The 72,089-nt window shown below is 27.4% G+C and overlaps 1 protein-coding gene across 1 annotated transcript; it reads left to right on the top strand.

Annotated features, from left to right (window-relative positions):
• Positions 1-39,081: 39,081 nt before the first annotated feature.
• LOC145271240 (uncharacterized) lies at positions 39,082-62,798 on the top strand. The gene is made up of 2 exons (XM_080126796.1): positions 39,082-39,242; positions 54,096-62,798. Exon 2 carries the CDS (start codon positions 55,591-55,593, stop codon positions 56,545-56,547), a length of 957 nt encoding a protein of 318 aa, XP_079982922.1. The 5' UTR covers positions 39,082-39,242; positions 54,096-55,590; the 3' UTR covers positions 56,548-62,798.
• The last annotated feature ends 9,291 nt before the right edge of the window (positions 62,799-72,089 follow it).

The following is a 72,089-nucleotide window of genomic DNA, read 5'->3' as shown; positions in this document are numbered from 1 at the left end:
AACATTATGAAAATAAAGCATCCTAAATTATAACAATAAAAAGAATTATTTAGTTTTTACACGAACATTATGAAAATAAAGCATCCTAAATTATAACAATAAAAAGAATTATTTAATTTTTACACGAACATTATGAAAATAAAGCATCCTAAATTATAACAATAAAAAGAATTATTTAGTTTTTACACGAACATTATGAAAATAAAGCATCCTAAATTATAACAATAAAAAGAATTAATTAATTTTTACACGAACATTATGAAAATAATACATCCTAAATTATAACAATAAAAAGAATTATTTAATTTTTACACGAACATTATGAAAATAAAGCATCCTAAATTATAACAAAAAAAAAAGAATTATTTAATTTTTACAGGAACATTATGAAAATAAAGCATCCTAAATTATAACAATAAAAAGAATTATTTAATTTTTACACGAACATTATGAAAATAAAGCATCCTAAATTATAACAAAAAAAAGAATTATTTAATTTTTACACGAACATTATGAAAATAAAGTATCCTAAATTATAACAAAAAAAAAGAATTATTTAATTTTTACAGGAACATTATGAAAATAAAGCATCCTAAATTATAACAATAAAAAGAATTAATTAATTTTTACACGAACATTATGAAAATAAAGCATCCTAAATTATAACAATAAAAAGAATTATTTAATTTTTACAGGAACATTATGAAAATAAAGCATCCTAAATTATAACAATAAAAGGAATTATTTAATTTTTACACGAACATTATGAAAATAAAGCATCCTAAATTATAACAATAAAAAGAATTATTTAATTTTTACACGAAATTTTATGAAAATAAAGCATCCTAAATTGTAACAATAAAAAGAATTATTTAATTTTTACACGAACATTATGAAAATAAAGTATCCTAAATTATAACAAAAAAAAGAATTATTTAATTTTTGCAGGAACATTATGAAAATAAAGCATCCTAAATTATAACAAAAAAAAAGAATTATTTAATTTTTACACGAACATTATGAAAATAAAGCATCCTAAATTATAACAAAAAAAAGAATTATTTAATTTTTACACGAACATTATGAAAATAAAGTATCCTAAATTATAACAAAAAAAAAGAATTATTTAATTTTTACAGGAACATTATGAAAATAAAGCATCCTAAATTATAACAATAAAAAGAATTAATTAATTTTTACACGAACATTATGAAAATAAAGCATCCTAAATTATAACAATAAAAGGAATTATTTAATTTTTACACGAACATTATGAAAATAAAGCATCCTAAATTATAACAATAAAAAGAATTATTTAATTTTTACACGAACATTATGAAAATAAAGCATCCTAAATTATAACAATAAAAAGAATTATTTAATTTTTACAGGAACATTATGAAAATAAAGCATCCTAAATTATAACAATAAAAGGAATTATTTAATTTTTACACGAACATTATCAAAATAAAGCATCCTAAATTATAACAATAAAAAGAATTAATTAATTTTTACACGAACATTATGAAAATAAAGCATCCTAAATTATAACAATAAAAGGAATTATTTAATTTTTACACGAACATTATGAAAATAAAGCATCCTAAATTATAACAATAAAAAGAATTATTTAATTTTTACAGGAACATTATGAAAATAAAGTATCCTAAATTATAACAATAAAAAGAATTATTTAATTTTTACACGAACATTATGAAAATAAAGCATCCTAAATTATAACAATAAAAAGAATTAATTAATTTTTACACGAACATTATGAAAATAAAGCATCCTAAATTATAACAATAAAAGGAATTATTTAATTTTTACACGAACATTATGAAAATAAAGCATCCTAAATTATAACAATAAAAAGAATTATTTAATTTTTACACGAACATTATGAAAATAAAGCATCCTAAATTATAACAATAAAAAGAATTATTTAATTTTTACAGGAACATTATGAAAATAAAGCATCCTAAATTATAACAAAAAAAAAAGAATTATTTAATTTTTACACGAACATTATGAAAATAAAGCATCCTAAATTATAACAATAAAAAGACTTATTTAATTTTTACACGAACATTATGAAAATAAAGCATCCTAAATTATAACAATAAAAACAATTATTTAATTTTTACACGAACATTATGAAAATAAAGCATCCTAAATTATAACAATAAAAAGAATTATTTAGTTTTTACACGAACATTATGAAAATAAAGCATCCTAAATTATAACAATAAAAAGAATTATTTAATTTTTACACGAACATGATGAAATTAAAGCATCCTAAATTATAACAATAAAAAGAATTATTTAGTTTTTACACGAACATTATGAAAATAAAGCATCCTAAATTATAACAATAAAAAGAATTAATTAATTTTTACACGAACATTATGAAAATAAAGCATCCTAAATTATAACAATAAAAAGAATTATTTAATTTTTACACGAACATTATGAAAATAAAGCATCCTAAATTATAACAAAAAAAAAGAATTATTTAATTTTTACACGAACATTATGAAAATAAAGCATCCTAAATTATAACAATAAAAAGAATTATTTAATTTTTACACGAACATTATGAAAATAAAGCATCCTAAATTATAACAATAAAAAGAATTATTTAATTTTTACACGAACATTATGAAAATAAAGCATCCTAAATTATAACAAAAAAAAAGAATTATTTAATTTTTACACGAACATTATGAAAATAAAGCATCCTAAATTATAACAAAAAAAAAGAATTAATTAATTTTTACACGAACATTATGAAAATAAAGCATCCTAAATTATAACAAAAAAAAAAGAATTATTTAATTTTTACACGAACATTATGAAAAAAAAGCATCCTAAATTATAACAAAAAAAAAGAATTATTTAATTTTTACACGAACATTATGAAAATAAAGCATCCTAAATTATAACAAAAAAAAAGAATTAATTAATTTTTACACGAACATTATGAAAATAAAGCATCCTAAATTATAACAAAAAAAAAAGAATTATTTAATTTTTACACGAACATTATGAAAATAAAGCATCCTAAATTATAACAAAAAAAAAGAATTATTTAATTTTTACACGAACATTATGAAAATAAAGCATCCTAAATTATAACAATAAAAGCAATTATTTAATTTTTACACGAACATTATGAAAATAAAGCATCCTAAATTATAACAAAAAAAAGAATTAATTAATTTTTACACGAACATTATGAAAATAAAGCATCCTAAATTATAACAAAAAAAAAGAATTATTTAATTTTTACACGAACATTATGAAAATAAAGCATCCTAAATTATAACAATAAAAAGAATTATTTAATTTTTACACGAACATTATGAAAATAAAGCATCCTAAATTATAACAAAAAAAAAGAATTAATTAATTTTTACACGAACATTATGAAAATAAAGCATCCTAAATTATAACAAAAAAAAAAGAATTATTTAATTTTTACACGAACATTATGAAAATAAAGCATCCTAAATTATAACAATAAAAGCAATTATTTAATTTTTACACGAACATTATGAAAATAAAGCATCCTAAATTATAACAAAAAAAAAGAATTAATTAATTTTTACACGAACATTATGAAAATAAAGCATCCTAAATTATAACAAAAAAAAAGAATTATTTAATTTTTACACGAACATTATAAAAATAAAGCATCCTAAATTATAACAATAAAAAGAATTATTTAATTTTTACACGAACATTATGAAAATAAAGCATCCTAAATTATAACAAACAAAAGAATTAATAAATTTTTACAGGAACATTATGAAAATAAAGCATCCTAAATTATAACAATAAAAAGAATTATTTAATTTTTACACGAACATTATGAAAATAAAGCATCCTAAATTATAACAATAAAAAGAATTATTTAATTTTTACACGAACATTATGAAAATAAAGCATCCTAAATTATAACAATAAAAAGAATTATTTAATTTTTACACGAACATTATGAAAATAAAGCATCCTAAATTATAACAATAAAAAGAATTATTTAATTTTTACACGAACATTATAAAAATAAAGCATCCTAAATTATAACAATAAAAAGAATTATTTAATTTTTACACGAACATTATGAAAATAAAGCATCCTAAATTATAACAATAAAAAGAATTATTTAATTTTTACAGGAACATTATGAAAATAAAGCATCCTAAATTATAACAATAAAAAAATTATTTAATTTTTACACGAACATTATAAAAATAAAGCATCCTAAATTATAACAATAAAAAGAATTAATTAATTTTTACACGAACATTATGAAAATAAAGCATCCTAAATTATAACAAAAAAAGAATTAATTAATTTTTACACGAACATTATGAAAATAAAGCATCCTAAATTATAACAATAAAAAATAATTATTTAATTTTTACACGAACATTATGAAAATAAAGCATCCTAAATTATAACAATAAAAAGAATTAATTAATTTTTACACGAACATTATGAAAATAAAGCATCCTAAATTATAACAATAAAAAGAATTATTTAATTTTTACACGAACATTATGAAAATAAAGCATCCTAAATTATAACAATAAAAGGAATTATTTAATTTTTACACGAACATTATGAAAATAAAGCATCCTAAATTATAACAATAAAAAGAATTATTTAATTTTTACACGAACATTATGAAAATAAAGCATCCTAAATTATAACAATAAAAAGAATTATTTAGTTTTTACACGAACATTATGAAAATAAAGCATCCTAAATTATAACAATAAAAAGAATTAATTAATTTTTACACGAACATTATGAAAATAAAGCATCCTAAATTATAACAATAAAAAGAATTATTTAATTTTTACACGAACATTATGAAAATAAAGTATCCTAAATTATAACAAAAAAAAAAGAATTATTTAATTTTTACAGGAACATTATGAAAATAAAGCATCCTAAATTATAACAATAAAAAGAATTATTTAATTTTTACACGAACATTATGAAAATAAAGCATCCTAAATTATAACAAAAAAAAGAATTATTTAATTTTTACACGAACATTATGAAAATAAAGTATCCTAAATTATAACAAAAAAAAAGAATTATTTAATTTTTACAGGAACATTATGAAAATAAAGCATCCTAAATTATAACAATAAAAAGAATTAATTAATTTTTACACGAACATTATGAAAATAAAGCATCCTAAATTATAACAATAAAAAGAATTATTTAATTTTTACAGGAACATTATGAAAATAAAGCATCCTAAATTATAACAATAAAAGGAATTATTTAATTTTTACACGAACATTATGAAAATAAAGCATCCTAAATTATAACAATAAAAAGAATTATTTAATTTTTACACGAAATTTTATGAAAATAAAGCATCCTAAATTGTAACAATAAAAAGAATTATTTAATTTTTACACGAACATTATGAAAATAAAGTATCCTAAATTATAACAAAAAAAAGAATTATTTAATTTTTGCAGGAACATTATGAAAATAAAGCATCCTAAATTATAACAAAAAAAAAGAATTATTTAATTTTTACACGAACATTATGAAAATAAAGCATCCTAAATTATAACAAAAAAAAGAATTATTTAATTTTTACACGAACATTATGAAAATAAAGTATCCTAAATTATAACAAAAAAAAAGAATTATTTAATTTTTACAGGAACATTATGAAAATAAAGCATCCTAAATTATAACAATAAAAAGAATTAATTAATTTTTACACGAACATTATGAAAATAAAGCATCCTAAATTATAACAATAAAAGGAATTATTTAATTTTTACACGAACATTATGAAAATAAAGCATCCTAAATTATAACAATAAAAAGAATTATTTAATTTTTACACGAACATTATGAAAATAAAGCATCCTAAATTATAACAATAAAAAGAATTATTTAATTTTTACAGGAACATTATGAAAATAAAGCATCCTAAATTATAACAATAAAAGGAATTATTTAATTTTTACACGAACATTATCAAAATAAAGCATCCTAAATTATAACAATAAAAAGAATTAATTAATTTTTACACGAACATTATGAAAATAAAGCATCCTAAATTATAACAATAAAAGGAATTATTTAATTTTTACACGAACATTATGAAAATAAAGCATCCTAAATTATAACAATAAAAAGAATTATTTAATTTTTACAGGAACATTATGAAAATAAAGTATCCTAAATTATAACAATAAAAAGAATTATTTAATTTTTACACGAACATTATGAAAATAAAGCATCCTAAATTATAACAATAAAATGAATTAATTAATTTTTACACGAACATTATGAAAATAAAGCATCCTAAATTATAACAATAAAAGGAATTATTTAATTTTTACACGAACATTATGAAAATAAAGCATCCTAAATTATAACAATAAAAAGAATTATTTAATTTTTACACGAACATTATGAAAATAAAGCATCCTAAATTATAACAATAAAAAGAATTATTTAATTTTTACACGAACATTATGAAAATAAAGCATCCTAAATTATAACAAAAAAAAAGAATTATTTAATTTTTACACGAACATTATGAAAATAAAGCATCCTAAATTATAACAATAAAAAGACTTATTTAATTTTTACACGAACATTATGAAAATAAAGCATCCTAAATTATAACAATAAAAACAATTATTTAATTTTTACACGAACATTATGAAAATAAAGCATCCTAAATTATAACAATAAAAAGAATTATTTAGTTTTTACACGAACATTATGAAAATAAAGCATCCTAAATTATAACAATAAAAAGAATTATTTAATTTTTACACGAACATGATGAAATTAAAGCATCCTAAATTATAACAATAAAAAGAATTATTTAGTTTTTACACGAACATTATGAAAATAAAGCATCCTAAATTATAACAATAAAAAGAATTAATTAATTTTTACACGAACATTATGAAAATAAAGCATCCTAAATTATAACAATAAAAAGAATTATTTAATTTTTACACGAACATTATGAAAATAAAGCATCCTAAATTATAACAAAAAAAAAGAATTATTTAATTTTTACACGAACATTATGAAAATAAAGCATCCTAAATTATAACAATAAAAAGAATTATTTAATTTTTACACGAACATTATGAAAATAAAGCATCCTAAATTATAACAATAAAAAGAATTATTTAATTTTTACACGAACATTATGAAAATAAAGCATCCTAAATTATAACAAAAAAAAAGAATTATTTAATTTTTACACGAACATTATGAAAATAAAGCATCCTAAATTATAACAAAAAAAAAGAATTAATTAATTTTTACACGAACATTATGAAAATAAAGCATCCTAAATTATAACAAAAAAAAAAGAATTATTTAATTTTTACACGAACATTATGAAAAAAAAGCATCCTAAATTATAACAAAAAAAAAGAATTATTTAATTTTTACACGAACATTATGAAAATAAAGCATCCTAAATTATAACAAAAAAAAAGAATTAATTAATTTTTACACGAACATTATGAAAATAAAGCATCCTAAATTATAACAAAAAAAAAAGAATTATTTAATTTTTACACGAACATTATGAAAATAAAGCATCCTAAATTATAACAAAAAAAAAGAATTATTTAATTTTTACACGAACATTATGAAAATAAAGCATCCTAAATTATAACAATAAAAGCAATTATTTAATTTTTACACGAACATTATGAAAATAAAGCATCCTAAATTATAACAAAAAAAAGAATTAATTAATTTTTACACGAACATTATGAAAATAAAGCATCCTAAATTATAACAAAAAAAAAGAATTATTTAATTTTTACACGAACATTATGAAAATAAAGCATCCTAAATTATAACAATAAAAAGAATTATTTAATTTTTACACGAACATTATGAAAATAAAGCATCCTAAATTATAACAAAAAAAAGAATTAATTAATTTTTACACGAACATTATGAAAATAAAGCATCCTAAATTATAACAAAAAAAAAAGAATTATTTAATTTTTACACGAACATTATGAAAATAAAGCATCCTAAATTATAACAATAAAAGCAATTATTTAATTTTTACACGAACATTATGAAAATAAAGCATCCTAAATTATAACAAAAAAAAAGAATTAATTAATTTTTACACGAACATTATGAAAATAAAGCATCCTAAATTATAACAAAAAAAAAAGAATTATTTAATTTTTACACGAACATTATGAAAATAAAGCATCCTAAATTATAACAATAAAAAGAATTATTTAATTTTTACACGAACATTATGAAAATAAAGCATCCTAAATTATAACAAAAAAAAAGAATTAATTAATTTTTACACGAACATTATGAAAATAAAGCATCCTAAATTATAACAAAAAAAAAGAATTATTTAATTTTTACACGAACATTATGAAAATAAAGCATCCTAAATTATAACAAAAAAAAAAGAATTAATTAATTTTTACACGAACATTATGAAAATAAAGCATCCTAAATTATAACAATAAAAAGAATTATTTAATTTTTACACGAACATTATGAAAATAAAGCATCCTAAATTATAACAAAAAAAAAAGAATTAATTAATTTTTACACGAACATTATGAAAATAAAGCATCCTAAATTATAACAAAAAAAAAGAATTAATTAATTTTCACACGAACATTATGAAAATAAAGCATCCTAAATTATAACAATAAAAAGAATTATTTAATTTTCACACGAACATTATGAAAATAAAGCATCCTAAATTATAACAATAAAAACAATTATTTAATTTTTACACGAACATTATGAAAATAAAGCATCCTAAATTATAACAAAAAAAAGAATTATTTAATTTTTACACGAACATTATGAAAATAAAGCATCCTAAATTATAACAAAAAAAAAGAATTATTTAATTTTTACACGAACATTATGAAAATAAAGCATCCTAAATTATAACAATAAAAACAATTATTTAATTTTTACACGAACATTATGAAAATAAAGCATCCTAAATTATAACAAAAAAAAGAATTATTTAATTTTTACACGAACATTATGAAAATAAAGCATCCTAAATTATAACAATAAAAAGAATTATTTATTTTTTACACGAACATTATGAAAATAAAGCATCCTAAATTATAACAAAAAAAAAGAATTATTTAATTTTTACACGAACATTATAAAAATAAAGCATCCTAAATTATAACAATAAAAGCAATTATTTAATTTTTACACGAACATTATGAAAATAAAGCATCCTAAATTATAACAAAAAAAAAGAATTATTTAATTTTTACACGAACATTATGAAAATAAAGCATCCTAAATTATAACAAAAAAAAAGAATTAATTAATTTTTACACGAACATTATGAAAATAAAGCATCCTAAATTATAACAAAAAAAAAGAATTATTTAATTTTTACACGAACATTATGAAAATAAAGCATCCTAAATTATAACAATAAAAGCAATTATTTAATTTTTACACGAACATTATGAAAATAAAGCATCCTAAATTATAACAAAAAAAAGAATTATTTAATTTTTACACGAACATTATGAAAATAAAGCATCCTAAATTATAACAAAAAAAAAGAATTAATTAATTTTCACACGAACATTATGAAAATAAAGCATCCTAAATTATAACAATAAAAAGAATTAATTAATTTTTACAGGAACATTATGAAAATAAAGCATCCTAAATTATAACAAAAAAAAGAATTATTTAATTTTTACACGAACATTATGAAAATAAAGCATCCTAAATTATAACAATAAAAAGAATTATTTAATTTTTACACGAACATTATGAAAATAAAGCATCCTAAATAATAACAATAAAAAGAATTATTTAATTTTTACACGAACATTATGAAAATAAAGCATCCTAAATTATAACAATAAAAAGAATTATTTAATTTTTACACGAACATTATGAAAATAAAGCATCCTAAATTATAACAATAAAAAGAATTATTTAATTTTTACACGAACATTATGAAAATAAAGCATCCTAAATTATAACAAAAAAAAAGAATTATTTAATTTTTACACGAACATTATGAAAATAAAGCATCCTAAATTATAACAATAAAAGCAATTATTTAATTTTTACACGAACATTATGAAAATAAAGCATCCTAAATTATAACAATAAAAAGAATTATTTAATTTTTACACGAACATTATGAAAATAAAGCATCCTAAATTATAACAAAAAAAAAGAATTATTTAATTTTTACACGAACATTATGAAAATAAAGCATCCTAAATTATAACAAAAAAAAAGAATTATTTAATTTTTACACGAACATTATAAAAATAAAGCATCCTAAATTATAACAATAAAAGCAATTATTTAATTTTTACACGAACATTATGAAAATAAAGCATCCTAAATTATAACAAAAAAAAAGAATTATTTAATTTTTACACGAACATTATGAAAATAAAGCATCCTAAATTATAACAAAAAAAAAGAATTAATTAATTTTTACACGAACATTATGAAAATAAAGCATCCTAAATTATAACAAAAAAAAAGAATTATTTAATTTTTACACGAACATTATGAAAATAAAGCATCCTAAATTATAACAATAAAAAGAATTATTTAATTTTTACACGAACATTATGAAAATAAAGCATCCTAAATTATAACAAAAAAAAAGAATTATTTAATTTTTACACGAACATTATGAAAATAAAGCATCCTAAATTATAACAATAAAAAGACTTATTTAATTTTTACACGAACATTATGAAAATAAAGCATCCTAAATTATAACAATAAAAACAATTATTTAATTTTTACACGAACATTATGAAAATAAAGCATCCTAAATTATAACAATAAAAAGAATTATTTAGTTTTTACACGAACATTATGAAAATAAAGCATCCTAAATTATAACAATAAAAAGAATTATTTAATTTTTACACGAACATGATGAAATTAAAGCATCCTAAATTATAACAATAAAAAGAATTATTTAGTTTTTACACGAACATTATGAAAATAAAGCATCCTAAATTATAACAATAAAAAGAATTAATTAATTTTTACACGAACATTATGAAAATAAAGCATCCTAAATTATAACAATATAAAGAATTATTTAATTTTTACACGAACATTATGAAAATAAAGTATCCTAAATTATAACAAAAAAAAAAGAATTATTTAATTTTTACAGGAACATTATGAAAATAAAGCATCCTAAATTATAACAATAAAAAGAATTATTTAATTTTTACACGAACATTATGAAAATAAAGCATCCTAAATTATAACAAAAAAAAAGAATTATTTAATTTTTACACGAACATTATGAAAATAAAGTATCCTAAATTATAACAAAAAAAAAGAATTATTTAATTTTTACAGGAACATTATGAAAATAAAGCATCCTAAATTATAACAATAAAAAGAATTAATTAATTTTTACACGAACATTATGAAAATAAAGCATCCTAAATTATAACAATAAAAAGAATTATTTAATTTTTACAGGAACATTATGAAAATAAAGCATCCTAAATTATAACAATAAAAGGAATTATTTAATTTTTACACGAACATTATGAAAATAAAGCATCCTAAATTATAACAATAAAAAGAATTATTTAATTTTTACACGAAATTTTATGAAAATAAAGCATCCTAAATTGTAACAATAAAAAGAATTATTTAATTTTTACACGAACATTATGAAAATAAAGTATCCTAAATTATAACAAAAAAAAGAATTATTTAATTTTTACAGGAACATTATGAAAAGAAAGCATCCTAAATTATAACAAAAAAAAAGAATTATTTAATTTTTACACGAACATTATGAAAATAAAGCATCCTAAATTATAACAAAAAAAAAGAATTAATTAATTTTTACACGAACATTATGAAAATAAAGCATCCTAAATTATAACAAAAAAAAAGAATTAATTAATTTTTACACGAACATTATGAAAATAAAGCATCCTAAATTATAACAAAAAAAAAGAATTAATTAATTTTTACACGAACATTATGAAAATAAAGCATCCTAAATTATAACAATAAAAAGAATTATTTAATTTTTACACGAACATTATGAAAATAAAGCATCCTAAATTATAACAATAAAAAGAATTATTTAATTTTTACACGAACATTATGAAAATAAAGCATCCTAAATTATAACAAAAAAAAGAATTATTTAATTTTTACACGAACATTATAAAAATAAAGCATCCTAAATTATAACAATAAAAAGAATTATTTAATTTTTACACGAACATTATGAAAATAAAGCATCCTAAATTATAACAAACAAAAGAATTAATTAATTTTTACAGGAACATTATGAAAATAAAGCATCCTAAATTATAACAATAAAAAGAATTATTTAATTTTTACACGAACATTATGAAAATAAAGCATCCTAAATTATAACAATAAAAAGAATTATTTAATTTTTACACAAACATTATGAAAATAAAGCATCCTAAATTATAACAATAAAAAGAATTATTTAATTTTTACACGAACATTATGAAAATAAAGCATCCTAAATTATAACAATAAAAGGAATTATTTAATTTTTACACGAACATTATGAAAATAAAGTATCCTAAATTATAACAAAAAAAAGAATTAATTAATTTTTACAGGAACATTATGAAAATAAAGCATCCTAAATTATAACAAAAAAAAAGAATTATTTAATTTTTACACGAACATTATGAAAATAAAGCATCCTAAATTATAACAAAAAAAAAGAATTAATTAATTTTTACACGAACATTATGAAAATAAAGTATCCTAAATTATAACAAAAAAAAGAATTAATTAATTTTTACACGAACATTATGAAAATAAAGCATCCTAAATTATAACAAAAAAAAAGAATTAATTAATTTTTACACGAACATTATGAAAATAAAGCATCCTAAATTATAACAAAAAAAAGAATTAATTAATTTTTACACGAACATTATGAAAATAAAGCATCCTAAATTATAACAAAAAAAAGAATTAATTAATTTTTACACGAACATTATGAAAATAAAGCATCCTAAATTATAACAATAAAAAGAATTATTTAATTTTTACACGAACATTATGAAAATAAAGCATCCTAAATTATAACAATAAAAAGAATTATTTAATTTTTACACGAACATTATGAAAATAAAGCATCCTAAATTATAACAAAAAAAAAGAATTATTTAATTTTTACACGAACATTATAAAAATAAAGCATCCTAAATTATAACAATAAAAAGAATTATTTAATTTTTACACGAACATTATGAAAATAAAGCATCCTAAATTATAACAATAAAAAGAATTATTTAATTTTTACACGAACATTATAAAAATAAAGCATCCTAAATTATAACAATAAAAAGAATTATTTAATTTTTACACGAACATTATGAAAATAAAGCATCCTAAATTATAACAAAAAAAAAGAATTATTTAATTTTTACACGAACATTATAAAAATAAAGCATCCTAAATTATAACAATAAAAAGAATTATTTAATTTTTACACGAACATTATGAAAATAAAGCATCCTAAATTATAACAAACAAAAGAATTAATTAATTTTTACAGGAACATTATGAAAATAAAGCATCCTAAATTATAACAAAAAAAAGAATTATTTAATTTTTACACGAACATTATGAAAATAAAGCATCCTAAATTATAACAATAAAAAGAATTATTTAATTTTTACACGAACATTATGAAAATAAAGCATCCTAAATTATAACAATAAAAAGAATTATTTAATTTTTACACGAACATTATGAAAATAAAGCATCCTAAATTATAACAATAAAAAGAATTATTTAATTTTTACACGAACATTATAAAAATAAAGCATCCTAAATTATAACAATAAAAAGAATTATTTAATTTTTACACGAACATTATGAAAATTAAGCATCCTAAATTATAACAATAAAAAGAATTATTTAATTTTTACAGGAACATTATGAAAATAAAGCATCCTAAATTATAACAATAAAAAGAATTATTTAATTTTTACACGAACATTATAAAAATAAAGCATCCTAAATTATAACAATAAAAAGAATTAATTAATTTTTACACGAACATTATGAAAATAAAGCATCCTAAATTATAACAAAAAAAGAATTAATTAATTTTTACACGAACATTATGAAAATAAAGCATCCTAAATTATAACAATAAAAAATAATTATTTAATTTTTACACGAACATTATGAAAATAAAGCATCCTAAATTATAACAATAAAAAGAATTAATTAATTTTTACACGAACATTATGAAAATAAAGCATCCTAAATTATAACAATAAAAAGAATTATTTAATTTTTACACGAACATTATGAAAATAAAGCATCCTAAATTATAACAATAAAAAGAATTATTTAATTTTTACACGAATATTATGAAAATAAAGCATCCTAAATTATAACAATAAAAAGAATTATTTAATTTTTACACGAACATTATGAAAATTAAGCATCCTAAATTATAACAATAAAAAGAATTATTTAATTTTTACAGGAACATTATGAAAATAAAGCATCCTAAATTATAACAATAAAAAGAATTATTTAATTTTTACACGAACATTATAAAAATAAAGCATCCTAAATTATAACAATAAAAAGAATTAATTAATTTTTACACGAACATTATGAAAATAAAGCATCCTAAATTATAACAATAAAAAGAATTAATTAATTTTTACACGAACATTATGAAAATAAAGCATCCTAAATTATAACAATAAAAAGAATTATTTAATTTTTACACGAACATTATGAAAATAAAGCATCCTAAATTATAACAAAAAAAAGAATTAATTAATTTTTACAGGAACATTATGAAAATAAAGCATCCTAAATTATAACAATAAAAAAAGAATTATTTAATTTTTACACGAACATTATGAAAAATGAACCTACAGTCCGTATTAATTAATTCGATTTAACTCGAAGAAAAATTATTTTCTCGAACTACCGATATTATCATTGAATTAAATATTATTTATTTAATATTTTCATACAAAAAAATTATAATTACAAAAAATATTTCTACTTTTTAAAAAATTACAGGTTTCACATAATTTTTATAAGTAAGATTTAAATAAGTTTCTTGCTCGCATGAATGTTAAACTTTTGGCGTAACATAATTTTTATATAATATTGAACACTAATTTAAAAAAAATTAATTTGAAACCAGGAACGTGGAAAAATAATGAAATTAAAAAATTGTAAAAATGATACAAACGTTCAGGATAGGAATGAACGGATACACCTCTGGGGAAAAAAAATGAAAACTAACAGTAACACCCTCCCTCCTTTAAATTAAATGACGTCATTCTCAGACAGCTTTTTTTTTGACTGTTTGAAATTTTCGGCTTCTGTAAAATTCGTGTTCACAAAACCTCCATTTGTCGCGATTTTGTGAAGGGCAGAATTGGTCATTTATTGGCTAATTAAGCTATTTTTTGTATAGACAAGGCGTTTTCTGTATTTAATTCAATATATTAGGTCGTTGCAATGAATTTATTTAATTTCAAAATTTAGCTGAATTGGTTGGCTCCCCGTGAAAACGGTTTTCATAACTTTATTTTTTTACAAATATTTTCTTCATTTTGGAAATTAACTTAAGTCTGTAATTTTTCAAATATAATCAATTATAATAATAAGAAGACGTATAAAAAGATTATGATAAATCGGCTTTAATAACTAGGTCCTCCCTAACTTTATTCGTTAATTTTTGTCCGTACCTAACAAATATTATTTTGTTAAAAGGCCAATGCAATTTTTTAAGTTAAACGATCTCTTTTTCTTTTTTAATCATGGCTTTTCTTTTACTTATGTGGGATTCTGGACAAGCACCGTTTCTTATAATAATTACTGTTAAATAAATATTTATGTAAAATAAGCAAAAATCAAGAAAAAAATAAGACAAATAAAAAAAATAGCTAAATACAATTTTTTTAAAGGCTAAACTGCTTTTTAAGAGCCAAATTCGCAAAATCTGGCCATAAAAGGGGCAATCTAGCATTCGAATTAAAATCAATTCAAAGAATTAAAAAAAAAGTCATTTTCTTTTGTTCGTTGTCTGTTAAAATGTTAAAATATTGCAATAAATAAAAAAAAATAACTTTACACGTAATATTCACCAAAAATATCGTATCTATCTAAAAAATGTCTCATTTTATTTTCATTTTTTTTTAATTTTCTGCGAACTAGCTCTCTCGTCGCCATTTTTAAAACGTGAAACTCGTCGCACGATGACAACGTATACGTTACTTTTCCCCCGGTAAGTATTTTATCATTATTATTTTATTATTATTTGTTGTTTCTTTAAAATATATTTAACAAACGACATATAATTTATTTTCTTCCCTGTATTTTATTATTATTTGTTGTTTCTTTAAAATATATTTAACAAACGACATATAATTTATTTTCTTCCCTGTATTTTATTATTATTTGTTGTTTCTTTAAAATATATTTAACAAACGACATATAATTTACTTTCTTCCCTGTATTTTATTATTATTTGTTGTTTCTTTAAAATATATTTAACAAACAACATATAATTTACTTTCTTCCCTGTATTTTATTATTATTTGTTGTTTCTTTAAAATATATTTAACAAACAACATATAATTTACTTTCTTCCCTGTATTTTATTATTAGTTGTTGTTTCTTTAAAATATATTTAACAAACAACATATAATTTACTTTCTTCCCTGTATTTTATTATTATTTGTTGTTTCTTTAAAATATATTTAACAAACAACATATAATTTACTTTCTTCCCTGTATTTTATTATTATTTGTTGTTTTTTTTAAATATATTTAACAAACAACATATAATTTACTTTCTTCCCTGTATTTTATTATTATTTGTTGTTTCTTTAAAATATATTTAACAAACAACATATAATTTACTTTCTTCCCTGTATTTTATTATTATTTGTTGTTTCTTTAAAATATATTTAACAAACAACATATAATTTACTTTCTTCCCTGTATTTTATTATTATTTGTTGTTTCTTTAAAATATATTTAACAAACAACATATAATTTACTTTCTTCCCTGTATTTTATTATTATTTGTTGTTTCTTTAAAATATATTTAACAAACAACATATAATTTACTTTCTTCCCTGTATTTTATTATTATTTGTTGTTTCTTTAAAATATATTTAACAAACAACATATAATTTACTTTCTTCCCTGTATTTTATTATTATTTGTTGTTTCTTTAAAATATATTCGATGATTCGTTACATTACATTTTCATCGATTTTATTTTTATTAATGTCATCAGTTATTTTCTTAGAGATAAATTTATGTTATTGAAGTTTGTTTAGGCAGATTTTCCGTTTAATTGTACAAATAGCCTCGAACCCTGTTATAAAAAAACGGACACGTTGGGTCGATACCGATATACAAGTTTGTTTACGTAAAATTAGGCACCGCCAAAACTGGGGGGGGGGGCAGTACTTTTTGACGGACCGTCTTTTTAAAAATGTACCAAAAATCAGGTAATTATCCGATCAATACAAAATTTTCAGCGATTATTAGGAGAAGAATGAACTTTATAACAGTGTACTTATTTTTCATAAACGATAGTTATATATATATATTTTTTTTTGCTTACAACCCCCCCCTTGTTTTGAAGTGGGAACAAATATGCTTAAAATAATCATCTGAAACTGAACAAAACATATTGTGTTGTTGTAAGGGACAGAATTATAGATTAAAAAAAAAAATTGTTTGCATACTTTATTTTGACGTCTGAATATCAGAACTTCGATTGTGTTTAATTATCCCGCTTTTGAGTTTTGAAGTGTGAAATTCGGTGAATATGTTAAGTAAAATAATTAATTTGAGTTAAGCAAAACAAAAAAAAATTTTTTTTAATATTTATACGAAAAAAGCCATTTTAACATTTTTGATAAATAAATTAACAATTTTTTTTAGCGAGCCGAATAATGCATGACCATTATTAAACAGAGCATGCTTTGAATAATCGATACAAAAAAAAAATTCGATAAATATTGTGCCCTTTGTGTTAAAAATAGCATCATTTTTTTCGATCTTGTTTGAAAACATTTGCCGCCTTTCGACTACGGTGGTCCAAACGCGCTGAAATAATTTTTTTTTATTCAGCTTTAAATTCCCCCCCCCCATTTTGGGGAGCCTGGCCCCCACACACATACACATTAAAAACCAAACTCGTACAAATTGTCACCCATCTGGTACTGGCCAGCCTCAGCTTAATAATACATTGAAATTTTCGTCACTGAAAAATAAGTTTTTTTGGCATGTTTTGTCTTCCATAGTTTTCTTCTTATCAAAAGAAAACGTAAACAGAGTCGATCTGAACTCTACGTCGACGCGAAATATCTGGTTACCTATATGAATAAGTGGAATTATTTGAAATTCAGGTACTTATATTATAATATTTTTGCATATTCTCTTAGAAAATCATCCTAAATCTTAGTTAGACAATAAATAAATAAATTAATTATTTCAAAAACCCTTTTTTTTAATATTTAAGTACGTTTTTTGTGCAAGACAAAAAATGTCAATTATTAACTTTTTGGGAAAATTTAACATTTAAAATTGAATTAAAAATAGTAGAAAAAAGTTTTACATTATTCTGTTTTATATATGATAAAATTCAGGGTTTTATCTTTCTGGAAAAAAAAAGTTACTCAGAAATAATGGATTTTAATAAATGTAATTTAGTTTTAAAAAACAACAACAACTTGATTTTGCGGCCATTTTTGGCGGTGCCTACGTAAAATGTATTTTAGATTAACCACGTTGTTTAACAAATAAAATAATTAAATATGTTTTTTTTATAATTCAAAATTTAAAACGTTGAACAATACAAATAATACGTTGTTTAACAAAAATATATAATGAAAGACGAAGTTTTAAAATGATTAAATGTGTTTTATTTTATAATTTAAAATTTTATTTATTTAGATTTTAAAACATTGAACAATACAAATAATACGTTGTTTAACAAACAAATAATTATGACAGATGAATTTTTATAATGATTAAATGTGTTTTATTTTATAATTTTACATTTTTATTGTATAATTTAAATTTTAAATCAGTGAACAGTACAAATAATATGTTGTTTAACAAATAAAATTAAAAAAATAATAAAAAACAAAATTTTAAAATGATTTAATGTGATTTATTTTGTAATTTAACATTATTTTATAATTTAAAATATAAATCATTAAACAATACGAATAATATGTTGTTTAACAAACATAAATAAATAATGAAAGACGGGTTTAAGATGATTAAATGTTTTATTGTATAAAATTTAAAACACTGAACAATAAAAATAATACGTTGTTTAACAAATAATAAAAAAATAATGAAAGACAAAGTTTTAAAATGATTAAATGTGTTTTATTTTATAATAATTAAATAATTAAATTTTCAATAATCACGTGATAAATTAATCAATATTTAACTTCGTCTTTCATTATTTCTTTTCGAGAACAAAATCAACATTTTATTTTTATTGTCCAATGTTTTTATTTTTTTAAATTATAAAATTAAAAACATTTAATCATTTTAACCCTTTATCTTGCATTATTTATTGTTTATTTGTTAAATAACGTATTATTGTATTGGCATTATTTATTTTGATCATTTGTTAAACAGCGTGGTTAATTTTAATTAAATTGAAATCACAGGGTTGCATTTTCAATAATCACGTAAATATAAAAAAACTTATGTTTACATTAAAGAAAATATATTGGTGTCAACCCAACATGTCCATTTTTGCATAACACAGTTCGAGGCTATTTGTACAACTAAACATCAAATCTGCCGCAAATGTAATCATGTGATTAAAATGTAATTTAAATTAACCACATTATTTAACAAATTAAAAAATATAATGCAAGATGAAGTTTTAAAATGACTAAATATGTTTTATTGACCAATAAATATGAAATTTTTGGTGCTTATGTATTTTTGTGCCGTGCTGAAATAATAACATTATTTTGAAAGCCATTCTTAATATGAGGAGGGAGGGTATTTTGTAACTATTCTTGTGTTTCCACCTTACAATTGAAAAAACAAAAACATATCATAAAACTTGAATTTAAACTGAAAAAAAAATAAAAAAACACAAAAAAAACTATATAATATAAGCGTGGTACCATGTGCCATCGTATGAATCTGAGGACAATATCTACTGCAGAATTAAACCAAGATTTCGTGCTTATGCATTATTGATGCTGTGCTATTTTTAAATAGTTTTTTGTCAGATTAAACACCCTCCCCATGTTAAGAATAACTTTCAAAATAATAACATTATTATTTCAGCATGGTACCAAAAATACATAAGTATCCAAAAGTTTATTTTTATTGTTCAATATTTTTAATTTTAAATTATAAAATAAAGCACATTTAATAATTTTTAAACTTCATCTTGCATTATTTTTTATTTGTTAAACAACATGGTTAATTTAAATAAAATTTTATTTTTATTGTTCAATATTTTTAATTTTAAATTATAAAATAAAGCACATTTAATCATTTTAAAACTTCATCTTGCATTATTTTTTATTTGTTAAGAATCCCTTTTAATGATTATATTGATTGAGGATATTTGTACAACTAAAGGGCAAAACTGCCGTTTAAGTAAAAAAAAAGACAATACTCGACATGTTGAAATGAATATATCCAAAAATTACAAACATTAATTTAGTAAAATAATTGCTGTTGTGTTTTTAGTAAAGAACAGAAAAAAATGGCCCTGAATGTGAAATTATAATAAAAACCCTGGCAAATGTGTAGTTTAGCTGTGTAAATTAGTTGACGGACTAAAATTATAAAAACTATTATTTTTTTTATATAAAACACATGATTAGATCCTTAGGTTGAAATAAAACCAGAAAAAAATGTAATTTTTATTATTTTTTTCATAATTTTTATTAGATTAAATGTATAACAATCGAGGCTACCATAATGTTTTTAAAATTTGCCCTTTCTAACGTTTGACAGATTGGCCCTTTTAAGGCCAAATTTGCTATCTTTTATATTCTTTCATGAACTCTGAAAATGCCGTTTTTGGCCGCCATACTTTTTTTGTAAGGAAAAAGCATAAAAAAGTCAAATTGACTTTAAAAAGTTAATCTGTCAAACCTTAGAAAAGGCAAATTTTAAAATCAATACAGCGGCTTTGATTGTCGTACATTTCGTCTAATAAAAAATGATGAAAAAATAATAAAAGTGAATTTTTTCTGGTGTGGGTCTAATAATATGTTTTATATAAAAATAGTTTTTATAAATTATTGTTTGTTAAATAATTGACGCCGCTAAACTGCACATTTACCAAAATTTTAATAATTCGTAATATCATGATCTGACTGTGTAAATACAAATGTGACATTTCTAGAGTTGTTGAGCTTACTTTCGACTTTGCCGGACATAAGTGCAAGACTGGCCTTATTTTTAACTAAAACATGCAACATGTCGTGACTCATAGTTTAATGGTGGAACATTTTTAGGCCAATGTGAGATTTTCACTTTACACCAGTTTATACTTGCACGGGGACGGTTGTTCTTCCATTACGCCAAATAATTTTACTAAAGAAATTCAAACAAGCCTTAAACATTGACAAAAAATAATCTAAACTTGGTAGGAAAACAATTCGGCATATTTAAGCTAATGAATGGATATCTTTTACACGAGGAACAAAATAATGATTACACCGTCCTGTGATGATTTAAATTCTTTTTTCTTTAGCAGTTGATTTTCTTTTTAAATAATTTCACATTTAAATCCTGTTTTTCATTTTTTTATTTGGATTATTTTATATGTTCACATATTTTATTTCTTAATCAATTGGAACTATTCACATTATTAATTGGACACACAAAACAAAAGTAAAAAAAAAAACTGGTTTTAACACAAAAGAAAAAAAAAAGAATTTATCCCGACTTTTTTTGTATTGAATTCCTGGAATGAAAGGTAAGTTTTTTCTTTTACTTTTTAACACTTTAAAAATTGAATAACTTTTAAAATAATTTATTTTTTATTGCAATCCAATAAAAAATATTGATTCTGGAATTCTTTATAACAGACGTGAATAAAAATAGCATGAATCTCCGATTAAAAAAAAACTCAGCATTTGTTTGACGTTCATATCAATTAGATGAACAGATATTAAAAGATTAAACATTCAACACTGTGATAAGTTACAAATATGTAAAAATATTTTGATGTTCATATCAATTAGGGTTGAACATAAAGATAAAACATCGAAGACATTTTTGCTATGAAATTCCTTATGAAACATAGGAATGCAAAATATTTTGATGTTCATATCAATTAGGGATGAACAGATATTTAAAGATAAAACATTCAATACGGTGATAAGTTACAAACCTGTTATTAAAACCATTTTGACGGTCATATCAATTAGGGATGAACATAAAGATAAAACATTGAAGACATTTTTGGTATGAAATTCCTTATGAAACATAGGAATGCAAGAGCTTAAACGTATGGACTCGTTTTTACCTTTTGATGATTATGGTATTTGCAGCTGCCTATATGTTGCAACAATGCTCAATGCATTTGCAAATGTAGACGTTCAGGGGAGTTATAATCCAAAGTAATTTTCTAGCAGGGTTGAGAAAACCCACATTCTTTCAAGACGTCTTTCTAATATTCTGAAATTATTTGCTAATGTATTAGACAATTAATAAACTAAAAATGTTTTCAAGCCAATATTTAAGGACAGATGAAACATTAACACACTTGTAAGTTAAACACTTGTAGTTACAACCAAATTATTGTCTTTTTGGGTACAAAACAACCAAACATTAAGAAAGTGTTTCAATATTTTAAATAATTTTGCATATTTATATATCAGTTATACGTACGTGCTTGAAGAAAGCAAAAACGTTTATACAATAAATACTTTTTGGATGGACATATGGTAATTTACTTTCATTGTTACATTAAGATACATGTATATATATTGTAGTATTGTATATATAAATCTATCTCTTCTCACTAACAAAACAATAAATGATATTTCAACTTGATAATAACTTCAGCAACACTTGTATCGACTTATTCTGTGTTAAGTTAGAAAATACCTGGTCATTTTTTATGAATTTTTTAGATTTTTTAGATGAAATAAATCTAGATATTGTGGTTCAATCTAATAATATTGACAACAATAAACGGAATACTATCATGTAAATACTAAAAATATTAAACTTATTTATTTTTTACAGATGTTCCTGATTGAACCCTATTTCAATTTAAATGGAGGATCGTGATTTTTAAACATTAAGTTGTAAATGGTTATTACTTTATTTGGAATACTACAGTGACATCTGCAAGAAAATGTATTATTTACCGGACAATACAATTTAATGCATTTTGTTTTGAACACTCCAATGACACCTGAATAATAGAATTTAATGAATTTTTCTAAACAATTGTGAAAAAACGACATGAATGTAATATAAATGTTTGTAAAAATGTGTGTAAAAATGTTCAAATATAAGGAATCAGAAAAGTATGTGACTTTTAACAAATTTATATTTTCTGTAATACCGGAAACTATAACTCTACAAATATCTATTAGAAAAATAACACCTTATAAACGCTAAATTTTGAAAATAGTATTTTAAAAGGATATCTCAGTAGAAATATATGAATAGGTAGATAGTATTCATCTGTATAGTGCCGCATCCTCAGCTTGAACAAATTAGTAAGATAATTGAAATAAAAAAGAACGTTTTGTCAGATACGATTGAGGAAAACATAGGAACTCACTCTGGAAAAAGCCACATTTTTTGTAAAGTGTTTGGATATTCTTATGTATCATAAACTTTAGTGAAAATTATGAGAACTCACACTGGGGAAAAGCCACATTCTTGCGATGTGTGTGGATAATCTTGTTCTGCAAAATCAATTCTAGTTAACCATATGAAAACTCATACTGGGGAAAAGCCATATTCTTGTCAAGTGTGTGAGTATTCTTGTTCTGCAAAATCAACGTTAATGACCCATATGAAAACTCATACTGGGGAAAAGCCATATTCTTGTCAAGTGTGTGAATATTCTTGTTCTGCAAAATCAACGTTAGTGGACCATATAAGAACTCATACTGGGGAAAAGCCATATTCTTGTCAAGTGTGTGAATATTCTTGTTCTGCAAAATCAACGTTAGTGGACCATATAAGAACTCATACTGGGGAAAAGCCATATTCTTGTCAAGTGTGTGAATATTCTTGTTCTGCAAAATCAACGTTAGTGAACCATATGAGTATTCATACTGGAGAAAAGTCACATTCTTGTCAAGTGTGTGGATATTCTTGTTCTCAAAAATCTGACTTAGTTAGGCATATGAGAACTCACACTGGGGAAAAGCCATATTCTTGTCAAGTGTGTGAATATTCTTGCTCTCAAAAATCGAGTTTAGTGAGCCATATGAGAACTCATACTGGTGAGAAGCCACATTCTTGTCAAGTGTGTGGATTTCCTTGTTCTGCAAAATCAACGTTAGTGACCCATATGAGAACTCATACTGGGGAAAAGCCATATTCTTGTCAAGTGTGTGAATATTCCTGTCCTGCAAACTCAACGTTAGTGAACCATATGAGAACTCATACTGGGGAAAAGCCATATTCTTGTCAAATGTGTGGATATTCTTGCTGTCAAAAATCGAATTTAGTCAGCCATATGAAAACTCATACTGGGGAAAAGCCATATTCTTGTCAAGTTTGTGGATATTCTTGTTCTGCAAAATCAACGTTAATGACCCATATGAAAACTCATACTGGGAAAAAGCCACATTCTTGTCAAGTGTATGAATATTCTTGCTCTCAAACATCAGGTTTAGTAAACCATATGAAAACTCATTCTTGGGAAAAGCCACATTCTTGTGATGTGTGTGGATATTCTTGTTCTGCAAAATCCACGTTAGTGATCCATATGAGAACTCACACTGGAGAAAAGCCACATTCTTGTCATGTGTGTGGATATTCTTGTTCTCAAAAATCAGACTTAGTTAAACATATGAGAACTCATACTGGAGAAAAGCCACATTCTTGTCAAGTGTGTGGATATTCTTGTTCTCAAAAATCAGACTTAGTTAGACATATGAGAACTCACACTGGGGAAAAGCCATATTCTTGTCAAGTGTGTGAATATTCTACCTCTCAAAAATCGAGTTTAGTGAGACATATGAAAACTCATTCTGGGGAGAAGCCACATTCTTGTAAAGTCTGTGGATATTCTTGTTCTGCAAAATCAACGTTAGTGATCCATATGAGAACACACACTGGAGAAAAGCCACATTCTTGTCAAGTGTGAGGATATTCTTGCTCTCAAAAATCGAGTTTAGTGAGCCATATGCGAACTCATACTGGGGGAAAAGCCACATTCTTGTAAAGTCTGTGGATCTTATTGTTCTGCAAAATCAACGTTAGTGATCAATATGACAACTCACACTGGAGAAAAGCCACATTCTTGTCAAGTGTGTGGATATTCTTGCTTTAAAAAATCAGACTTAGACATATGAGAACTCACACTGGGGAAAAGCCATATTCTTGCAAAGTCTGTGGATATTCTTTTTCTCACAAATCTCATCTCAGAAGTCAGACTTAGTGAAACATGAAAACTCACACTGGGGAGAAGCCACATTCTTGTCAAGTGTGTGACTATTCTTGCTCTACAAAATCAGATTTAGTGAAACATGTGAGAACTCACACTGGGGAGAAGCCACATTCTTGTCAAGTGTGTGGATATTATTTTTCTCAAAAATCACATTAAGTGAACCATATGAGAACACACACTGGGAAAAGCCACATTCTTGTCAACTGTGTGGATATTATTGTTCTCAAAAATCAAATTTAGTGAGCCATATGAGGACTCTTGAGAGATAAAGAACTTAAATGGAACATTCGAATATCTATGTATCTCATATAGAGTTCAAGTGTTAGCCCCTGGTTGTGGGCCCCTTGATTTCTGAGAACTTCGACTGAAGTAAAATAAAACAAAGAGGGAAAAAGCCACACTCTTGTCAAGTATGTGGATATTCTTTTTCTCAAAAATCACATTTAATGACTCATATAAGAACTCACACTGGGGAGTTGAGCTGAACAAGAAAAGATAACCAAGTATCAGGACCTCAAGAATGATTTAAAATGACATGGTCTCTGAAAGAGATTGTATAGCAGTTGTAATAGGAGCAACTGGCCTAGTCAAAACTAACCTGAGGAAATTCTTGGAATCAATCCCTGGAAGACCAAGCTGCAATGAAATACAGATTGCAGACATAAAGGGAAGAACGTCTATTCTGAAAAGAGCCTTCGGATATAAATTATAAATTTAAATCGTAATGAAATCACCTACATTACCAGACTAGAAATATTCTTGTTACTAACTGAATGTTTGAGAAATAAAGAACTTGAATATCTTTGCATCTCATGTAGAGTTGAAGTGTTAGGTTGTGGTGCCTTTATTTCTTAGAACTTCGACTTAAGTTAGATAAAAAATGAAAAGCCATATGGTAGAACATTTTCACAGAAATTTTATTAAAAAAGACACACTGAAAGGTGTGGCAAGAATCCTTAAAAGATCTCTTGGTTGGACTCATTTAAATACGGATAAATGTGAGACATCTGGTTTGATGTCCCACCGCCTAGAATAAAAAAATGAAGAAAAATGAAAAAAAGACAGTGAAACGCCTCATTCATATGACGTTGTCGAACATTTTCATAAAAATCATAAAAACTCATGTTTATACAAGTACCTCCATTCGAAGATCAGTGGAGAGATGCAGTTTGAAAGACCGACAAACATCAAATGGAAACATTTTATATTATTTTAAAATTAGAAAAATTCATTAACATCTCATTAAATAATGAACAAAAAATCAAAATGCAAAATAGTATGGCCTAAACAGAACTGAACAAGAAAGAAAAACAAGTATCAGGACCTCAAGAATGGATTAAATCGAAAGAGATAGACATTATACCAAAATCAAAGCATGAAAATATACATAGCATCACAAAACAAATCAAAACGTGGAAATATGCATCAACATCACGAAACAAATCCAAACATGACAATATACATCAACATAACAAAACAAATAAAAACGTTAAAATATACATCAACATCACAAAACAAATCAAAACGTGAAAATATACATCAACAGCACAAAACAAATCAAAACATGAAAATATAAACCAACATCACAAAACAAATCAAAACGTGAAAATATACATCAACATCAGGAAACAAATCAAAACATGAAAATATACATCAACATCATGAAACAAATCAAAACATTAAAATATACATCAACATCACAAAACAAATCAAAACGTGAAAATATACATCAATATCACAAAACAAATCAAAACGTGAAAATATACATCAACATTATGAAACAAATCAAAACGTGAAAATATACATCAACATCATGAAACAAATCAAAACATGAAAATATACATCAACATCACGAAACAAATCAAAACGTGAAAATGTACATCAACATCATAAAACAAATCAAAACATGAAAATATACATCAACATCACAAAACAAATCAAAACGAGAAAATATACATCAACATCACAAAACAAATCAAAACGAGAAAATATACATCAACATCACAAAACAAATCAAAACATGAAAATATACATCAACATCATGAAACAAATCAAAACATGAAAATATACATCAACATCACAAAACAAATCAAAACATGAAAATATACATCAACATCACAAAACAAAGCAAAACATGAAAATATACATCAACATCACAAAACAAATCAAAACATGAAAATATACATCAACATCATGAAACAAATCAAAACATGAAAATATACATCAACATCATAAAACAAATCAAAACATAAAAAAATACATCAACATCATGAAACAAATCAAAACATGAAAATATACATCAACATCATGAAACAAATCAAAACATGAAAATATACATCAACATCATAAAACAAATCTAAACATGAAAATATACATCAACATCATGAAACAAATCAAAACATGAAAATATACATCAACATCATAAAACAAATCAAAACATGAAAATATACATCAACATCATGAAACAAATCAAAACGAGAAAATATACATCAACATCATGAAACAAATCAAAACATGAAAATATACATCAACATCATAAAACAAATCAAAACATGAAAATATACATCAACATCACGAAACAAATCAAAACGTGAAAATATACATCAACATCACGAAACAAATTAAAACGTGAAAATATACATCAACATCATGAAACAAATCAAAACATGAAAATATACATCAACATCATGAAACAAATCAAAACATAAAAATATACATCAACATCATAAAACAAATCAAAACATGAAAATATACATCAACATCACGAAACAAATCAAAACGTGAAAATATACATCAACATCACGAAACAAATAAAAACGTGAAAATATACATCAACATCATGAAACAAATCAAAACATGAAAATATACATCAACATCATAAAACAAATAAAAACATGAAAATATACATCAACATCATGAAACAAATAAAAACGTGAAAATATACATTAACATCACGAAACAAATCAAAACATGAAAATATACATCAACATCATGAAACAAATCAAAACATGAAAATATACATCAACATCATGAAACAAATCAAAACATGAAAATATACATCAACATCATGAAACAAATCAAAACATGAAAATATACATCAACATCACAAAACAAATCAAAACATGAAAATATACATCAACATCACAAAACAAAGCAAAACATGAAAATATACATCAACATCACAAAACAAATCAAAACATGAAAATATACATCAACATCATGAAACAAATCAAAACATGAAAATATACATCAACATCATAAAACAAATCAAAACATAAAAAAATACATCAACATCATGAAACAAATCAAAACATGAAAATATACATCAACATCATGAAACAAATCAAAACATGAAAATATGCATCAACATCATAAAACAAATCTAAACATGAAAATATAAATCAACATCATGAAACAAATCAAAACATGAAAATATACATCAACATCATAAAACAAATCAAAACATGAAAATATACATCAACATCATGAAACAAATCAAAACATGAAAATATACATCAACATCATGAAACAAATCAAAACATGAAAATATACATCAACATCATAAAACAAATCAAAACATGAAAATATACATCAACATCACGAAACAAATCAAAACGTGAAAATATACATCAACATCACGAAACAAATTAAAACGTGAAAATATACATCAACATCATGAAACAAATCAAAACATGAAAATATACATCAACATCATGAAACAAATCAAAACATAAAAATATACATAAACATCATAAAACAAATCAAAACATGAAAATATACATCAACATCACGAAACAAATCAAAACGTGAAAATATCCATCAACATCACAAAACAAATAAAAACGTGAAAATATACATCAACATCATGAAACAAATCAAAACATGAAAATATACATCAACATCATAAAACAAATCAAAACATGAAAATATACATCAACATCATGAAACAAATAAAAACGTGAAAATATACATTTACATCACGAAACAAATCAAAATGTGAAAATATACATCAACATCACAAAACAAATCAAAACATGAAAATATACATCAACATCATGAAACAAATCAAAACATGAAAATATACATCAACATCATGAAACAAATCAAAACATGAAAATATACATCAACATCATGAAACAAATCAAAACGTGAAAATATACATCAACATCACAAAACAAATCAAAACATGAAAATATACATCAACATCATGAAACAAATCAAAACATGAAAATATACATCAACATTATGAAACAAATCAAAACATGAAAATATACATCAACATCACAAAACAAATCAAAACATGAAAATATACATCAACATCATGAAACAAATCAAAACATGAAAATATACATCAACATCACAAAATAATAAAAAACATTAAAATATACATCAACATCATGAAACAAATCAAAACGTGAAAATATACATCAACATCATGAAACAAATCAAAACATGAAAATATACATCAACATCACGAAACAAATCAAAACGTGAAAATGTACATCAACATCATAAAACAAATCAAAACATGAAAATATACATCAACATCACAAAGAAATCAAAACGAGAAAATATACATCAACATCATGAAACAAATAAAAACATGAAAATATACATCAACATCATGAAACAAATCAAAACATGAAAATATACATCAACATCATAAAACAAATCAAAACATGAAAATATACATCAACATCATGAAACAAATCAAAACATGAAAATATACATCAACATCATAAAACAAATCAAAACATAAAAAAATACATCAACATCATGAAACAAATCAAAACATGAAAATATACATCAACATCATGAAACAAATCAAAACATGAAAATATACATCAACATCATAAAACAAATCTAAACATGAAAATATACATCAACATCATGAAACAAATCAAAACATGAAAATATACATCAACATCATAAAACAAATCAAAACATGAAAATATACATCAACATCATGAAACAAATAAAAACATGAAAATATACATCAACATCATGAAACAAATCAAAACATGAAAATATACATCAACATCATAAAACAAATCAAAACATGAAAATATACATCAACATCACGAAACAAATCAAAACGTGAAAATATACATCAACATCACGAAACAAATTAAAACGTGAAAATATACATCAACATCATGAAACAAATCAAAACATGAAAATATACATCAACATCATGAAACAAATCAAAACATTAAAATATACATCAACATCATAAAACAAATCAAAACATGAAAATATACATCAACATCACGAAACAAATCAAAACGTGAAAATATACATCAACATCACGAAACAAATAAAAACGTGAAAATATACATCAACATCATGAAACAAATCAAAACATGAAAATATACATCAACATCATAAAACAAATCAAAACATGAAAATATACATCAACATCATGAAACAAATAAAAACGTGAAAATATACATTAACATCACGAAACAAATCAAAATGTGAAAATATACATCAACATCACAAAACAAATCAAAACATGAAAATATACATCAACATCATGAAACAAATCAAAACATGAAAATATACATCAACATCATGAAACAAATCAAAACATGAAAATATACATCAACATCATGAAACAAATCAAAACGTGAAAATATACATCAACATCACAAAACAAATCAAAACATGAAAATATACATCAACATCATCAAACAAATCAAAACATGAAAATATACATCAACATTATGAAACAAATCAAAACATGAAAATATACATGAACATCACAAAACAAATCAAAACATGAAAATATACATCAACATCATGAAACAAATCAAAACATGAAAATATACATCAACATCACAAAATAATTAAAAACATTAAAATATACATCAACATCATGAAACAAATCAAAACGTGAAAATATACATCAACATCATGAAACAAATCAAAACGTGAAAATATACATCAACATCATGAAACAAATCAAAACATGAAAATATACATCAACATCACAAAACAAATCAAAACATGAAAATATACATCAACATCATGAAACAAATCAAAACATGAAAATATACATCAACATCATGAAACAAATCAAAACGTGAAAATATACATCAACATCATGAAACAAATCAAAACATGAAAATATACATCAACATCACGAAACAAATCAAAACGTGAAAATGTACATCAACATCATAAAACAAATCAAAACATGAAAATATACATCAACATCACAAAGAAATCAAAACGAGAAAATATACATCAACATCAAAAAACAAATCAAAACGAGAAAATATACATCAACATCACAAAACAAATCAAAACATGAAAATATACATCAACATCATGAAACAAATCAAAACATGAAAATATACATCAACATCATGAAACAAATCAAAACATGAAAATATACATCAACATCATAAAACAAATCAAAACAGTAAAATATACATCAACATCATGAAACAAATCAAAACGTGAAAATATACATCAACATCACAAAACAAATCAAAACATGAAAATATACATCAAAATCATGACACAAATCAAAACATGAAAATATACATCAACATCATGAAACAAATCAAAACATGAAAATATACATCAACATCACGAAACAAATCTAAACGTGAAAATATACATCAACATCATGAAACAAATCAAAACGTGAAAATATACATCAACATCATAAAACAAATCAAAACATGAAAATATACATCAACATCATGAAACAAATCTAAACGTGAAAATATACATCAACATCATGAAACAAATCAAAACATGAAAATATACATCAACATCACAAAACAAATCAAAACATGAAAATATACATCAACATCATGAAACAAATCAAAACATGAAAATATACATCAACATCATGAAACAAATCAAAACGTGAAAATATACATCAACATTACAAAACAAATCCAAACATGAAAATATACATTAACATCATGAAACAAATCAAAACATGAAAATATACATCAACATCACAAAACAAATCAAAACATGAAAATATACATCAACATCATGAAACAAATCAAAACATGAAAATATACATCAACATCATGAAACAAATCTAAACGTGAAAATATACATCAACATCATGAAACAAATCAAAACATGAAAATATACATCAACATCATGAAACAAATCAAAACATGAAAATATACATCAACATCACGAAACAAGTCAAAACATGAAAATATACATCAACATCATGAAACAAATCAAAACATGAAATATACATCAACATCATGAAACAAATCAAAACGTGAAAATATACATCAACATCACGAAACAAATCAAAATTTGAAAATATACATCAACATCACGAAACAAATCAAAACATGAAAATATACATCAACATCACGAAACAAATCAAAACATGAAAATATACATCAACATCACAAAACAAATCAAAACGTGAAAATATGCGTCAACATCACGAAACAAGAGCCAACACATTTTTGACAAATGTATTATTAATCAGACAGAATCAGAAAAGATGGTCTGCTATGGAAATAATCCAAACGAGTCGCAAACAAATACACTAATTGCACCGCTTATTGTATCAGAATCGGCCATTTAAAATGCCGTAAATATACTTGAATAAATCAACTTACTATCTTTTGAAGCTTATAACTACTTATAAAATGTAATTCAAATGCATTTTTTCAATTAAAGGAGAAAAGACCAAATTAAAAAAGAAATAACAAGCTTAATAGCAAATTATGCAATATTTGCTTTTTAAAATCCATTTTCTTTAAAAATCAACAAAATTTTACTTTGTTTGATTATAAAAAACATATATAAATGCCAAAAAGTCACTTACCTATAAAAAATTCTATTCAATGTGTACTTCCATTGTTCATTGTAAAAAATTTCTCCATATTTATACTTATCTTCCATGTCCTTTTTAAATAAAATACTTTTTTAAACAAAGATTTTAAAAACACGCGAGATCAGATTTATTGACTGTTCAAATAAAGGGAGATAAATCTCTGATTTTTTTTTCGTGATTATCTCACGGTGAATTAAAAACGCCGTAATTAATATGTCTTTTTATTGCGTGCTGTTAACCTAAATTAGTATTTTGGGGCCTTTGTAGTTCAAAAATAGCACACATTCACTCATAAGTTTTTCCCGTTAAACAAAACATCCAATCGACGGATTTTTTTAATTCTCTTAATGAAATACACGAGTTTTGATTATTATACCCTATTTCTACTTTATCGACTGAATTTTTTTTTTAAATATCTAAAAAATGAAAACATTGAACGAAATATAAAAAATTGCCGTCAGCGTCTGGTATTTACTTGACGATATAAGCATATATGAGCTTTCATTAAAAGAAAATAAACGTGGTTTAAAAAAGAGAAGGTTTTACACTTTGGACTTTACAGGTAAATTTCCAAAAACACTTGTTTTGTTTTGTTTTAAATTAGAATATTTTATTTAGTGATCTTTTATCTTCAATTTGTGATATATAAAACTTTGGTACGTAAATTAATTATTTAATTTTTAATAGACATTTCAAAATGGCGGGGGGTAAATTTAAAAAATAACATTTGTTTAAAATATTATATTCGGTTTATTGGAAACAGCATAAAATTTCACATTGACCCTGAATATATCGTAAAAATTGAACTAATAGAAAGATTCCGATATATTTTTAAAGTTTAAAAATTGAAAAAAAATTCACTCGTAAAATTCAATTACGAGTTTTTTAATGTATTTTATTCGCAGTTTTCTATTAGGGGTGTCAAAAATTCCCTCAAAATTCTAATACGCCTCACCGCCTCCAAAAAACTGAAAATAAAAACACAGGAAGAAAACTATAATTAATTTAGTTATCTTAGAACTCTAATTTTAATTCATAAAATATATCGTTTTCTTATTTTTAAAATTAAAAAAATAATCGAAAAGCAAAAATATTTGTCATTGACAAATACTAGGTACGTGCAAAATGAATGCCGATGCTCAAAATGTATAAATATTTTGACCCCTACTTTTATTTAAAAATTCATCAAATATCAGAGAATTAACCAATTTTAATGAAATTTTCAGTATTTATCAAATAATGATCATGAAATATAATGACCTCATTATATTTATTTAAATATAAGTGGAAATTTATTATTTTCTAAAAACAAAAAATACCTTTACTAAAGTTATGGCTTTCTGTAGTAAAAGAAATGAATGAATTTATTTTTTATTTTTTTAATGAAAATAAAGCATCGTAAATTATAACATTTGAAAAAATAATTTTTACAGGAACATTACGATAAAAGCCCCTAAAATCCCTATTAATGAATTCGATATAACTCGAAGAAAAACTAATTTCTCGAACTACCGATATTATCATTGAATTAAGCCTTATTTATTTAATATTTTCAAACGAAAAAAATTTACAGATTTCGCATAATTTTTTTATTAAAGATATTTTCCTTGCTCGCATGAATGTGAACATTCGGCATAACATAATTTTTATATAATCTTGAACAATAATTTTATATAATCTTGAACAATAATTTTTATATAATCTTCAACAATAATTAAAAAAAAAATGATTTGAAAACAGGAACATAGAAAAATAATTAAATTAAAAGATGGTAAAAATGATACAAACATTCAGGATAGGAATGTACGGATGCACGTCTGAAGGAAAAAAAGAAAACTAGCACCCCTCCCTTCTTTTGAATTACATAACTTCATTCTCAGACTATCTTTTTCGACTGTCGCAAAATTTGAGATGCCGTAAAATTCGTATTTACAAAACTTCCATTTGTCGTAATTTTGTGAAGGGCAGAATCTCTCATTATGGGGGCTAATTTGTTGCAGGGCCGGTCATCTGAATGACAGACACAGGTTGTTTGGTTAAAGACAAGGGTTCTCCTTTTATTTGCAAAAGAAGCGAAAATTCGCATGATCTGGATGCTGGTTGTCCGGGAGGTCGCACGTCACTGGAGGCTAAGGTCTGGAGGTCTGGAACAGGTCTGCTAAACGAAGCATGGTTCAGGGTTGCTTGCTGGGTCTGGACGATCGGCTGGTCGTCAGGATGATCCGGGGCATATGGTGGGTACTGAGAACGTTGGGGTCAGTGTTAAGGAAAAGACAACACTGAGAGCTGCTGCTGGGAATCCTTTTTATCGTTAACAGTATCTTTCAAGTCGGCCATCGTTTTTTTTCTCGGTATGCTGCAAGAATTTTGGGGGCTAATGTATTCGGTCGACATGACTGGTAGCGTCGGTTGTTGCTCTGGGAGCCTTCGCTCAGGCCCGGCTGGGCCGAAGCTGGCTTTATTTATTTGGCCAGTGTGATGTTAGAGGTGTCGCTCCTAATAAGACAAACGAGTCTAATTAATTCTAAAGCGAAATTTATGCAATCAAAAGATGCTTGGGAGTTTGTTGATTCCATTTAAATTAATTTCGTCTTAAAAGTAATAATTAATATATATATATATTAATAGTAATAATTCAATTGCTTGAATTATTGGCATTTTGTTTGATAGATTTGAATTCCATTTAAATTAATTTCGTCTAAAAAGCAATAATTCAATTGCTTGAATTATTGGCATTTTGTTTGATAGATTTGAATTCCGACGTGCTTAAGAGTCGAGAATGGAAAGAAAGAGAAGGTGAATGTATTCACTGAACCCGGATATTGTTCATATGTCTAGCTCGTGTTAGCCTATCACGTCCTTTATTTTAAAGAAGGGAATGCAGAGAGAAACACTGGGGGGTGGGCGCGGAGAAAGAAAGAAAAATTGAGGCGGTGATTTTGAAACCGATACAGACTAAGCTAGGCACCGCCAAAAGTGGCCGAAAAATCAAGTTGTTGTTGTTTTTTAAAACGAAATTACATTTATTAAAATCCATGATTTCTGAGTAACTTTTTTTTCCAGAAAGATAAAATCCTGAATTTTATCATATAGAAAGCTGACTAATGTAAAATTTTTCTACTATTTTTAATTAAATTTTAAATGTTAAAATTTCCCAAAAAGTTAACAATTGACATTTTTTGTCTTGCACAAAAAGCGTATATAAATATTTTTCAAAAAAGGTTTTTGAAAGAATTAAGTTGTTTATTTTTAGTCTAACTAAGATTTAGGGTTATTTTCTATGAGAATATGCAAAAATATTAAAATATAAGTACCTGGATTTCCAATAATTCCACTTATTCATAAAATTGACCCAGTCTAGAAAGATTTCTCCTCATTGAACGAGGAAGAATTGTAGGTTTTTTTGACTACATAAGCAACCCCGAAGTTGGCCAGTATCAGATGGGTGACCATTTTGATGAGTTTGGTTTTTAATGCGTATGTGGGGATTAAAGCAGAATAAAAATTAAACTAAACTACATAAGCAACCCTGAGCTGCAAGTGTACGGACCATACTAAAATAATAACTTTATTTAGAAAGCCATTCTTAACATGGGGGGGTGTTCAACTATTCTCCACTTTCACCTAATAATTCAATGAAGAAGGTTGAACCATTTTTTTTACGGTGCGTATTTTTCGCAGTATAAAAAAAGTACTGTTTCTAGTTTAAAATTAATTTTTCACTGTAAAGTTTCGTTTATGGCAGACGGACGAACAAATGTCAACTATAGTTTCGGTAAAATAAAAATAAACACGTGTAATAATAAAAATAATAAATTTTTATTTACCATCCATAATTTTGTCTCGCAATGAAAAGAGAAACGTCTCGTTTCTATGTGAGTGTTGACCAACATAAATTGTACTGATTCACACTTGTACTGGTTTTGGCAGTCATGGAGATTCAACAAAATTATTTCAGCGCGTATGGTCCACCGTAGTCGAAAGGCGGCAAACGTTATCAAAAAACTGATGATATTTTTAACACAAAGGGCACAATATTTATCGATTTTTTTTGTATTGATTCTTCAAAGCATTCTCTGTTTAATAATGGTCATGCATTATTCAGCTCGCTAAAAAAAAATTATTAATTTATTTATCAAAGATTTTAAAACGGCTTTTTTCATATAAATATTAAAAAGATTTTTTTTTGCTTAACTTAAATTAATTATTTTACTTAACATATTCACCGAATTTCACACTCCAAAAGTCAAAAGCGGAATAAATAAACACAATCAAAGTTCTGATATTCAGACGTCAAAATAAGGTATGTAAATTTTTTTTTATCTTACAACAACGGAATATGTTTTGTTCAGTTTCAGATGATTATTTTAAGCATATTTGTACCCCCTCAAAACAAGGGGGGATGTAAGCAAAAAAAAATACATATATAAATATTGTTTATGAAAAATAAGTACATTGTTATAAAATTCATTCTTCTCTTAATAATCGCTGAAAATTTCGTATTGATTGGATAATTACCTGATTTTTGGTGGATTTTTAAAAAGACGGTCCGTCAAAAAGTACTGACTTGCCCCCCCCCCAGTTTTGGCGGTGCCTAGACTAAGCTATTTTTGTACAAACAAGATGTTTTCTTTATTTTATTCATATCTTAGGACTTTACGTAATAAAATTTACAAATAAAATGATTGAATATGTTTTATTTTATAATTTAAAATTATTTTATAATTTAATATTTAAAACATTGACAATACAAATAATATGTTGTTTAACAAAAAAAAAAAAAAAAGAAATTATGAAAGACGAAGTTTTTCAATGATTGGTGTTTTATTTTATAGTTAAAAATTTTTCTTTGAAAGACCCAGAAAACTATTAATTATCTTTTAAATGATTTTTACAATGAATTTATTGAACTTCAAAATTTAGCTGGATTGTTTAGCTCGCCATAAAAAACAGTTTTCCAAGCTTTTTTTTTTTTTTTCACGTGTACAATTTTTTTTTTTTTTTGCCTTTTGGAAATGAACTTTAGTCTGTAATCTTTCAAATATAATCCAAAAGTAATCGAAAACCTATAAACTGTTTATTGATAAATCGGCTTTCAAAAGATTACACCCCTTACTTTAATTCGTCTATTTTTTGCCCGTTAAAAAGCCAATCAATTTTTTAAAGTTAAACGATTTCTTTTCTTTTCTTTTTTTTTTAAATCATGACCTTTCCTTTGCGGGATTGTGGACAAGCACCTTTTCTTATAATAATTACTATTAAATAAATATTTATGTAAAATAAGAAAAAAAAAGACGAAATTTAAGCCAATTTAAAAAAAAAATAGCTAAAAAGTAGACACTAAACTGCTTTTTTTTTTTTTGCCAAATTTGCAAAATCTGGCCATAAAAGGGATATTCTAGCATTCGAATTAAAATCAATTCAAAGAATAAGAAAATGTCATTTTCTTTTGTTCGTTGTCCTTTAAAATGTTAAAATATTACGATAAATAATAAAAAAAATAATTTTACATGTAATATTCAGTAAAAAATATCGCATCCATCTAAAAATATATCTCACTTCTTTTTTTTTTTAATTTTCTGCGAACTAGCTTTCTCGTCGCCATTTTTAAAACGTGAAACTCGTCACTAACATCGTCACATCAATGATTGATTTTTCGATGACGACATATACGTTTCTTATTTCCCACCGGTAAGTATATTATTATTATTATTATTATTATTATTATTATTATTATTATTATTATTATTATTATTATTATTTTATTATTATTTGTTGTTTCTTTAAAATATATTTAACAAACAACATATAATTTACTTTCTTCCCTGTATTTTATTATTATTTATTGTTTCTTTAAAATATATTTAACAAACAACATATAATTTACTTTCTTCCCTGTATTTTATTATTATTTGTTGTTTCTTTAAAATATATTTAATAAACAACATATAATTTACTTTCTTCCCTGTATTTTATTATTATTTATTGTTTCTTTAAAATATATTCGATGATTCGTTACATTACATTTTCATCGATTTTATTTTTATTAATGTCATCAGTTATTTTCTTAGAGATAAATTTATGTTATTGAAGTTTGTTTAGGCAGATTTTCCATTTAATTGTACAAATAGCCTCGAACCCTGTTATCAAAAAAAGGGACACGTTGGGTCGACACCGATATACAAGTTTGTTTACGTAAAATGTATTTTAGATTAACCACGTTGTTTAACAAATAAAATAATTAAATATGTTTTATTTAATAATTTAAAATTTTTATTTAATAATTTAAAATGTAAAACATTGGACAATACAAATAATACGCTGTTTAACAAATTAAAAACATAATGAAAGACAAAGTTTTAAAATTATTAAAGGTGTTTTATTTTTTAATTTAAATTTTTATTTTAGAAAAAAAATTAAAACATTAAACAATACAAATAATACGTTGTTTAACAAACATAAAAAGAAATAATGAAAGACGGAGTTTTAAAATGATTAAATGTGTTTTTCATTAATCACGTGATAGAATTAATCAATATTTAATCAATATTTAACTCCATCTTTCATTATTTCTTTTCGAAAACAAAACCAACATTTTATTTTTATTGTCCAACATTTTTATTTTTAAATTATAAAATAAAAAAACATTTAATAATTTTAAAACTTACTCTTGCATTATTTCTTTTATTATTGGTTAAACAACGTGGTTAATTTAAATTAAATTGTTATCACAGGATTAGATTTTCAATAATAACGTTAATATAAACAAACTTCTGTTTACATTAAGCAATATATACCGGTGTCAACCCAACATGCCCCTTTTTGGATAACACGGTTCGAGGCTATTTGTACAACTACAGAAACTCTGCCAAAAATGTGATCATGGGATTAAAATTTAATTTCAATTAATCGCGTTATTTAATAAATTAAAATAAAATGCAATTTTAAAATGATTAAATATGTTTTACTGACCAATAAATATGAAATTTTGGGTACTTTTGTATTTTTGTGCTGTGCTGAAACGTCATTATTTTGAAAGCCATTCTTAATATGAGAAGGGAGGGTGTTTTGTAACTATTCTTTTGTTTCCATCTTACCAATTAAAGAAACACATATCATGAAACTTGAATTTAAACTGAAAAAAAAACACACAAAAAACTATATAATATTAGCACAGTACCATCTTTCATCGTATGCATCCAAGGACAATATCTACTGCAGAATTAAACGGAAATTTGGTGCTTATGCATTTTTGGTATTGTGCTATTTTTAAATATTTTTTTTTTAGGTTAAACAGCCTCCCCATGTAAAGAAAGGCATTCAAAGTAATGACATTATTACTTCAGCACAGTATCAAAAATACATAAATACCCAAATTTTTATTGTTATTGTTCAATGTTTTTAATTTTAAATTATAAAATAAAACATGTTTAATCATTTTAAAACTTTATCTTGCATTATTTTTTTGTTAAGGACCCCCTTTTTCATGTTAAGAATAGCTTTCTAAATTATACCATTATTATTAATGAGTGAAAGTGTCATTTTTATTTAAAACAGACCAAAAAAAGTAGAATGTATGAGTAAAAAACATCCCAAATTTAAAATTGAAATGTAAACCCTTGTTACGTTATTCTGTTTACTATTGCAACTTATATATATATATATATATATATATATATATGCATACATATACAAAAAACTTCTATATAAATATATAAACAAGAGTAACAAAAAACAGAATGGAGTGAAAAGGAAAAGAAATTTATTGTAAACAAAAAGTTAATGTCACAAAAACTATTTTACACTAAAGGGATGGTCGAAGGGAGATAATTTAGGTTTTTGTTCTAGCAATACATCAAAATTCAAAACCTATTTAAATACCATGCAAAGATATAATTTATTTGGTAAAAATCAAAATTCAGAAAAATCCATATTTTCCAAGATGTGGTTTGTTTGAATAATGGTTTATTAGGCTTAATGTTCAGTGTGCTCATTAATTTCTCATTAGTTGGCCAGAGTTATGATTGTTGCAAAAAGGTCGCCCATTCCTTTCAATGTGGTGTATGAATCAATAACTGGTTTTAACAAATGCATACACTTCTATTTATAGTAATCGCTAGAGAATGTTCCAGAATCCCATAATATAGAACACTTAGTTTCTGGAACCTTCTGGAACGAACGAAAAAAGAATACTCTTTCAGTTATATTTATTAAATATGAATTTGATTATTAACATTTAAGAAAGTGAACAACAATATTTTTACGGTATCTTTTGTTTATTGAATTAGTTGGTGAAATGCCGAATACTTACATGTAAGTTCTTATTACTCTTTAAGCACGTTTATAATTAGTTTGGTTTCAATTGTATATTGATAGAGAATTACAGATTCCGACTAAAAATGGTTCAGCAGTTCAACGGTTAATTGCGAAAATCAACCCCATGCATATTTAGTTCATACAAAAGTTTATTTTTTTAATGTGATTTCTCTCACTAGAATTTATTTAAATTACAAACATATTTATTATTAATTGAAATGTTTTTTTTATAAATCCTCCAAAAAAATATTTTTAACGAATCCCCTCCGCATGTTTGGAATGTTTTTCCAAATAATAGCTTTATTCTTTATAAATTTAGTTTAAATATAACGATAGGGCATTGTTAACTATTTTGTAAACATGATTTCATTTAATAATTTAATAAACAGAATCTTTTTTGTCCCATAATAAGATTAGTTAACAAAGCCGTTGACTTGAACGTAATAGACCATAACATGGCTACCACTGAGCTTCACTACATATTACGTTTTGAACTGCATGTTACCAAATTGGGTGTCTATTACGAAAGCCGTTCTTAACATAGGAATGTTGTTGGTGACCATTCTGAAAGCCGTTCTTAATATGAGGAGGTTTGAGGTTTCTATTCTAAAAGCCGTTCTTAACGTGAGGAGGTTGGGTGTTTGGCAACAACATCAACACCGGATGGAAATTTTTCTACAAGATGAGAGGGACATGCTTCCACCGGGCAAGGCCGGTTAGCAGGTCCTGTTAGTAGAACATAATATAGCTGGCACTGAACTTCACTGCATACTACTTTACTTATAATGTTTTTGAACTGCATGTTATTTTTCTGTTTGATAAACACCTGTGCTCTGAATCACTGCACTCTTACTAAGTATCTCTTAAATGTTCAAGGGTTATATTCTAAAAAGTGTCTAATCACATACAATAGTACAAGATTATTTTGTGTAACGATTGGATTATGTTTGAGAAAAATCTTTTTGAGTTGTTTTAATTTGCTTAAGTTTGCAATAAACTAATCAATGTTTAAAATATGTCTATCATTTTCTTCCTAATTTGTTTTAGTTTGCAATTAACTCATCAATGACGTATGTTTTACGATGCAGTTTATCAATTTCTTTGTATCGAAATATTTACTTATATATAAAAGAGTTACATAAACCACACATTTTTTATTCTATCGAAATATTTACTTATATATAAAAGAATTACATATACCACACATTTTTTATTCTATCGAAATATTTACTTATATATAAAAGAATTACATAAACCACACATTTTTTATGCTATCGAAATATTTACTTATATATAAAAGAATTACATATCCACACATTTTTTTATTCCATCGAAATATTTACTTATATATAAAAGAATTACATATACCACACATTTTTTATTCTATCGAAATATTTACTTATATATAAAAGAGTTACATATACCACACAATTTTTTATTCTATCGAAATATTTACTTATATATAAAAGAATTACATATACCACACATTTTTTATTCTATCGAAATATTTACTTATATATAAAAGAATTACATATACCACACATATTTTATTCTATCGAAATATTTACTTATATATAAAAGAATTACATATACCACACATTTTTATTCTATCGAAATATTTACTTATATATAAAAGAATTACATATACCACACATTTTTTTATTCTATCGAAATATTTACTTATATATAAAAGAATTACATATACCACACATTTTTTTATTCTATCGAAATATTTACTTATATATAAAAGAATTACATATACCACACATTTTTTTATTCTATCGAAATATTTACTTATATATAAAAGAATTACATAAACCACACATTTTTTATTCTATCGAAATATTTACTTATATATAAAAGAATTACATAAACCACACATTTTTTATTCTATCGAAATATTTACTTATATATAAAAGAATTACATATACCACACATTTTTTTATTCTATCGAAATATTTACTTATATATAAAAGAATTACATATACCACACATTTTTTTATTCTATCGAAATATTTACTTATATATAAAAGAATTACATATACCACACATTTTTTATTCTATCGAAATATTTACTTATATATAAAAGAATTACATAAACCACACATTTTTTTATTCTATCGAAATATTTACTTATATATAAAAGAATTACATATACCACATATTTTTTATTCTATCGAAATATTTACTTATATATAAAAGAATTACATCAACCACACATTTTTTTATTCTATCGAAATATTTACTTATATATAAAAGAATTACATCAACCACACAATTTTTTTATTCTATCGAAATATTTACTTATATATAAAAGAATTACATAAACCACACAATTTTTTTATTCTATCGAAATATTTACTTATATATAAAAGAATTACATAAACCACACATTTTTTTATTCTATCGAAATATTTACTTATATATAAAAGAATTACATCAACCACACATTTTTTTATTCTATCGAAATATTTACTTATATATAAAAGAATTACATACACCACATATTTTTTATTCTATCGAAATATTTACTTATATATAAAAGAATTACATATACCACACAATTTTTTTATTCTATCGAAATATTTACTTATATATAAAAGAATTACATATACCACACATTTTTTTATTCTATCGAAATATTTACTTATATATAAAAGAATTACATATACCACACAATTTTTTTATTCTATCGAAATATTTACTTATATATAAAAGAATTACATATACCACACAATTTTTTTATTCTATCGAAATATTTACTTATATATAAAAGAATTACATAAACCACACATTTTTTATTCTATCGAAATATTTACTTATATATAAAAGAATTACATATTACACACATTTTTTTATTCTATCGAAATATTTACTTATATATAAAAGAATTACATAAACCACACATTTTTTTATTCTATCGAAATATTTACTTATATATAAAAGAATTACATAAACCACACATTTTTTATTCTATCGAAATATTTACTTATATATAAAAGAATTACATAAACCACACATTTTTTATTCTATCGATATATTTACCTATATATATAAAAGAATTACATATACCACACATTTTTTATTTCATCGAAATATTTACTTATATATAAAAGAATTACATCAACCACACATTTTTTTTATTTTATCGAAATATTTACTTATATATAAAAGAATTACATAAACCACACATTTTTTATATCGAAATATTTACTTATATATAAAAGAATTACATGTACCACATATTTTTTATTCTATCGAAATATTTACTTATATATAAAAGAATTACATAAACCATGTGTCATTATCGAGGATGTGAATAGATTGAATAAGACATAACGACCGATCAGCTTCTATATAAATGGCGTCTTTATTTACATATCTCAAACATGCGTACACCGGTAACGGGGCGTAACTCCAGCCGGTGAAAACTCTTGTTCAGTCCCTCATGCAACATCTTCACTTTTCTCAATAATAAAAACAGAAGATAAAGACAAACAAAACAAAAAAAAAACAAACACAACAAAAAGTCTGATAAGAATTAAAACAGTCTACAAAACACAGTGATCTAGGCATTCCTTGGGCTGACTACCCTGCTACCTAACAGGGATTATTCTGCCCTTTCACTTATGTTGTGAAATCCTTCAATCTCACAGGATCTCTTATTATTCTTCCTGACCGTGTTGTCCGCAACCTTTCCGGAGTTGGTTTTGTTGGGGATGGGGTCGGGTTGAGGTTTTCTCTTATTTCACCTTCATATTGAGGTGGTTCTGAGTTATATATCTCTTCTGTACTCTGCCCTGTATTCTTGGGTAACTCGCTCTGCACTTCATATGGCTGGTGTATTCCTGATGTGAGTGGGGGTGTCTCTGCAGTTTTCTTCAAATCTCCTCTATTCCGTCGATATAAGTCCCCATCCACTTTTACATGGTATGATCGCTCATCCAGTCTCCTCCATACAACAGCTTTTTTCCACTCCTTTTGACCATTTATGTGTGGTTTCATCCGTACTACATCTCCAGGATACAATGGTTTAAGTGGTTTTACTTTGTGGTTGAAAGCATGTTCTTGCCTCCTGCGGTCTTGCTTCACTGATTTTCTCAGATTTTTGGGCAATTCTGGTTTGAGTAAATCCTCCCTGGTTGGGAGAAGTGTTTTTGTTCTCCTTGACATCAGCTTCTGAGCTGGTGATAAGAGACCTTTGGCTGGCGTATTCCTGTGATCCAACATTGCTAGGTATGGATCAGCCTTATCGTCCATCGCTTTCCGGAAAAGGTTCTTGGCCATCTTTACCGCAGATTCCACTTTGCCATTTGCCTTGCTATTGTATGGACTGACAGGTGTATGTGTAAAACACCACTTTTTTGCAAAGGTAGAAAATTCCTGGCTACTAAACTGAGGCCCATTATCAGTTACGACCTGGTCTGATATTCCATGTCGTGCAAAATGGTGTTTAAGTTTAGTTATCACTGTCTTTGCTTGTGTATTGAGAAGATGATCGATTTCCCAGAAGTTGCTCATATAATCAACTGTGCACAGATAGTCTCTATCTGCAAACTTAAAGAGATCTACTCCCACTTTCGCCCAGGGTCTGTCAGGAACTTCATGGACCATTAATGGTTCTGCCGGGTTGGCCACTTCATATTTTCTACATGTGGGGCACTTTGACACATAGTCTTTGATGTCACTGTTCATATTTGGCCAATACAAGCATTCTCTTGCTCTTCTGCAACATCCTTCTACTCCCAGGTGTGTGGAATGCAGCTTTTCTTTCAACACCGCCCTCTGTGTCAGTGGAACCACTACCCGGTTTCCTCTGAAAATTAAACCATCTTGCACCGTCATTTCATTCCGCATGTTAAAATATGGTCTCACCTCTGGGTCAAGATGTATTTTTTCTTCTGGCCATCCTTCCAGAATTACTTGCTGTAACTGCTGCATGCTTCTGTCTTCCTTCGTGGCTGAGCGCAGTTCAAGCAGCCTTCTCTCTGTTACAGGAATATATTCTGCTTCCTTGACATCATCTTCATCGTCCATATCTTCACTGCTCAATGCATAAATGTATGCTCTTGATAGCGTGTCTGCAAGGAACATTTTCTTACCTGGATGGTACAGAACTGTAGCATCGTAAGCCTGTAGTCGCATCAGCATGTTTTGAAGTCGTTTTGGGCATTTCACCAATTCTTTTTTCATAATCGCCTCCAGTGGCTTATGATCGGTTAGCACTGTTATCTGTCGACCAAACGTATATTGATGAAACCGTTCACATGCGTAGACTACTGCTAGTAGTTCCTTTTCAATCTGTGCATACCGAGTTTCTGTGTCGGTCAGTGCACGGCTGGTATAGGCTAGGGGTTGACTTTCTTGTAATAGTGCAGCCCCCATGCCCTTCTCACTTGCATCGCATTGGATGACCAAAGATTTATTGGGGTCATAGTACCTCAACACTGGTGCCTCACTCACTAACTCTTTCATTTTCCCAAAAGCCTCTTCATGGATTTGGGACCATGTCCATGGCACATCTGCCTTCACTAAATTTCGAATTGGGGCCATCACATCAGATATGTGTGGTAGAAATTTTGCCAGGTAATTCACAAATCCAACCAATCGTTGCACTCCTTTCACATCTGTTGGACACGGCATCTCTTTTATGGCTCTTACCTTCCCAGGATCAGGAAGTAAACCATCACTGGTTATTATGTGTCCCAGGAAAGATATAGACGTTTGTCGTAAGTTCAATTTTCCAGCATTCAATCGCATCCCACGATCACGACATCTCTGCAACAGTTTCCTGAGTTTTAGGTCATGATCAATTGTTGCTTCTTCCATCGTTTTACCCTTCCCAATCACCAGAAGATCATCCGCTTTGTTAACCACCCCCTCCAAATCGGACACATTGTTAAAAAGGGTCTTTTGAAATATCTCTGGAGCTGGAGAAATACCGAAAGGTAAAACCTTCCACCGGAACCTACCGTATGGTGTAGCAAATGTTGTTAAGCGACTGCTGACTTCGTCTAATTTTACATGCCAGAATCCATCTCGTAGATCTAGGGTAGAAAATACCTTGCTATCAGCCAGTTCTGGTAGTAAATCGTCCAGTGTAGGTAACTGAAAATGTTCCCTCTTCAGAGCCTTATTCAGTGGTCTTGGGTCTATACATATCCGCAGGCCTCCATTTTTCTTAGTTACCAGTGCTAACGCACTTACCCATGGTGTTGGGTCGCCCACTGGTTCAATAACATTCTTCTTAACCAGTTTTTCCAACTCGACTTTTAGCTTGTCTTTAAGTGCCACTGGTATTCTCCGTGTTGCTGCAACATTTGGTGTTACTCCTGGATCCACCTGCAAATGTACCTCTCCTGGTAATTGACCCAATTCTTCCTTGAATACATCTCTGAAGTCATTGATAATGCTTTCCGAGTACTGGGTGCTGGATTCATTCATTTGGGAAACTTTGGCGACCATTTTGAATTTGTCGTTATTGATTGTGACGAGTTCCATTTTCTGGATTGCATTTGCTCCCAGTAAAGGATGGAAATCCTCTTTCACAATGACAAACTTAACTGCATATTTCTGTCCAGTTTTGGGGTTTATCATTTTAACTCGACACTCTCCTAACGGCTTCACTTCTGCTCCATTCCACATGACAAGGGTCTTATTTGAATGTTCCAGTGTTTTTCCCATCACGTGTTTCACATTCAATATGTTCACGGACGCTCCACTATCGAGCTGAAAAGCAATTGGTTTTCCTTTCACCATCATTTCCGCCTTTATCACCTCTTGATTCACAGCATTCACCTTTTCCTTAATCGTTATGTTGTCTACCTATCCATAGTCTGAACTACTACTGTCGTTTTCCTGGTCCTCATATTGGGTTTTGACAGCCTGCACCTTCTTTTTCCTTGATACTTTGCATTTCGCGGCAAAGTGTTTTTTCCCATTACATTGATAACAGGTCTTGCCAAATGCAGGACATAACTCTTTTCTCGGTCCATGCCGCAGTGCACACGCCCAGCAATCTCTGTCAGTTTGAGCCAATGTCTTTCTCCTCGGTTTAAAATCAACCTTGTTCACTCCTTCAGGCCTTAGGATTCTGGACTGGACCGTGGCATTTTCAGACAGCTTACAAATGTCAATACATTTTTGTAAGTCTAACTGTCTTATTTTCAATAATTCAGCTTGTGTCTGTGGGTTGTGTATTCCCAGCACTACCTGATCTCTGACTACTGATGAAACGCAATTGTCACAAAAATTGCACGTTTTTACTAACGTCCGTAGTGCCGTAATAAAGGATTCCACAGTCTCTGATTCTCCTTGCTTTCTAGAATGAAATACGTAACGCTCGTAGGTTTCATTCGTTTCCCCTATAGCGTATTTATCGAATGCCTGCATAATTTCGGTGGGTGTTCTTTCATCCTCAGGTGTTAGAAATTGAAATCCGTAATAAACTTTCAATGCGTCATCTCCCAACGTGTGAAGCAAAAGTGCCGTTTGATACTGTAATGACTGTCTCGTCAAACACGTAATAATGGCGTAGTTATGCCATTTCAGTTTAAACAACTTCCAGTTCGCCGATAAATTATCTTCCATACATAAGGGCGCTGGTGGTCTTATGCCAGCCACTGGTCTGTTTGTTTCTTCCATGCTTCCATCCGACATTTTCTTTTTCTCTTCCACGTGACGTACGTACGAATTACAATTTTAAACAAGAACAATAAAGTTACTTATCTGTTTCTGCAAATAACTTTCCGCTTCTTATCCTTTTGTACATCTTACTTAGACATATCTTTATCCCACTCGCGGCCACCATGTGTCATTATCGAGGATGTGAATAGATTGAATAAGACATAACAACCGATCAGCTTCTATATAAATGGCGTCTTTATTTACATATCTCAAACATGAGTACACCGGTAAGGGGGCGTAACTCCAGCCGGTGAAAACTCTTGTTCAGTCCCTCATGCAACAAACCACACATTTTTTATTCTATCGAAATATTTACCTATATATATAAAAGAATTACATAAACCACATATTTTTTCTATCAAAATATTTACTTATATATAAAAGAATTACATATACCACACATTTTTAGCACAAAGTTTTAATGGAAAGTTTTAGCGTTTTATTAAAAAATGCAAATTCTTTAAGCTTGAACATTTATAGGTTGCCTTTTTTTCATCATAAGTAAGCTGACATTTGAATTAATAAAAGTTTGGCTCCAATATTTCTTGTAAAATATTAAAAAATGTCTTTATGCAGTATTGAAAATGTTGCAAATATTTGAAAATCATTTGAAGATTTAATTAGAGTAATTTTTGTAGATAAAGAAAAAACTGATAATATTGTGACGTCATACCTTCTCAGCCTACATGTAATAAACCACATGTAAAACGTTATAAAGCACATTGATGTGGCAGCTGAAAGGTGTTAAACAACGGTTAAGAAATATCACAAAAGTAAATAAATTGTGAACAAGAGCAGATATGTAGGAATACATGAAAGGAAATAACATCAGTCAAACATTGGTAAAATTCTAAACAGTGAATTAATAATCTCACAATAATATATCAATTTTTAACTCGTCTTTAATTTGATAAAAATATTTTGACTATTCTTTAATAAACCATTCTTAAAAACCCTTAGAATTTGTATCATAAATTTAATTCCAACATATTTCATCATTTCCTTAAGATATGATATGTGAAACACATTCAATTCTTATTAACATAACCTCAATTTAATGTTTTCTGACTAAAGTTTTCTGTAAAACAACAGAGGATAATTAATGACAATATGGTCATCAGTTCTTGTTGAATAGTGATAGTGTTGATGAAACCGTCTTGCAATATGGCAGCAACCCCTATATCGCAAGCACTGGAATCCAACCCTTAAAAACTTGTGCTCCAAATAGGAATGTGCTGCCTTTATGTTACATCATATTTAGTTCTTGTTAATACTTCTTATATTAAGTAGCTTTATATAAACAATTGACTGTTTTAATTTATCAATGTGATATGTTGCAACAATACTCAATGCATATGCAAATGTAGACGTCCAGGATAGTCACAGTCCAAAGTAATTTTCTTGCAGCATTGAAAAAAAAAACACGTCCTTTCAAGAGATTTTTCTTATGTTCTGAAATTATTTGCTAATGTATTTGAAAATTAGTAAACTAAAATATGTTCATACCATTATTTTAATATAAGTGAAACATTAAGACAATTATAAGTTAAACACGTGTAGTTACAAATAATTTTTATATGCAGATGAATTAGAGGTGATTGGATATATTCCCTCAAACAAATGTAGATGGAATAATAGGATTAACAAATATCAGAAGAAAAACGTATGAATGAATAAAAATAGAAATATATAGAATATCACAGCAGCTTTTTCAACCAATTTTGTGTCTTTTTGATGCAAAGCAACATTCAGAAAATGTTTCAATATTTTTGATAATTTTGCATATTTATATATCAGTTATAATAATTTTGCATATTTATATATCAGTTATAATAATTTTGCATATTTATATATCAGTTATAATAATTTTGCATATTTATATATCAGTTATAATAATTTTGCATATTTATATATCAGTTATAATAATTTTGCATATTTATATATCAGTTATAATAATTTTGCATATTTATATATCAGTTATACGTACGTGTTTGAAGAAAGCAAAAATGTGTATGCAATGAATACTTTTTAATGGACATATGATTACTTTCATTGTTACATTAAGATACATGTATATATATTGTAGTATTGTATATATATATATCTCATATATATACACTGCGTATCAAATTATTAAGGAGTTTACAGTTTTTTAATATTTAAGGAACGAGAGAATAACAATCCATGAAACTTTGAGAAAGTGCTTACAATACTGTTCAGTAAAAAAAAATAAAAGTATTTAAAGCAGTATAAGCGAAAATATGGCAGATAGGAATATCTGTTGCTTTCAGTGTGTCAAGTTATTAATGAGGTTGAGAAAAAAACACATATACCCATAACTTGTTTATTGAAATAATTTTCAAAAATTAGATGAACTAGGATAAATGCTAGGAACATAATAACTAAGCAATTTTTACTTTGACATAATTAGTAGAGGATATGTGATCCCTTTTTATGAATGACTTGTGAAAGACGTGACTTTTGTGAAAGATGATGTTCCATAGAATTAGTCAAATTTGTGATTTTGTCAACAGTTATTCCTCGCTGTACCTATAAAGAAGCATTATCCTGCATCAAGATAATAGTTCTTCTGAACGTTAACCTTAGTTTCTTCAGCCATCATTCAATGTCCTTCATAAAAGCTATGTAAGCATTTAACATCATTTTTACGCCTTCTGGGACTTTCCACGTGCCAACTAAAGTACCTCAATTAATCCCAGCCCATATCATTATCCCACCACCATCTTGTTGGCGCCTTAAACGCTGATGAAGGTGTAGTCCATCTAGTACCCATCCATTGCTGCAGCCATCTGGGCCATCAAGAGTGGTACACACTTCATCCATAAACAAAACTTTGGAAAAATCCGTTTTCATGTTGTCCTCCGCCTCATTTCAATCGGTTTTGTATGTGATGTTGCTTTAATGGAGGCTTTGTCACAGGCTTCGCAGACGTTGCCACTTCTTTCAGAAGGTGATATCGAGTACTTTTTGAGATATTCTTCAATCCGGCTTGGTAAAAGACTTCTCGACTTGTCTGCCCAGGTTTCTTAACAACTTCACTTTGTAGGGTCCTTGCAAAGTTCTTCACAATTTGATGGTATCTTCCTATCATTTTCGATATTTCCAGGGTAGTTTTAACTTTTGCTAGTTGTTCTGTAATAGCACACTTTTCAGAACTACTCAAACCATCTTTACTTTATAAACCGACAAAACTGCCTTGTTAATAATTTGAGACTTAAAATATCATGGATTCAGTTGTTTACATTGCGCAAAATAGTACGAAAATTTCACAGTATGTGCAACTCAGCATTGCCAACGTTTCCAAAAGTTTTGATACAAAACTACCAGTAAGTTTGTGAAACTGGTAGAAAAATGTTATCTCGTTAATAATTTGACACGCAGTGTATATTGTAATATTGCATGTATAAATATAAATATGTCTCTTGTCACTATGATGAAAATCATAACAAAACAATATTTCAACTTGATAGTAACTTAAGCAACACTTGTATTGACTTATTCTGTGTCAAGTTAGAAATCATATGTGAATGCAAATATTAAAAATATTGGACTTCATTATTTTTTACAGATGTTCATGATTGAAACCTCAATTTTAATGGAGGATCATGATCTTTAAACATTAAGCTGTAAACAATTATGACTTTTTTGGAACACTACAGCGACATCTGTGAGGAAATTTATTATAATAATCTAGATGTTGTGCTTCAATCTAATAATATTGACAACAAAAAACAAACAGAATACTAATATGTGAATACAAATATTAAAAATATTGAACTTCATTATTTTTTACAGATGTTCCTGATTGAAACCTATTTCAATTTTAATGGAGGATCATGATCTTTAAACATTAAGCTGTAAACAATTATGATTTTGGGAACTCAACAGGAAAATACATCTTTGTGGATATTCTTGTCCGCAAAAATCACATTTAGTGATTCATAAAAGGACACACATTGGAGAACTTCTACTGAAGAAAAATAAAATAAAAAAGAGAAATGCAACATTCTTGTCAATCGTGTAGATATTCTTGTTCTGCAACATCAGAGTTAATTACACATGAGAATTCACACTAAAGAAAAGGCTCATTCTTGTAAGGTGTGTGGATATTTTATTCTAAAAATAAAATTTAGTCAGCCACACATGGGAAAACCAGACTAGATAAATTCTTGTCCTGGAATTCAGTAAGACCAAGAGACCAAAATAAAAGATATAATGCAATATATGAAAATGGTTAATTGGGGAGATAAAAATTATGTTCTCAACTTCTTTAGTAATTCAGTGTTTGAGAAATAAAGAACTTAAATGGAGCATTCGAATATCTATGTATCTCATATAGATTTCAAGTGTTAACCCCAGGTAGTGGGCCCCTTGATTTCTAAGAACTTCGACTGAAGTAAGATAAAACAAAAAAGAGAAAAGCCTCATTCTTGTAATTCTTGTGTGGATATTTTATTCTATTACAGAATACTAATATATGAATACAAATACTAAATATATTGAACTTCATTATTTTTACAGATGTTCCTGATTGAACCCTATTTCAATTTTAATGGAGGATCATGATCTTTAAATATTAAGCTGTAAACAATTATGACTTTTGGAACTCAAAAGGCCACACATTGGAGAACTTTATTGAGGAAAAATAAAATAAAAAAGAGAAATGCAACATTCTTGTCAATCGTGTAGATATTCTTCTTCTGCAACATCAGAGTTAATTACACATATGAGAATTCACACTTGAGAACTTGAATGCCTGGAGAGAACTTGAATGTCTACTAGACACTGTCCTCGAATGTCTAAGGTCTCTCTGTACAGGGGTTTGTCAGAACTATCTGGCATGAGGATACGTTTTCCATAGAAGTAAATCCTGACCAAATATTCAAAATCACATTTCGTATTCGCTGCCCAAATAAGATCTCCTCGCTATGGCTAACCCATATTAGCTTTTACAAGGAATGGTGCACCTTCTCCAAGTGATGTTACCTTAAGTAACAGCACGGAACTGGATACTCCACCAGACCAGATAAATTCTTGTCCTGGAATTCAGTAAGACTAAGAGACCAAAATAAAAGATAAAATACAACATATGAAAATGGTTAATTGGGGAGAGGAAAAATTATGTTCTCAACTGCTTTATTAACTCATTGTTTGAGAAATAAAGAACTTAAATGGAACATTCGAATATCTATGTATCTCATATAGATTTCAAGTGTTAGCCCCAGGTAGAAAAAAAAGAGAGAAAAGCCTCATTCTTGTAAGGTGTGTGGATATTTTATTCTAAAAATAAAATTTAGCAACACATGGGGAAAACGACATTCTTTTGAAGTTTGTTGATATTTTTCTTCTAACAAATCAAGTTTAGTGAAACACATGAGAACTCACACTGGGAATTTGAATTCCTACTTGACGCTATCTTCAAGTGTCTACAGTGAAACACATGAGAACTCACACTGGGAATTTGAATTCCTACTTGACGCGATCTTCAAGTGTCTACAGTGAAACACATGAGAACTCACACTGGGAATTTGAATTCCTACTTGACGCGATCTTCAAGTGTCTACAGTGAAACACATGAGAACTCACACTGTGAATTTGAATTCCTACTTGACGCGATCTTCAAGTGTCTACAGTCTCTCTGAAGAGCATGAGGATGCTTTTCCCTAGAAATAAACCTTGACGATTAAAAAACACATTTCGTATTCGCTGCCCAAATAAGATCTCACCAAGACTAACGAGGAATGGTTCACCTTCTCCAGTTGCTGTTATCTCAAGTAGCAGCAAAACCCGGATACTACATCAGACTAGATGAATTCCTCTTTTGGAATCCAGTAAGAAATATGTACTAAATCATACAAAATGGCTAATTGGAACTTTAATGGAATATCTATGTATCTCATATAGAGTCCAAGTGTTAGCCCCAAGTTGTGGGCCCCTTCATTTCTGAGAACTTCGACTAAAGTAAAATAAAACAAAAAGGGACACGCCACATTCTTGTTCTAATAAATCATCATTAATGGATCATATAAGAACTCACACTGGGAAAAAGCCACATGTTTGTGAAGTCTGTGGATATTCTTCTTCTAAAAAATCAAATTTTGTGAGCCATATGAGAACGCACACTGGGGAAAAGCCATATTCTTGTCAAGTCTGTGAATATACTTGTTCTGAAAAAGCAACATTAGTGAAGCATATAAGAAGTCACACTGGGGAAAAGCCACATTCTTGTCAAGTGTGTGGACATTCTTTTTCTGAAAAATCAACATTAGTACATCATATACGAACTCACACTGGGGAAAAGCCACATGTTTGTGAAGTTTGTGGATATTCTTCTTCTAAAAAATCAAATTTTGTGAACCATATGAGAACACACACTGGGGAAAAGCCATATTCTTGTGATGTGTGTGGATATTCTTGTTCTGATAAATCAACGTTAGTGAAACATATAAGAAGTCACACTGGGGAAAAGCCACATTCTTGTCAAGTGTGTGGATATTCTTGTTCTGAAAAATCAACATTAGTAAAACATATGAGAACTCACACTGGGGAAAAACCACACTCTTGTGACGTGTGTGTATATTCTTGTTCTCGAAAGCCAGACTTAGTCAAGCATATGAGAACTCATACTGGGGAAAAGCCATATTCTTGTCAAGTTTGTGATTATGCTTGTGCTACAAAATCACAATTAGCGAAACATATGAAAACTCACACTGAGGAAAAGCCATATTCTTGTCAATTGTGTGGATATGTTTGTTTTGTAAAATCAACGTTACTGAAACATGTGAGAACTCATACTGGTGAGAAGCCACATTCTTGTGATGTGTGTGGATATTCTTGTTCTGCAAAATCAACGTTAGTGATCCATATGAGAACTCACACTGGGGAAAGGCCATATTCTTGTGAAGTTTGCGGGTATTCTTGTTCTCAAAAATCAAATTTAGTTAGCCATATGAGAACTCACATCCTGGCATGAGCATACTTTTCCCTAGAAGTAATCCCTGACCATATATTTCAAATCACATAATATTCGCAGCCTAAATAATATATCCTTCCTACAGCTAACCCATATTAGCTTTTACGAGGAATGGTGCACCTTCTCCAAGTGATATAACCTCAAGTAATAGCATGAAGGTGTATACTCCACCAGACTAGATAAATTCTTGTCCTGGAATTCAGTAAAACCAAGAGACTAAAACAAAAGATATACTACAACATATGAAAATGGTTTATTGAGGAGAGGAAGATTATGTTTTCAATTTCTTTACAAACTCAGTGTTCGAGAGATAAAGAACTTTAATGGAACATTCGAATATCTATGTATCTCATATAAGTGTTAGCCGACTGAAATAAAATAAAACAAAATAAAGGGAAAACCACATTAAAACAGAGGGAAACTGAGTGCAAAAGAGAAATATGAAAACGATTTCTAAGTTGAAATGTATAAAATCGCAGGTGAATGTTCGGTGTCTGGTAGGATTCCTCACCCTGACTTAAACAAAATGATAGGAAAAATAAAGAGAAGAAAAGCCCACATTCTTGTCAATGTCTTTGGAGAGATTCAACTTTACAGATCGTTGAACATCAGGGATTAGTAAGCATATCAAACAAAAGATGACAAAAGTGTTCTATGACAAAGAAATACAGTTGGGCAGATACATGAAAGAAAGGACCATCAAGTCAGACATTGTAATATGGAAGAAGCCTGAACAGAAAAAGATAACAAAATATCAGGAACTAAAATGACTTAAAAAGAAATAAATATACTAGCTTACAAGAGCCATCAAATATAAATTAAAATCATAATGAACTCAAGTGTTTGGCCTTAAAAGAGCTGAACAGGAAAAGATAACAAAATATCAGGAGCTAAAAATGACTTAAAAAGAAATGAATATTCTGGCTTAAAAGAGCCATCAAATATAAATAAAAATCATAATGAACTCAAGTGTTTGGCCTTAAAAGAACTGAACAGGAAGAGATAACAAAATATCAGGAGCTAAAAACGACTTAAAAAGAAATGAATATTCTGGCTTAAAAGAGCCATCAAATATAAATTAAAATCATAATAAACTCAAGTGTTTGGCCTTAAAAGAGCTGAACAGGAAGAGATAACAAAATATCAGGAGCTAAAAATGACTTAAAAAGAAATGAATATACTAGCTTAAAAGAGCCATCAAATATAAAAATCATAATGAACTCAAGTGTTTGGCCTTAAAAGAGCTGAACAGGAAGAGATAACAAAATATCAGGAGGTAAAAACGACATAAAAGAAATGAATATTCTGGCTTAAAAGAGCCATCAAATATAAATTAACATCATAATGAAATCACGTGTTTGGCCTTAAAAGAGCTAAACAGGAAAGATAACAAAATATCAGGAGCTAAAAATGACTTTAAAAGAAATGAATATGTTGGCTTAAGAGTCAACAATTATAAATAAAAATCATAATGAACTCAAGTGTTTGGCCTTAAAAGAGCTGAACAGAAAAGATAACAAAATATCAGGAGCTAAAAATGACTTAAAAAGAAATGAATATACTAGCTTAAAAGAGCCATGAAATATTAATAAAAATCATAATGAACTCAAGTGTTTGGCCTTAAAAGAGCTAAACAGGAAAAGATAACAAAATATCAGGAGCTAAAAATGACTTAAAAAGAGCCATCAGATATTAATAAAAATCCTAATGAAATCAAGTGTTTGGCCTTAAAAGAGCTAAACAGAAAAGATAACAAAATATCAGGAACTAAAATGACTTAAGAAGAAATGAATATACTGGCTTAAAAGAGCCATCAAATATAAATAAAAATCATAATGAACTCAAGTGTTTGGCCTTAAAAGAGCTGAACAGGAAAAGATAACAAAATATCAGGAACTAAATATGACTTAAAATGACATGAATATACTGGCTTAAAAGAGCCATCAAATATAAATTAAAATCATAATGAAATCAAGTGTTTGGCCTTAAAAGAGCTGAACAGGAAAAGATAACAAAATATCAGGAACTAAAATGACTTAAAAAGAAATGAATATACTGGCTTAAAAGAGCCATCAAATATAAATTAAAATCATAATAAACTCAAGTGTTTGGCCTTAAAAGAGCTGAACAGGAAAATATAACAAAATATCAGGAACTAAATATGACTTAAAATGACATGAATATACTGGCTTAAAAGAGCCATCAAATATAAATAAAAATCATAATGAAATCAAGTGTTTGGCCTTAAAAGAGCTGAACAGAAAAGATAACAAAATATCAGGAGCTAAAATGACTTAAAAAGTCATTGTTATTTAAAGAAATAAATATACTTAAAAGAGGTATCAAATATAAATAAAAATCATAATGAAATCAAGTGTTTGCTCATGGACGAATCCATTTGATCTTTTAAAACAAATCAAAGAAAACAATAAAAAAGGGAAAAGCCACATTTTTTTAAGTGTTAAATATTCCTGTGTTTTTAAGTCAAATTAACTTCATTAATAAGACAGTATTACATAGAACACCCTGCAACGTCTCTCACACAGAAGAGACGTTGCGAGCCTGTCTTTGTTTTATCGTTATTTCCATGGCAAGTGCTCGTCTGAGCTCCAATCCCTGGTCCCCCCTCGCAAATCTTTCATGATAAACACCCGTTCAGCTGAAACCAGTCAATAATTTCCCCCTCTTTATCTGTGCCTAAATCAAAACGTAGATTCCATGAACAAAGCTTCTTTCTTAGAAGGGCACGCCTGTGAAAATCTCTTCCGTTTGCCTGTTTCTCACCTTACAACTTGGATGTCTACAAGTCCAACATAAAAAAATTCCTGATGAACCGCTCCCTTAAGTAAGACACTTTATCAAATCTCCAATACTAACGATTACTGTAATACTATCCCATTGATTACTGTACATGCAATAACCCTTATCCCCGAGTGGCTTCCGGGTCTTGATAAGTTGTGATTACTATGTAAAAAAAGAAATGGAAAGTCATAGTCTTACACAATATAATATCAAGTTTACTGATAAATATGAAAAGAATACACAATTAATAAACGACATATCCTTGCAAAATATGTGCATAATTTTATTCTAAGAATTCGCATTTAGTCATAAAAGAACTTCAAGCTATACAGCATTACTGTGGTGTTTTGTCGTAGAACGGAAGACAGAGCAAAACCTCTTTACTAGGCTTTATCGAACTAATTTCACAGCCAATAATAAACGTAAGAGCAAATAGTAAATGTAAGAGCAAATAACATGTAGCAGCAGTAAACGCAAGAACTGTTAGTAACGAAATGTTGAAGAAGAAAAAAAAACTCATCCCTTTTAAAAAGGAAAAGGAACCTGTACAAAATCACGTTCCATAGAAACTGTTAGTTTAACGGAAATATAACAATTACAGAGAACACACTTGACAAGAATAATACAACTCTATTAAAGGCATAATCATTTGAAATGAGAAAATCAGTTGAAGGAAATCAATACTGCACAGTTTTTTAAGGTTTGTTCAATATTACAATGTCTAGCTTAATGGGCTTGTCTATTATGTATCTGCCTGCCTGTATAACTTTGTCATAGAACACTGCAACCTTTGTATTTGTATGGTATCAGTAGTGCTTCATATTCCCAGATGAAAAGAATGATTTTAAACGACAAAAAATATCCAGAGCAACTAATAAAAAATCTTAATAAAAACAAAGTATTAAAACCTAAAGAATGATTGTAAACAATCAAATGAACATCCAGAATAACTAATAAAAAATCTTAACCTGGAAACAATCTGTGGAAGGCCACTCTGTAATGATATAATTGGTTACCAAAACGCAAAAGAACCCTTGGATATTAATGCAAATCATAATGATATCAAGTGTACTCTCCATAAATTAAAAAAATATCTAGTAATATATTTGGAGAACAAGTTGCAGATATATTCAAACAACTGTGATTAAAGGGGAATGTTAGAACCTTTTAAATGTCTCGCTTGAAACGTATAAGATAATACGGTATTGCTTGACATCCGCTAGTTTGCCTCGCCATAAGTCTAAATTATGAAAACAAGGGTGAAATGCCAGAGCCAAGAATAACATCCGGAATGTAAAAGTTGGATCGATTCTGGTATCGCAAAATTTCGACATAGACTGCCTATCAGTCTTCTGACTGAAGAAACTCATATTCAATAGCAAAAGCGAGTAAGACACTACGCTATTGAACAATACAGATGAATATACTGTCTCACTATCAAACATTGTTTCATTTTGTAAGTCCCGGACAGCGGCGATTGAGAAGAATATTACTGAATAAAATATAACAGTTGAAGTTTAGTTCATAAAAATAAACAAAGGACGTGTGAATGCAAGTTAATCGACATAAAATTGTTACAAATATTTTTTTAAAGCCGGGGAATAAAATACGGTTTAATATAAACAATAAGATGACATGGCTGGTTGTGTTATCATATATTCACCTAATAGTCAGTGTAAATCAGTCAGAGTTAGCAAAGTTAGAGTGTGGATTGACCAGAGAGTGATCAGCAGACGTGGATAGAGATTTTGCTTTTGTGAACCTTAAAGCAGTTGGACAAACTAGAATCTGACTAAGAAATGTTTTAGAGTGGCCATCCCAGAGCCTGGATCCGAATCCCATTGAAAATTTGTGGAGGATTTTTAAATTGAGGATAATGGAGAGGAAGCCTAAGAATCTCGCTCAATTAGAGGATTATTGTCAGGAGAAATGGACTAAATTTACTGCTGAAGAATGATACAAGTTAGTGGAAAACTATAATAAACGAATACAGCAAATAATTGAGGCTAAAAGCCATACAATCGATCATTAGAATTACGGTGCCAATAAATTTGAACAATAGAATTTTAAAATATAGTTTGTAATTATTTTATTATTCATTATTTTTTAAATTCGATTGTTGAGTTGGAAAGAGCAGTTCAAAATATATATTATACGTTTGTAATTTTGAAGGATTTTAATACAAAATAAGGTTTTTATTGAACCGTGCCAATAAATATGATCATGACTGTACGTACATAGAAAACGGATCGAAAAATGCTGACATAGTGATATGAGACAAAAGGTAGAGAGAAGCAACCTTAGTAGAAGGTAATGTTCACAATGATGCTGGGTTAAGCAGATGAAATGGAAAAGATAATGAAATATCAAGGTCTTTTGTATGACATGAAAAGAAACTAGAATCTTTAAAATATCAATGATGCTGAGTTAAGCAGATGAAATGGAAAATATAATGAAATATCAAGGTCTTTGTATGACATGAAAAGAAAGTAGAATCTTTAAAATATCAATGATGCTGGGTTAAGCAGATGAAATGGAAAAGATAATGAAATATCAAGGTCTTTGTATGACATGAAAAGAAACTAGAATCTTTAAAATATCAATGATGCTGGGTTAAGCAGATGAAATGGAAAAGATAATGAAATATCAAGGTCTTTGTATGACATGAAAAGAAACTAGAATCTTTAAAATATCAATGATGCTGGATTAAGCAGATGAAATGGAAAAGATAATGAAATATCAAGGTCTTTGTATGACATGAAAAGAAACTAGAATCTTTAAAATATCTCTCGGTTTGAATCTTTAAGGTAGAAGGTGAACGTTTGGCATCTGATAGGATGCTTCGTCCTCAGCTTGAATAAACTGATAAAAAACATTTAAAGCGGAAAGTCTTATTCATGTGAAATGCAATTTAAAAAGTCATTTACACATTTAACTGATAGAACTTGAATTCCTAATAGATACTATTCTCTATTTTTTAATATTTCCCTTTGATTGAGTTTGTCTGAAACAAACATGATTTAAAATAGTTTTCACTACTGACTGACTATTCACGATTACATAATAATCTCGATATAAGATTTATCCTATGTAACAATACGAAGCTGGATACTCCAACAGATTAGATAAATTCTTGCCTTGGAGTGTGTTAAGACAAAGTGAACACAAGAAGTGTGAGCTTTTTAAAACTATGGAAACCTATACTGGTTACAAACAAAGAAATTAAAACTGATTTGTTTTCTGATATTTTTTTACATCAACAATAAATTTGTGGTATTACATATTTCAGTTTTAATATCATTTTTCGTCTGCTTTTATTTTTAATTTCATGAAATAATTTTCCATTTCTTAGTTTCTAATTAATTACAAGTTAACCACGTTATTTTCCTTAAACCATTTTTTGCGTTTATCTTAGAAAGCAAAATAAAGATTTGTGTTTTAAAAGTGGACTTTGTTTTCTGATATTTTCTTATATCAACAACAAATTTGTGGTATTATATATTTGATTTTTAATGTCATTTTAGTTTGATATTATAATTTCCAAAGTTTTACTTATATTTTCACCCAGACTATTTTTTAAATTATTTTATTAAGAATAAATTCTATCATAATTACATTTATTTTTTTAATTTCATAAGATAATTTTCCATTTCCTCTTTTCTACTTAATAACAAGTGAACCACGTTACTTTCCTCAAACAAAATTAAACTTTATTTTTCCCAATTTAAAAAAATTGTAAAATTATATTATATTTTAACAGATTTAATATTTTATATTAATTTGTTTGGACATAATGGTTAGACGAACGCCTTCTTTGATTGATTTAAATTGTGTGATGTCAACAAACACACAATAACACTCTTATGATTTTGAGCGTTTTCTTTTGCCTTCATATCTTGGAAATCAAATGAAGTTTTTAAGTCATTTAAGAGTTTACTTTTAGGTGTATTTAGGTCTGTTTTGAACAAATATCACATTTAAAATTGCTGCCGGAAATTTGTTCTTATGATATTAAAACCTACGTTGCCCAGTGTGTTCTGTATAAATTCACTGGTCGCCATTTTGAATATTGATTTTTAAGTAAATCTGGCCTCGTTTTGGAAATTTTCTATTTTCATTAATTTGATAGGGTGTACAAACCTCCATTTTTTTGCTATAATAGCGTGTATGAGAGTCTGGAAGATTCTGGCTTTAGTGTTCAGCCTATAGAGACGTGGTGTCAAGCTACTTTGCAGCCACACACGGACACAATGCACAACACTTTCAGTTTGAGACACATACGGTCATCGCCTCTTTTTTCCAGCAGTTGCATATTTCAGCCCACAGGTCACGATATCGATATCCTTTTCCTTCTCTTTATCCTGCTTTCTAACATATTAACGGAGGTATAAGGAACGTTCCACTTGCACGTACATCTGTTATCTACAATGATGCAATTTCTGCGGGCATAAAACTAAAAACTTGTCTTTTTTTCGCTGACGTAGTTGAAAGCACAAAGGTGTGGACTTTTCATCCAATCAGTATTCGAAGAAAGCGAATTTCAAAAATATTTTTCTGCCAGTTTTCACTGCGAGCTGATGGAACCGAATGAAGGGACACTGCATGCCAAACCTAGACAGTCGAGTCAGAGTTTCCTGGCCGTGTAGACCAGCACCACAACCGCTTGATCTGTCGTTAAACCATTGATATGATTTTTGCGCACTTTGCACTTGAAATTTGTAACTCTTCGTGAATTATCAATATATATATATATATATATATATATATATATATATATATATATATATATATATATATATATATTGTCTGTATTTTTGAGATGAGGTGTTTTCATTTATTGAGATTGTCGGACTGATTTTCTCATCTTGGTTGTTATAGTCACAACGTTTCGTCCGTTTTGCCATTCGGCCTTCATCGGGTGTTTTGTATCGAACTGGGAACCGTTTGTTAGGAGTCTCGAACCCACCCCTTTATTATTATTACGGGGGTACCGTTTGAACTCCAGCTAGTAACATTCAAAACAGAGAATCAGCAACTATATCCCAGAGCCTAACTGGAGTCTGAACACGGTACCCCAGTAATAATAATAAAGGGTTGGGTTTGAGACTCCTAACAAACGGTTTACTAGTTCGATACAAAACACCTGATGAAGGCCGGAGGGCAAAACGGCCGAAACATGTGACTATAACAGCCAAGATGAGGAAGTCAGTCCAACAATCTTATATATATATATATATATATATATATATATATATATATATATATATGCATAGATCATCGTATAACGATTAGATCAATCTCTAAATGACGTAAATGAACATTTAAAATTAAAATGTTTAAATTCAACGTTATTTCACCCGGTTAATCGTAGCCGAATGGATTAGGTCTTCGCTAATCGAGCGAGAGGTGCCTCGTGTTGCAGGATTCAAATTGTTCAACTGGTATTAATCGTGACACCCTGCACTGAAGATTCCCGAAAGGATGAAACACTAGTGTCTGTAGGTATTTAATTATTATAGTAAAAAAATAATGACAGCCCCTTTAAGAAATTCGTTTCTTATCGTTGAGTACTGTCAGTTTAATTAAAGTCAGTCAATTCAACTCATGGGCGGGCAAAAATAGTTTTCAAAGCCGATTTATCATAATTTTTTTATAGGTTTCCGACTATTTTTTGATTGCATTTGAAAGATTAGAGACTAAAGTTAATTTCCTAAAGGAAAAAAAAAATATTTGTACATGTGAAAAAAAAAAAAGTTATGAAAAATATTTTCACGGTGAGCTACCCAATTCAGCTAAATTTTGAAGTTAAATAATTCATTGTAAAAATCCTTTTAGAGAGGAATATTAGTTTTCTGAGTCTATTTCAAAGATGATTAGTAAAGTAAAGTCCTAAGATATTGAATTAAATATTAAAAAAAACACCTTGTTTGTGCAGGAAAAAAAATTAATTAGCCCTCAAATAGCAAGTAATTTACCGTTCGCCAAAAACGCAACAAACTAAAAAAATGTAAACACGATTATAAGGAGGCCCAAATCTTCAACCAATCAAAACGCTGTTTTAAAATGAAGTCATGATAGTAAAAGGAGGTAGGGGTGTCAAATCTCCTTTTTTTTTCTTCACAGACGTGCATCCATACATTCCTATTCTGAACGTTTGTATCAATTTTCATCATTTTTTTAATTTAATTATTTTTTATGTCCCTGTTTTTAAATTAAATGTTTTTTAATTATTCTTCGAGATTACATAAAAAATATGTTACAACAAAAGTTTCACATTCTTGCGAGCAAATTATTTATTATAAAAATCTTGCATATAAAAATTATGCGAAATCTGTAATTTAAAAAAAAAAGTAGAAATATTTTTGCTATTATAATTTTATTAATGTGAAAATATTAAATAAGCAATGCTTAATTCAATGGTAATATCGGTAGTTCGAGAAATTCATTTTTTCTTCGAGTTATATCGGATTCATTAATACGGACTTTAGGGGATTTTTTTGTAACGTTCCTCTAAAAATTATTTTATTTTTTTATTGTTCAAATTTCGGTGCTTTATTATATAAAAAAAGCAAAAATAAATTCTTGCGTTTTATATTTACTACTGAAAACCATAACTTTAGTAAAGGTATTTTTTGATTAAACAAAGTAATACATTTCCACTAAGATTTGAATAAAAGTAATTAGTTCATTATATTCCGTGATTATTATTTGATAATAAATACTGAAAATGTAATTAAAATTGGTTAATTTCCTGATTTTTGGTGAATTTTTAAGTAAAGGAAGGAGTCACAATGTTTATACATTTTGCCCGTACCTATAATGAGTAAACGATTTTCAAATGACACCGATTTTGGTCGCCCATTGTTCCGTTACACCCGTCTAATGAGAAGTGTGAAATAGTTTCGCTATTTTTTTTAATGAGAATTATTTGGATTATTCGGAGGAAATGTCCTAAATTAGCATCGCTAAGAATTTTTCACTTTAAAGAAAGGGCAGATAACTCTGTCCTAAATCATTCAAATTCAAGTTATTTTAAACCAAGTACTGTAATTATAATTTTATTGATTTCCTTTTCTTTTCCTTCAAAATATAAGTTGGACTTTATTTTAAAAAAATACTAAACTTTTCAGTTATTATTATTATTACTGACAAATTATTTAAAAAGAAATTATCGTTCAGAAATTATTTATACACAATTTTGGATAACTTATGCAACCTGTCCTAAATTAGCGTCGCTAAGAATTTTTCACTTTAAAGAAAGGGCAGATAACTCTGTCCTAAATCGGTTCAAATTCAAGTTATTTTAAACCAAGTACTGTAATATATTATTTTATTGATTTCCCTTTTCTTTTCGTTCAAAATATAAGTTAGACTTTATTTTAAACACTAAACGTTTCAGTAATCGTTATTATTATTATTGTTATTATTATTATCATTATTAATATTATCATTATTATTATTATTGTTGTTATTATTATTATCATCATCATTATCATTATTATTATTATCATCATCATTATCATTATTATTATTAATATTATCATTATTATTATTGTTGTTATTATTATTATCATCATCATTATCATTATTATTATTATCATCATCATTATCATTATTATTATTATTATTATTATCATTATTATTATTATCATTATTATTATTATTATTATTATTATCATTATTATTATCATTATCATTAATATTATTATTATTATTGACAAATTATTTAAAAGGAAATATATTTCAGAAATTATTTATAAACAATTTTGGGGTAACTTATGCAACTTGTTTTTCCTTCCCATTTGTGACCTATTTGTGTTCAAAAATACATAGGAGTCACCCCTTATCAAGGCCCGAAGGCCACTAGAGGATAAGGGTTATTGAGTGTATAGTAATCAATGTGATAATATCGTAGTAATCGCTAGTAAGGGAAATTTAGTAAATTGTCAAGAATTTGTTTATGCTAGACTTGAAGACAACCAAGTTGTAGTTAGCTGAAAAACAGGCTAACGGAAGAGAGTCCCACATGCGTGCAGTTCTTGGAAAGAATCTTTGTTTATGGACTCTACGTTTTGATTTACTGCCCAGTTTAAGAGTGGGGAACATTATTGACAGTGGTTTCAGCTAGACGGGTGTTTTTTTTTGTGAAAGATTGGTGAGGGGGGATCAGAGATTGGAGCTCAGACGAGCACTTGCAATGGAAAGAACATTAAAACAAAGACAGGCTCACGACGTCCCTTCTGTGGAAAAGAGGTTTCAGGGAAGAGAAAAGGGCACCCCTCACTAAATTACAAAGTCTATTGTGTACTCTGTCAGATTTGATGTACGTGTTCTATTTCGGATCAGGAGTAAAGGTCAACCGAGAAGCTTATCAAAACATGAAGCTTCTCCAAGATGAGAGCCATTCATTTCAATTGATCCTGGATGGGGATCAGAGCGTTGATGAAACATCCTGCTATTGACTAATGAAAACTTTAACCCGTGGATGGGAATAACAATGAACTTGGTTGGTTAATCTGCTAAACTCAACACAACGTGTACCACAAATTTCATGCATTTTAGCCTGACAAGTATTTACGAGCATGAAACAGAAAACTCTGTGCAGCTCAAATACTTTATAAACTTTCATAACATAAATTATCCACATTTTCAAAGAAAGAAACATAATTTATATATATTTTTTATTTTTTTATTTTATTTTTTTTAAACTAATCCTAAATGTTTCTTTCTATGTTACCTTGTTTATAAACGTATTTTTTCGTGTTTTATGTATTTTGTCTGTATTCTCCTGTATTATCCGCCCCCCTCATTCTACAAAGTTAAACAATAAAAACAAACAAAATGCCGGCAACTAACGATAAAAGAAAAATGCCGGGAATTATTCTAATAGAATAGATAATGTTAGGACTTTATTAAGTAGTATACTTAATATATACTTTTACTGCAAGCTTGCATATATTGTAAATGCCTTCTTCTTGCTGGCAAATCAAACCATCTAATATAGTTAGCCTTATGTTCTAGTACATTCGAAATATAATACAGTGCAAAGAAACAGTTACTCATGAAAACGAACCACCTAAAGTATAATCTTGAATAATTATCTAAACTCGAATGTAAATTAATATTAAGCCGACTTTACAAACTGATAATAGTTAATTATTGGATTTTAATTAATTATAAGATGAAACTCTTATAATTTAAACTCGATAGATAACGACAAACTTCCACCCATTTATATGGGAGGGGAGATTATCATCAAAAGTGTCCTGAATTGTTAACTTAGCACCAGACTTACTACTTAGATATTAAGTAAGTCACTTGTCCCCATTCCTCCCCCTTTTTGTTTTAAATGGAAAGTAGATAATACAGTGGATGTGTTATCGGCAGCTCCAGTAACTCTCGCTTCTCCTTTTTTGTCATCCAGTCCTCATTCAATGAGTGATTTTTCTGACAAAGGGTGAAGAAAAAGCTGCTTAAAGGTCGGTAGTACTTGGTGACCAGTAGTCTGAGATGTCGGAAATTTTTCTGTCTCTATCTGTCCTTGTGGCCATGTCACTAGTAAGGGTGCTGGAGGTAAACGTTTGTCTGGGCTGACGTTATCCGCCTGATAGTCAGGGACCCGAACCTTGGATTAACCACTAAGGAGGCTGTCCTATCAGCAGGCGCAAAGTATTGGGACTGCTGTATTGCCATTTGGTGAGTGGATCTGGACCATGTAGTAGTCTCTGGTGGGGCCTCTCGATGCCATACTAGTGGGTAATTGTTACGGCTTTACCTTTTCGTGTGCCACAAAAAAAAAAGAAAAAAAATTTCCTGTCTTTTTCTCTCTTACTTTCCCTCTCTGTACTGCTCTAACCAAGTATGCCGACCTATTCCACAAATCCCCAAACCTCAACATGAAATATCTCCAGAATAAAAACTCGATTAAACCTAGAACCCCATCTTCCAACGTAGACCCCTACTACCAGGTCTCCTTTTCCAACATCAGGGGTCTACGTTCCAACCTTCCAGAGGTTGAAACCCAATTACAGGAGACGAAACCGGACATATTCTTTCTAAGTAAAACTGGAATAGGGCCGACCACTTCCCTAGATGAGTTCATAATTAATGGATACTCAAATTTAACAGCTAAATCTGATCCCCAAGATCGCCATGGGCATGGAATATGTGCCTACATTAAGGATGGCTTCCCGTGTGGCAGGGATATCTCTAGAGAAGATCCTAATTTACCCTATATGTGCTTCAGGGTTGCACTTGCTAACACCACTGCATTTATATTTGCCTTCTATAGGCCCCACAACAGCGGAGTTACTGGCTGACCCATTCAAATAAGACAGACGATGAGGGGAGGTTTTGTCATGATTTTGCCATTGCTTATGATCTCACTCAGATTGTTTGCGAACCCACCGTGTGCCCGATACACCCGGTCAATATGCAAGCCTCTTAGACCTTTTTCTCTCAACATCCCCTGAGCTATGTTCATATTCCGTTCATTCTCCTCTAGAATCTTCCGACCACTCCGTAGATAAAAACGAAATGTAAGAAGCCCCCAGACGTACCCCTCCACCGTACTGTATACCGATACTCTATGGCTGACTGGGATAGCTTCCGTACATTCATATCTGATTTACCTCTGCACTCCATGTTTAAAAAGGATGTGTCCTCTATAGTATCAGATCTGACCGAATGGTTAATTGTAGGCATAGACCAATTCATACCATCTAAAAAATTCCAACAAAAACCTAACAGCCAGCCATGGTTCTCCCCAGAATGTGCTGCTGCTATCGCGCACATAAATCACTTTTTCCATAGCTACCAACATAATAGATGCACTGAGACTAAAGCTGCTTTTAGGTCTGCCAGCAACCACTGTAAAAGAGTAATAAAAAATGCAAGAGAGCTATATGCCCAGTCTGTTAAATCCAAGGTAGCTGATCAGCGGCTTGGATCCCACCAGTTTTGGCAAATAACAAATAGGATCCTGAACAGAAGTGTGCGTTCTATCCCAACCATTATCAATGGACCAGAGGTCATCTCGTCAGCGTCAGACAAGGCCAAACTAGTTGCAAAGAACTTTGCAGCTAATTCTACCCTATGCGACGAAGGCCATCAACTCCCCATATTTCCTCCTATAACACAGAACAAGCTAGGTAACATACAAATATCCGTGCATGAGGTCGCCAAGCTAATAAAGAACCTAGAATTCAGTAAAGCAACTGGCCCTGATGGCATCCCTATTATAGTATTAAAAAAGCTTCAGCCAGAACTTGCTCCCATACTTACGAAACTATTTAAGCGCTGCCTTAAGGAGAAGTGCTTTCCGACTCCCTGGAAGACCTCATCAGTTTGCCCTGTATTTAAGAATTCAGGTGATAAGTCATCTCCCTCTCAATACAGACCTATAAGTCTCCTGTGTGTTATGAGTAAGTTGCTGGAATCCATATTAAATAGAGAAATAGTCAACCACCTCAGCAGGAATAACCTTCTTAGTGACACACAATATGGTTTCCGCTCTGCAAGATCTACCGCAGATGTGCTGACGGTTATATCCCACAGGATTAGTGAATCTCTTGACAAAGGCTTCCTTTTTAGGGCAATTGCTCTCGACATATAAAAGGCCTTCAACAAGGTATGGCATAAGGGTCTACTTCATAAGATTTCCAGCTACGGTATAACTGGAAATGTTTTCTCAATCATTAAATCATTTCTCTCCGATAGGCTCATAAGAGTAGTGGTAGATGGACAAAAATCGGAGGCCTGCAATATAAATGCTGGAGTCCCTCAGGGGTCAATCCTGGGCCCAACTCTCTTCCTGATCTACATCAATGACCTCCCTAAACACATACTTAAATCATTCGTTGCTGATGCTGATGATGATGATTCTATGCTGATGACACGACCATCTACGGCAACACATCAAAGGCTGTAAATGACAAAGTTCTCTCTGATTCTCTCTCCTCTGATCTCGAGTGCGTGGTTCAGTGGGGGAAGATGTGGCTGGTTACCTTTAATGCATCCAAAACCAAACTCCTATCCTTACATCATCAACGCTCTGATCCCCATATGGCATCAATTGTGATGGATGGCTCTCGTCTGGGTGAGGCCCCGTGTTTTGACAAGCTTCTGGATTTGACCTTTACTCCTGATCTGAAATGGAACACGTACATCGTCTGTCGCCAAGGCCACTGGAAAGATGGTGGGATCCTTCTACCGCTCCAGAAGATATCTCACTACGGATGCAATTCTTTATCTATATAAAAGCCAAGTACGTCCAAGGATGGAATACTGTTGCCATATCTGGGCAGGGACTGCTAAAAACAGCCTATCCTGCCTTGACAGAGTACAAAATAGACTTCGTGGCTTAGTGGGGGATGCCCTTTTCTCTACCCTGCAACCTCTCTCCCACAGAAGAGACGTTGCGAGCCTGTCCTTGTTTTATCGTTATTTCCATGGCAGATGCTCATCTGAACTCCAATCTCTGGTCCCCCCTCGCCAATCTTTCACGAAAAACACCCGTCTAGCTGAATCCACTGTGAAAAATTTCCCCCACTTTGTTGCTGTTATTATTATTAGTATTATAAATAATAATAATAATAATAATAATAATAATAATAATAATAATAATAATAATAAGAGTGATTGTGCAGTGTACGCATCGTGCTAGATTTTAGATAGGAATTTTAAGTTAAATTTTATGGCATCTTTTTTTCATTAAATTTTTAGGCGAAAGTTCAGAATAG

The sequence above is a fragment of the Euprymna scolopes genome, chromosome 46 (assembly GCF_053919585.1).
Source record: "Euprymna scolopes isolate OS-2025 chromosome 46, ASM5391958v1, whole genome shotgun sequence".
Classification (NCBI taxonomy): domain Eukaryota; kingdom Metazoa; phylum Mollusca; class Cephalopoda; order Sepiida; family Sepiolidae; genus Euprymna; species Euprymna scolopes.
This window is presented reverse-complemented; position numbering and strand designations above follow the sequence as displayed.

What these genes read in the sequence shown, in the direction of transcription:
- LOC145271240 (XM_080126796.1), top strand. Translation starts at nt 55,591, where the DNA reads ATGGATCATATAAGAACTCACACTGGGAAAAAGCCACATGTTTGTGAA.